At 43.6% G+C, this 72,089-nt stretch overlaps 1 protein-coding gene across 1 annotated transcript; it reads left to right on the forward strand.

The window, feature by feature from the left end:
* The first annotated feature begins 19,703 nt into the window (after positions 1-19,703).
* Positions 19,704-54,955, forward strand: TSNARE1 (t-SNARE domain containing 1). The gene is made up of 5 exons (XM_043991441.1): positions 19,704-19,724; positions 34,744-34,794; positions 34,953-35,025; positions 42,614-43,099; positions 54,357-54,955. The coding sequence occupies exons 1-5, from the start codon at positions 19,704-19,706 to the stop codon at positions 54,953-54,955; spliced, it is 1,230 nt and encodes a 409-aa protein (XP_043847376.1).
* The last annotated feature ends 17,134 nt before the right edge of the window (positions 54,956-72,089 follow it).

A 72,089-nucleotide genomic window follows, 5' to 3' on the forward strand; every position in this document is an offset into this window, starting at 1 on the left:
TGATTAGATTCAGCCCAACGTTTCAGTCTGTCCATCTCCTTCTATATCTTAACTCCGGCATACACGATGTTAGCACTGTTTTCCAGCATTATGTCATTTGCAAAGCCAATGAACACATCTTGTATGCATTCATCTCAGTTGATTGAATTTTTTAAAAAGTTAAACTGTGCAGAATTATGGACCATTCCCATAGAGATATCCTACAAAGTTGATATTGGCCTATTAATGATCAGTTCTTCAGATATGGTCATTCAGCCAATTTTGAATCTGTCCAGTCATACTTTCATCTAACCCATGACACTCTTCTCACCTTGCTCTTCTCTTACCTAACTGTAATACCTTCTTGGTCTTTCTCAGAGAATAATAATTCATGCCCTGCTCCCTAGTCATCAGTGTTCTCAAGACTGTTCTATTCCTCCTCCTTTCCCTATGCTATCCCCCTTGGTAAACTCATCAGCTCCCATGGATTCAGCTATGATCTCTTTGCAGAAGTCTCTCAGTTCTATATATTCAGCTCTAACTTCTTTCCTTAACTCCAGTCCCTCATTGCCAACTGTTTGAGGTATGTGGGGTGTTCAAGGAGAACTAGTACCTCTGGTATGAGGGCTTGTGGAGAGCTTCTTAGGGCTGCTCATCTAACTTTGGGGTCCACCTAGCACTTAACTCTCACCTGTGGCACTAAGAAGCTATAGCATGCATAGCGGCCACACCCTGGTAAAACCATCTCAGCAGATGGGCTTAACCAGGTTGAGGGTACCAAAGGGTCTCAAATCTGTCGTTGAGTTAGGGGATGTTTATTCTAAATATGTGAAGACTTCCTCCGATGCAATGGGAAAAGGAGGGCAATTTGATCCAATGGCCATGAAAGTGGCTGAAGTAGGTGTGGTGGAGTGTTTAGAGCTTGGGCAGACATGGGAGACGCCCATCAGACACTGCATCCTGGGCCATCTCCAGTCATCTTGACTTCTGTCTTGCCACTGGACTTCTCTGTCTCTAGAAGAGAGAGAGAGAGAGAGAGAGAGAGAGAGAGAGAGAGAGAGAGAGAGAGAGAGAGAGAGAGGGAGGGAGGGGCTGGTGATTTTGTGCAACTCTGCCTCACTTAAATCCAAATCACTTACTTGCTAGTCAAGCATGTCATTGGTCTTCAAAAACCAAGGACAGACAATGAACTGCTTATTTGACATCTCCACTTGGACATCCCATAGACATCTCTGATTTAACACAGCCAGAAGGAAATACATTTTCCAGTCCTCTAAACTTACATCTCCTAATTTCTCTATCCCTGTTGGGGGCACCATCATCTTTTTAGTTACCCTGGTTCACATCCTCAGAGTCCTACTTGATCCTAACCTTTCCCTCACCCAGTTAGTTCCTCCTCCTAGCTCCTTAGCTCCCGTCTCCTTTCTCATAGCAATCTCCTTTTCTCCACTCCCATGATGATCACCCTACTTTAGACCCTTATCAGCTCTTACCTACACTATTGTAAACTCTGCCTAATTTGTCTCAAGCCTCAAGTCTCTCGCTTCTTCAATCCATCTTTAAAAAAAGCTCCTGGTAGGCAGCTAGGTGGCACTGGATTCAGGAGGACCTGAGTTCAAATCTGACCTCAGACACTTGACAGTTACTAGCTGTGTGACCCTGGGCAAGTCACTTAACCCCAAATGCCTCACTTAAAAAACAAACAAACAAAAAGCTCCCAAAATAATGCTCCAATAACCATGCCACTTCTCCCAAACCTTTAGTAGCTTTCTGTTGCCTCTAAGATCAAATATAAACTCTGTTTACTATTGAGTCCTTCACAATCTGATTTTTTTTAGGTAATTGGAGTAAAATGACTTGCCCAGGGTCACACAGCTAGCACATTCCTAAGACTGGATTTTAACTCAGGTCCTCCTGACTCTAAGGCCTGTGCTCTATCTACTGCACCACCTTATTGCCTCCACAGTCTGATTTTGGGCTATCTTTCTTGATGTATTTCTCTTTCCCCTCTTCATGGATTCTACATTCAAGCCAAATTTACTTAATCTTGCTTAAACTTGGCATTATAGTTCTTACCTCCACCCTTTTGTTTAGTATATCCCCGCATTCTTTGACTGCGTTTGCTTTGCATCTTCATTGCTAAGAATTCCCAATTTTCTTCTTGGCTCTGCTCTTATGCCACCTCCTATAGGAATCCTTTCTAGAACATGTTTTCTAGTAGAAAGAGTGCTGAGTTTGGAATCAGAGAATATGGGTTCGAATCATGGCATGGCCTCTTATGACTTTGTGACCTTGTGCTTCAGGTTCCCATACGTAAAGTATAAAGGTTGAGATGAGATGACTTCCAAGATTCCTTCTAATCTGTGGCCCCCAAGTTGTTCTCTCCTCCCCTTACGATGGTTATATGTAATTCTCCCTTCACATGCTGTATTTGGCCAAGAGAACATAAGCTCCTTGTGGGCAGGGACTATTTTTTTAAAATATTGTCTTCATCACTCTAATGCCCATGGGGTTGGACTAGAAGCCTCTGTATAATCCTCAGTGGTATCGAGTTCTACAAAGAAATGAGCCTTCTGGTTTAATCTGGGAGAGGGTATGTCTGTAAAAATACAAGCCTTTATTGCATATCTGGGGGTGGGGGCTTCCACGGACATTTCCCTGAGTGAGGGGAAGTTATTGTGGTAGACTCTTGGCTGCGTGTTGCTAATACAGAGCCTTCTTAACTGATGAGGAGACTGGCCCTGGTGCTTGATGCAAGGAACCTTGGGCAGGGGGGGAAGAGGGCATTTGGGCAGCCTTCCACCTGGGAAATGGGGCTGCTAGCACCCAAGCATCCTTCTTTGTTGGAGTTAGATTTTGTTCTAGGATCACGTTTTGGGCTCAATCAGAGGGACATAAGATCCAGAACTGGAATAGAGCCAAGAGCTCATCTCTTCCAACCCCTTCATGTTATAGTTAAGCAGACTGAGGTCTATGAAGTAAAATGTCTCGCCCATAGCTTCACAGGCAGGAATTGTTGGGTCAAGTGTTCTGGGTTCAGACATAGGCCTCTTTCCACTACGTGGTGCTGCCCCTAATTAACTGGGGTCAAGGCTTTGATTTGTGGCCCCACCTGGGACTTCAGTGTTGGGGGAAAGGTTTAGTTTCTGGCCAGAGTTAGGATTCAGTCCTCGCTCAGTGGGAGTGACTAGGACATGGAAGTTGACTGTCCTGGATAGGAATAAGGTCCCTTATCTGAGGAGCTGTTCAGTCCGAGGCTGAATGAGCCCTTGTCAGGGAGACATTTGATCTCATTAACTCTACCCTCCCCACTGAGCAATCCAGCCCAGGAAGGAGAGCATAGCTTCCCAAGGAGAAGACCCGGCTCCTCCTCTCAGATTGATGTCCAATCCCGGAGCTCCAGTTGGAACTAAGAGGGATAAAGGAGGGGGAGAAAAACAGCTTAGCAGGTGACTCAGGTCAATGGTTTCTTCCTTTTATTTCTTCTCTCTCTCTCCCTCCCTTCCTTCCTCTTTCCCCCTCCCTCCCTCCTTCTCTCTTTATTTCTTGCAGAAAAGTGAAGTCAATAAAAAAAAAGGGTGGAACAAAAGGCCAGGCAGGGATTTAGAAATAAAACTCTGGGAGAACAGAGGCCAAGTGATTGAGAGACATGTCTCTATATGTTTTAACAGCTGGTTCACTGCCTCTGACGATGACAGCCCTTAACTCTCAGACCTAGTCAGGCTGGTGGCATTGGGGCCTTCCTTTCCCCATAGTTTCTCTGCGCTTCTGGCCATTTCTAGCTTAGGTTAATAAGGCCTCAGCATTGCTCCTTCTTCCCATCTTGATGACCTTTGCCTCTGGGTTTGGTTTTTTTTTGGGGGGAAGGGGGAGCTCAGTTTGTTAATGTGAGGGAGGAAATCCCATAATCAGATGAAAAGCTTTAGGAATCTTAATGGGGGGAGGGGGGAACTGAGAATCCTCCATTAAGGGAGCCTTTGACCTCAGAGTAATTCTAAGATCTCTGCCCTGTCTGGGGAGGAGGGGCTTGATGGGGGGGGTTCCTGCCTCAAGGGTCCCCTAGTGTAAGAAGGAAAACACATACGCAATATTTGGGTCCAAAGGATTAAAAAATCCCTTCCATCTGGATTAAATTGGAACTAACTCTCCTCACTCCAAGCCATCTTCCACTGCAACATCAAATTGACCATATCATCCCAGTGGCTCCCTATCACCTCCAGGTTCCGGTATCTAATCCTCTGTTTGACTTTTAAAGTCCTTAATGAGCCCTTCCTAACTTTCCATTATTGTGGCACCTTATTCTGCAGTCCAGAGACACTGGCCTAGTGGCTGTTCCTGGACTATCCCCCATGCCTGGAATCCTCTCCTCTCCCCCCTCATCTTCTCCTCCTGGCTCCCCTGGCTTCTGTCAAGCCTCAGCTAAGGTCCTACCTTTTACAAGAAGGCTTTCCTGGGCCCCCTTAATTTTTGCCTCTGTCGATCATCTCCCATGACTTTATCCCATTTATTGCTTATTTGTATGCAGTTGTTGGCATGTTGTTTAACCAGTTAGACCGTGAGTTCCTTGAGAGCAAGGAATTTGTCTCTTCCATGCTTAGCACGGTGCATAACCTTTAGTAGGTACTTAATAAGTGCTGGTTAAATGATTGACTAACAGGAGAAACATGGATTAATGGTGTAGGGTTCCCCCCAGATTCCTTCAAGTTAACAAACCATCTCTCTCTCTCTCTCTCTCTCTCTCTCTCTCTCTCTCTCTCTCTCTCTCTCTCTCTCTCTCTCACACACACACACACACACACACACACACACACACTTTCAGCTACTCTTTGCTTCAACCTTTAAATGTTTTTTATGGCTCACCCATCTCAGATTTAAGCTAACCCTCATCTTTAGAGGGATTTTCTTTAAAACCACAGAGCAAGCTCATAACTTTCTCCAGACAGTTGTTCTTGCAAAGAATTGGATCCCAAGTAGGTTCCATAAATTTACCCAACCTAAGCCATCCCCTTCTCTGTCCCTCCCATCCCACCCTATGCCTACCCCCAAATACTCTCAGGCTTGAAGAGATAGAGCCACAGCTGCTCATCTCTTTAATATTCATTTAAATCCTATGGCCCCATTTCCTCCAAGAAGTCTTCACTGATGGTCCCCGTCCACGGAGGATCTGTCAGTCCTCTTGCTTAGAACATTTTTAGTTACCTGTTCATTGACAATAATAATGAGCACTTCCACAACTGAACTCTGACCTCCCATAGGGCAGAAACAGGGTCTTGGACCTTCTGAGCATTGACAGTGTGGAACACTATAAAGGTTACTGGCACTGGAGTGAAAAGACCCAGGTCACCTCCTTAAAACAAGTCTCTTCTCTCTGGGCCTCAATTGCCTTCCCAATAAAATGAAGGGGTTGAACTAGATGACCCCAAAGGTGCCTTCCAGTTCTAAATAGGATGATCCTATAATCTCCTGCACCCCTAGATGAAAAGAATACTCTTCACAAAGCAGTTGTTCAGAGGCCATGTTGGTGATGAGACCTGCGAACAGGCCTATTTCCTATTTATCTTTGTGCCCTCAGGGCTGAGTGAAACAGAAGAGGTTTTCATAAGTGTGGAATTTAATAAGGGCAACACAGCTTTCCCTTCTTCCTCTTTCCTGTGTTCACCTTGGTCCCCTCCTAGAAATGAATGGATTCATGAAAGTTGCATTAATTAAGTGCTTACTGTGTATTACATTCTAGAATACTTCTCCTTTGTTGACCCTAACTTTGCTCTGGAGTTCATCTATTCCCAGAACCTTCTGCATGCATTGAAAGCTAGATGGTCCCATTTGTAAGACTACTTAGCCAAGTCATTTCTTCTGGCTCCAAAAAGGAATCCAGAGGAAGGAGACTGTATGACCATCCATTCCACATCCTTTGCTCAACAGTTGTAGAAACTAAATAACATAGTCCCTTCCCTCAAGGAGATCAAATTTGACTTGGGGAGTTGTTTGTTCTTTGTTCTCAAAGAGGACCACACCTTTGGGAAGTAATGTCATGACTTGCAGTGAACTGGATTTAAGTGAGGGAGGGCTGTGCAAAGTCAGCAGCCTCACTGTGTCCTCTAGAGCCATCTGGATCCAGTGACTGGAGTTGGCCCCTGATTTTTTTTTGGCAGGGCAATGAGGGTGAAGTGACTTGCCCAGGGTGATACAGCTAGTAAGTGTCAAGTGTCTGAGGCTGGATTTGAACTCCGGTCCTCCTGACTCCATGGCCAATGCTCTAAGTCAAACATAGTTATCATTTTGTTGTTGTTCAGTCATTTTTCATTCAAATCTGACTCTTCATAACCCCATTTGGTGTTTTATTGGCAAGGATACTAGAGTAGTTTTCCATTGCCTTTTCTAGCTCAGAAACGGAGGCAAACAGGGTTAAGTGACTTTTCCACACTCACAGAACTAGTAAGTATCTGAGGATGGAGTTGAATCCAGGTCTTCCTGACTCAAGGCCTGGCACCCTATCCACCAGGCCACCCAGCTACCCCATAATTATCATGTATGTGTATGAAATATATATACATGTATATATATATTTTTATGTATATATGCATAAATTTGTGAATGCATGATTATTTATACACATACATGTGTATATACACAGACATGCATATACATGTGTGTAATACACATACGTGTGTGTGTGTAATTTAAAGAGGAGAGAAAGCTTGTTAATATCTTGGGGGATCAGGAAAGTTTTGGGGCATGTGGTAGCACATCAGCTGAGCCTTGAAAAAAGCTGGAGATTCTGAGAGATGGAGATGAGAAGAGAGTACATTGAAAGCTGGGGGAAGGCCCTGTACAAAAGCATGGAAACTAGAGGTGCAATGTTGATTTCAGGGAGCAAATAGATGACTTCCTCTGGAATGCAGAATGGACAAGGGGAAGGAGTAATAGGAAATAAAGCCAGGAAAGTAGGCGGGAGATAGAGGGTGGAAGGTTATTAGTGTCAGATGAGTTTGTGTTTTATCTTAAAGGCAATAGGGCCCCTAAATAGGGAGTTGGCTTATGCTTTTGGAAGTTATATTGGCCTCTATGTGGAGGACGGATTGGAGGGGGGAAAGGCTTTAAGAAGAGTGAAGAATTACAGGGAAAGGTGATGAGGGCCTAAAGTCCTCTGTTTGGCATTCAGAGCCCTTAGTAATCTGCTCTTCCCCCTTACTTAACAGTATTCTTACTCCTTACTCCCTGCTGTGTCCCCTGCAATCCAATGACACCGGCCTCCAATGACACCGGCCTCCACTAACACTTCTCTCTTTGCTCTCCCTCACCCACTCCTGGATTCTCAGGCTTCCTTCAAGTCCCTGCTAAAATCCCACCTCCTACAGGAAGCCTTTCTCAATCTTCCTTGCTTCTAGGACTTTCCCTCCGCTAACTGTTTCAGATGCAGCCTGTTTGTTTCTTGTTTGTGCATAGTCATTTGCATGTTGCCTCCCTCATGAGACTGGCAGCAACTTGAGAGCAGGAAGTTTTGTCTTTTGCTTTCTTTATATCCCCAGTGCTTAGCTCAGTGCCTGACACATAGTAGGCACTTAACACATGTTTCTTGAGTGACTAGCTGCTTAAGTGGCCAAGCCCCAGTTCTGAAACAGACCTTCCAGAGACAAGTGTGGTGTTCTTTCAGTGCAGTATGCTGCCTTCTCTTTTCTGTTCAGATGTGCTTTTCTTCAAGACTGTTAATTGTCTCTAATCACCTGTAGGCCGTTTCAATTCCCTCATCCCCAGAGGGAGCAGGGCTTCTCAGCAAAGTCAGAGAATGATTCAGTTATCGCTGGGCTGAAGTGCCAACCAATGATGGAAAACCAAAGCAAATCATTTCTTGTGAGCAGAGGTAGGGAAGGAGGTTCTGGAGAGAAAGGCAGGGAATGGGGCTGCGATGGAGATCAAGGGCTGGAAATAAGCGCAGAGCTAGCTAACACTGAGTTACACCCAGTTTAATAGATCTTTGGGGCTGCTCCCAGCCGATGGCTGGGGGTGGGGGCTGGCACGCTGCCTTCTGGCCGGCCGCCCTGTCTAGATTGCAGAGAAAATGGAAAACCCGTTTAAAGCTCATTATTGAAAGTGTTAGTTTTAATTTTGTTTCAGTGGCATTCGGAGGCGGACGTCGGAGAGTGGGAGGGAAGGAACGGAAAGAGATGGAAAGAGATGGATGGTGACGCAGGGAAGAGAATGTCTGGGCTCCCAATTAAGACATATCTCTGAGCGGTAGGCCCCATCTGAGCACCCAGGAGGCTGCATGCAGGTCACCTTCTGAGAATGGTTGACAGTGGATCTGGGCCACATGATCAGAATGATATTGTCATACAGTGTCAGAGCAGAAAGGAAATTTCTACTCCAGAACTTACAATGGGAGAGCCAGAAGGGGACTTAACACATCAAACTTAAAATGATAATGACACCTGCCATTTGCATGGGCCTCTCTCAGGTTCACAAAGCACCTAACATGAATGATTTCATCAGAGCCTCACAGTGATCCTGGGCTGTAGGTATAGGTATCAGCACCCCCATTTTATAGATGAAGAAATTAAGACTCAGAAAAGTCAAGTGACTTGCCTAGGATCCCACAGCTAAGCACTGTCTGAGGCAGGATTCCAACCTACAAACACCTGACTCCAAGACCAGTACCGTGTGCACTCTGCCATGCCTTAGGTCCTACAATAATGGCTCTAGCAGGGATATCAGAAATCACCGAGCCAACTCTCTCATTTCACAGATGAGAAAGCTGAAGCCCAGGGAGGGTCACAGAGTAAAGCCAGTGGCAGAACCTGGACTTGAAATCTAGGCCTACTAAATGACAGGCCCTGCTTCTTTCTGCATCCTTTTGTTGTCTTGCAATGGCCCTGCCCACACTGTTAAAGTACTGAGGGGAATGTGAACTTTCTGAGGCATTCCAGGGGGCTCCCGAAGGAAAGCGTGAGTGCCCACCCTTACTGCCAACACTGAGCATTGGAAGAGGTGGCAGCAATTTGGGGGCACATTGTTTGGGTTACATGTCCCTGGCTTAGAAGTTTTCTTTTAAAGGCTGCAGAGTTTTATGGAAAGCTTACTGGGCCAGGAGACGGGTGTACAGGCACATTCTTGCTTAATACCATGGGCAAATCACTGAGCCTCGGTCTCCTTGTCTGTCAAATGGAGAATCATAATCCTTGCCTTAAGTATCAAACACGTTTTTACATTTGATCCCAACAACAGCCCTGTGAAGAATGGAGGGCAGAGATTTATATCCCCATTTGTCAGAGAAGAAAACTAAGGTTTGTGGTAGAGACATGAGTTGCTTGGGGTCAGAGAGCAAGTCATTAGCATTGGCAGTGGCAGGACAGAAGCCAGATATGTTGACTCTCATTCCAGGGTCCTTTCCCTCACACTGGGCTGTGTTTGAAGGCTGTCAGGAGCATTAAATAAGGGTGATCCTTTGAATGCATTGGCCTTGTAATGCACAGCTCACAGGGCTGTTGTAGTGGGGGGTGGGAGATGCCCCTTCCAGTCTCTGCCAATCTGAGCATTAGTTTCTCCACGTAGGACCTAGGACAGTATGGTGAGTATGTGTTTTAGATGAGGGGAATGGTGCTTGGGAAGAAACAGCAGGGTCCTGGGGGTGTGGATTTCAATGCATCTTGACAGTAAGTGAAAATAATGCAAATGAAATGCAAAACCGTATGCATATTAGCAACTATTCAAATTTGAATCACAGTTGTTGCTGGGGCAATTACCTTCCATGCTTAAGTTGGGAAAGGGGCCTTGAAGAATTTGCTGAGCATTTAATCTCCAGATCAGCTGGAGAGAAGCCCTTTCTCCATCTCCAGAAAGCCAACATTTAGGGGTTTGGAGGGGGAGAGGGGAATAGAGATTTCCAGGGCCCACAAGAGCCCAATACAAGGGTCAGTTTCATTGAAAGCAAACTTCATTTCCCTGGTATGCAAGGCCCACCATTACGGCCCCTTTACCTGTATTGCATTATTCATTTCACTGGATTTCAATTCAATGCAACAAACATTTATTAAGCTCTTATTTTGTGTAAACTCTTGTGCTTGATTCTGGGGATTAAAAGATGAAGTAAGGCACATTCCCTGCCTAAAAATCTAAGAAAGCAACAGCTATAACATAGAGCTAAATAAATAGAGTTTTAAGTCAAGTTGGAGAGGTGCAGAGGAGAGATTCATACAAGGTTGTCGTGAGAATCAAATGAAATAAAAATTGTGAAGTTCTTAGCACAATGCCTGCCACAGAGTAGACACTATATGTTAGCTATTATTATTACTTTGAGTGAAATCTGGCCTCAGACACTACTTATTAGCTGTGTGATCCTGGGCAAATTGCTTAACCCTATTTGCCTCAGTTTCCTCATCTGTCAAATGAGATGGAGAAAGAAATGGCGATCCACTGCAGGATCTTTGCCAAGAAAACCCCCAGTGGGTTCATGAAGAGTTGGACACAACTGAAATGACTGAACAGCACCAATTTTTATTAGTTAAGGAAAATCGCTTTGTCAGCTCTATGGAGAATGGATTACAGTGGGGAGAGTCCATCAAAAATGTTTAGGAGAAAAAAAAATGTTTAGGAGAAAGTTGATTAGAATGTGAATTAAGGTGGTAACTGTATGAGTAGAGAGAAGAGACCAGCTATGAGGGATGTTGTGGAAGTAGAAAGAATGTGATTTGAAAGCTTACTAGATAATATGGAATGAGGTAGAACAAGGATAAGACCAGACCTAACAGATTAAGTGAATGTTGGTTCTTTCAACAGAAATAGGGAAGTTTGGAAGAGAGGTCAGTGTTGGGGGGAAAAACAATGAGTTCAGTTATAGACATGTTGAATTTGAGATGCCTTTGGGATTTCTGATTTGAAATGTCCAGTAGGCAACAGGTAATACAGTACTCTGTGCAGAGGAGAGACTGGGATGAAATTTATCAATCTGGAAGTCATCTCCAGAGAGATGCTGACAAGTTTATGAGATCAACAAGAGATAATATAAAGAGAAAAGAGGCCAGGCAGATCCTTGGAGAAGGGGTGAGATGTGGATGATCAGCTAGCAGAAGAGACTTGGGAGTGATAAACAGATAGGAGGAGAACAGAAGAAAGTAGTATTAAGAAAACCCAATTAGGAATGTGTTTCCATGAGGAGAGGGGTAGTTGATCGAGTCCATTCTAGCAGAGAAGTCAGATTTAAGGTAACTTTGACATGGCTATTGAACTCCCTTAGTGTAAGGGGCAACAGGAGAGGAGAGAAAGACTGAGGTAGGTACTGATTTCCTTTAGAAAGGAAAAGTGACCTGCTAGCCTGCTGACTAAAAGTGAGAGTACCTTTCACTAAGATCACCAGATCTATTTCCCTTGTTCTGTTGATTAGCTTACTTTCTTCCATCCTGCACATGCTCAACTGTGTTTTAAATACATTTAATTTAATCACAGGACTAAATGAAGCTTTGAAGTGTGCTAACTAGATGTGTCTAATGTGCCTACCACTAGCCTGATACAGTCATACCTGATAACCAAGAATCAAGTTTGATTCCTAGGATTTTTCTGCTAAGTAGAAAGAACCATGTTTTCAGACCTAGGAGATATAAACATTGTCGTGGGAAAGGGGGATTGGACTTACTCAGTAGGTCTTCATTGGCCAGTGTAGGAAAGTTAAAGGAAAGTTGATGATGAAAATTTTCTAGTAATAATAGGTGACTCATAATATAACAGGCTAGTTAGGGCAGAAGCATGAGGTTGGAGTGGGTAATGAGCTCCCTATCCCTGGAAGTATTCAAGTAGAGGTTCTATTGAACACATGTTTCATGGATATTATAGAAGGGACTCATGCCTAATGTTGACTTTAAACCAGGTAGTCTCTTATGTGGCTTCCAACTCAATAATTCTGATTTTCTGAGATAGTCAAATATCTTCATTTTACATTTTGGGAGCCCTGGGCTTAAAGTTAGGAGAAGCCTGGCTTTGGCACTTTTTAGCTATTTGACCCAGAGTGAGTGATTGGGCCATCTATAAAATGATGATAATGATTCTAGCTCTCTTTTCCTTGCAGGATTATTGTCAGGCAAGTGCTTTGTTAACCTTAAAAGCACTAGAGGGGCAGCTAGGTGGCACAGTGATAGAGCACCGGCCCTGGAGTCAGGAGTACCTGAGTTCAAATCCGGCCTCAGACACTTAACACTTACTAGCTGTGTGACCCTGGGCAAGTCACTTAACTCCAATTGCCTCACTAAAAACAAAAAAAGCACTAGAGAAATAGTTTACACGTGGGAAACTGAAGCCCAAAAGGATAGGAACCTTCCAGTGGCGCTTTGGGTACTAGAACCTGGATATTGTCTGTGTCTACCCTCTTAATATTCTGTTGACTCTGGGGTTGGAACTGGAGCCCAAGTCATATGAGGATTCTTTGAAGGAATGGGGTATATTTATCCTAGAGAATTCTTCTCTGGTATTGGGGCATGATAGCTATCATCATATGAAGGAACGGGTTTGTCCTTTGGGAAGAACTACAACTGGGAGATTATTAAAATGAAGCCAATTTTGGTCTGAGATAAGGAAGAACATCTATCATTCAAAGCTATGATTGAAGGTTCTACTGTGGGAAATTGGGACTTCCTCATCATTAGATGTATTCTGGAAGATTTTGGACTGACTTTCTTGTCAGCAATGATATAGAAGAGATTTTAGCCCTGGGTTGGGTGGTTGGTCTTCAGATTAGATGACCTCAAAGTTCTTCCCCATTTTGAGAAGCAGTGGCCATTCTTTAAGAGGGCATCAGATCTAGAGGTCTTTGTCTCACCCACCTGAGTGGGATGCCAGAGTCCAGTCCTCTTGTTAGTGGTATAGTGACCTTCATTCCCTGAGTAAATAGTTATTGAGCACTGAATCTGGGCCAGTTTCCACAGAGGCTGTCAAATAGCATACCACAGCTGGATGTATGCCATATCCCCACTAGACTCTTAAGAGCACAGTAAGGACTCTCACATCCCTTGTCCTGAACATACTTCTTTTTGTGCAACCAAGGACTATATTAGCTTTGGATGTTGACATGCCACCCTCCTTCCTTAAACTGATTGAGCTCATAGTCCACTAAAACTCTCAGATGTATTTCATATAAATTTGTCCAGCCAGGCTTCACTCTTCTTCTAATTATGCAATTGATTTTTTGAGTCAAATTTATTTTAATGAGTGACCGAATAAGCCCCTTAACATCTTCATATGCCTTCTGAGTACGCTATGGACTATAAGGCCTCTTGTCAAAACAAAACAAAACAAAACAAAACAAAAAAATAAGTTCTATTGATGACTTTTTTAAAAGCCTCACAGTCAGTCATTTACAAATATATTTCCCAATTGCCACCCAGTAAGCCCCTCTTCCCCCACCTTGTAGCAACAAAACAATTAAGTAAAACCAACTAACAGACATTAGTTTCCCTGAAAGCTCAGGTTAAGTGCCACCTCCTATGGGATGCCTTTTCTGATTCATCCTAATTGCTAGTGCCTCCCTTTAAAAATTAATTTTTATTTATTTTGTATAAGTTTCAGAAAAGGTGTCTATCTACATTGGTAGGAATTTCCTCATTTGGAAGTTCTCCATAGCAGGGAAGTCAATGGCCTTGTCCCCATATGTGCACGTTTTATCTTCTCTGATAGAATGTAAGCTTCTTGAGGGAAGGGCCTATTTCATTGTTCCAGCTTTGTATCCCCGATGCCTAGCACATAGTAGGTGATTAATGTATGCTTATTGGCTTATTGATTAAATCTACTCCACATGAGTGACAGCCTTTCAATGACCATAAGGCAACGTTCTTACCTTCTTTTGAATCCTTTCCCTTCCACATCCAAACATCCCCCAGTCATTCAACAAGTATATTGTTTGGCCTTCTTTCCAGTACCATATTGGTTGCCTTCCAGAATATATTCCAGCTTGGTAATAATGTCTTTCCTGAAATATGGCGCCCAAAACTGAACACAGTACTACAGCTGTAGTCTAAAGCAAAGGATATCTAACATCCTTATCTGGCACTTTACAAATATTATCTCCTTTAAGTGATAATTAGAAAATTAATTTAGATCTGGAAGTGATGCTGGAAACCATCTCATTCAACTACCCCCTCCCTCATTTTATAGATGAGGACACCCAAATTATAAAGAGGATAACCAGATTTTCCACACGAGGCCTCATTCTAGCCTCATGTTGCTTCCATGGTGTCTTTCCATTTTATCAGTGAGGAAATGGGCTGTCAGAAGGGACTTCACATGGCTATTAAATAGTAATAATCCACAGCAACTCTTAACACTTAACAACAAAAACAACAAATGATTTCTGTGACACTTTAAGGTGTACGAAAGGACTCTTCACAAGCAGCCAGGACATTCAAGTCATCCCTTCCAGCCCTATTTCCAAATTCTCTCTATCCTCCATTCCTGGAATGCTCTTCCTCTTCATCTACACCTCCTGGTTTCCCTGACTTCCTTCAAGTTCCAGATAAAATCCCACCTTCCAGAGTAAAGCTTTCTTGACTTCTCTTAATTCTGGTGCTTTCACTCACTCTATTGATTATTTCCTGTTTGTCTTATATATAACTTGCTTGTACACATTTGTTTGCATGTGTCTCCCCCATTAAATTGTTAGTATCTTGAGGTTAGGGACTATCTTTTACCTCTTTTACTGTCTTCAGTGCTTAGCACAATGCCCAGGACATAATAGGTGGTTAATAAATTTTTATTTACTGACTATACCAACATAGCTTAACTGTGAGGCAGAGCACCTCTTGGTAGGGAGTTTGGTGCCTAGAGGCTGAGAGAGTCACATAGTGGTCTTTAAAGTGTGGTTTGGGGTCTCTGAGACCCTTTGAGGGGATGTCTCTGAGGTCAAAACTATTCTCATAATACTGAGATGTTTTAATTTTGAATAAGGTAAATATAAGACATGCAAGAGCCAGCTGCTACTGGTACAGTGGATTGTTGAATTTTCAGTGTGAGCTTTTCAGGCACAGGGAATCAGGGATCAGTACAAAGGAGGCTTGATTTATTGTTTTGCTGATTATTTAGACTTTCAGAGAGTGATAGAGCAAATGTTAACAATTCAGATTCAACTTAAAACTAGTACATTTTTTTTCCTCTGAAGAGCCAATTGTTAAATATTTACCCTCAAACCACTGGATATAACCCAGTTTAAACAACAACAACAACAAAAAGCTCAATAAAAGAATGTTAAAGGGATCCCGAGAACAACAAATTTGAGAGCCGTTGTCCTAGGCTAAGAAACTGAGAAGGGAGATGGATGGCAAAGTTCTATGACCTCCAAAGCTCTGAAGTGGGTGTGGTTTGAATGTTAATTAGGGTGTCATCAGAATGACCAGGGCCTCCAAGTTCCTTTTTCCTGTGGGGGGAGGGGCAGAGTTGGCCTAGGAGAATTGAAAGAAAGCAGATTCTGGAGGAGGCAGTTCACTTGGGACACTGCCCCTAGGCTCAGTATATGTTCAGCAGCCTGAGACCTGAGACGTTGAAGAAGCCAAGAAAGTGGTTAGGAACAGAGTGGAGAGATCCTAAAGAGACTTCCTAAATCCACTGGGCAGAATACACAGTTGTAACTGAGAAGAGCCCTTTTTGCAATACACCACAATTTGGGGACCACTCCTACTGTTCCAGGCAGGTCTTTGTAATTGACCCCCATCCTTACCAATCCTAGAGATCTCAGAGAGGTAGGGGAGTGGAAAGGGGGGTCAGGGGAGAGAGAAAAGTTGGGGAGAGGCAGGTGGGAAGAATTTTGGTTTTGTATGAAGTAAATTTGAAGGAAGGAGGGAGGAAGTAAAAGATGAGGGAGGAAGAGAAAAAGTTAGAAGAAGATTGAAGGAAGGAAGGAGGAAGGAAAGGAGGGAGGGAAGAAGAGAGGGCAAAAGAAGGAAAGGAGAGAAGGAAGGAGGAATTTGGGAAGGAAAAGGGATAGAAACTTCTAGAGAAATGGACCAAGAGCATATTGAAAATATGAAAAATAATCAGATATAGAGATGGAGTCAGAGACAGAAACTGAAGCAGATACAAAGATAAATGGAGAAACAGAGATTTATACACGGGTTAGAACTTGGAGAGACAGAATCATAAAGATTGACTGGGACACAGACACAATACAAAAAAACTGACACCAAAACTAATATTTAGACAAAGGGGGACAGAATGATGAGGACATAGACTATTTCTAGAGGGGGAAGAGATTTGGGTGGGTCTCAGGGCTAGGGCAAAGTGGTAACTATGTCTCCTCCTCTGGTACAGGAGCCATGATGACACTGAAAGCAGTTGAAGCATAAGACACTTTTGTCAGTGCCAGAAGTGGGCATTGGACACTGAACTGCGTATCAGAAGTTAGAGAAAGAGGGCCAGGCATTGACCCCACATCTTACTAAAGGAATGGTTAACATCTTCTGGAAAAACAGGAAGAGGTCAAACTGTTTCCATGATTCTCTGATTCCAAACTTTACTTCTCCTTCCCAATTGGTTTATCAGTTGCCATCATCATCACTCTACCCATTACCATATTCATCTTCATTAGCATCATTATCAGTATCATCTGTATCACAAACATCACTTCCATCATTACTGTCACCGTCATCTCTGCTACTAGACTCACCGTCCCCATCAAAATTTTCTTTACCTCCAACACATTCACCAGTATCGCCATCTTTACCTGTACAATCCTTCATACCACCATTGACATCCTTACCCCCATCACCAAGTCTATCATCCCCATCTCCAGGCCCATCATCCCTTTCACCTCCACCAGTCTCAACTTTACTTCCATCATCTCCATCACCCTTATCCCACTTTTTGTCCCCACCATCCCCATCTTCATATCTATCAACCCCATCACCATCTTCGTTTCCATTAACTTCATCACTATCACCCTCTTTACCCCCACTGTCCCCATCTTCACCCCCATTAACCTTATCACTATCCCCATCTTTACCTCCTTTACCCCCCTCACCTTCACCCTTTTCACCCCCACCATCCCCATCTTCACCTCCACCAACTCCATCACCAATTTCACTTCCATTAACCCCATCACCATCCTCATTTCCATCAACCTCCCCACCATTATCCTCTTCACCTTCACCATTTCCATCTTCACCTTCACCATCCCCATCTTTACCCCCATCATCCCCATCTACACCCCCATCATCACCACCTTTATCCCTATGTCCATCTTCCTCCCTAGCATCACCCTCTTTACTCCCATCATCTCCATCATCTCCATTTCCTCCGCCACCATCAACATCTTTAAAAATACCATCCCTATCCCAAACTTCACAGACATCACAAGCATCACCATCCTCCTCCTCCTCTTTATCATTAGCATCACCACCACCATCAACATCACTGTCTTTTCCCCTACCATGCCCATCATCAGATTCACAGATGTTATTGCCTTCTTTTTCATCATTAACAGTATCACATGTACCATCATTTCAGTCTTTCTTCTCACCATCAACACCTCCACGGTCAGAATTATCTTCAACACCATCACCCCCCCCACAGCCGTCATCACCACAATCAGCATTATTATCTCCAATAGCACCATCACCATCCTCATCCAAGACATGACCATTGCCATCGACATCATCCCCAACATAGACATCATCTCCATCAACACAGACACCACCTTTCCTGCCGTGACCACTGACACAGACACTGAAGCTGTCCTCAACTTCACCATCACCATCAAAGACACGTAGAAGTCGCGTGGTACTTATTCTGTCATCCCCAGGTTTGAAGACTAATAGGAACCAAGCTATGGAACCAATTGGCCAAGGGCAACAGGTTTATCAGAAATGAAATGGACTCTTTTTCTTCTCTACCTCCCCTCAGTATGAGGTTTATCTCAGCCTCACTGCAGGGAGTAAGGTGGAAAGCAGGACAGTCACAGTGTATTTTCCTGAGAGAAACGGAAGCAGGAAGGGGCCGCCCAACTTAATGACTGCTGAAGAGGAAGGACACAGTTGGTCTAAGCCTACCTTCTCCCTCCAATGACATGTTAAACTAAACCTGATTTATACCTGTAGAAGAATGCTTCCTTTAGGTGGCCCCTGACAGGCAAACATGTAGGTGTCTGGAGCTTCTGCCTGCCTTTGAAAAGCTCTTTGATCTGATTGGAGTCTTTGCATCCTAGCTTACCACTGCAGTAAGAAGATTGATGTTGCAGATTACAGCAGGTCTGCCAGATTTGATCGGCTTGGAGACACAATGTCACAACAAATCCAGAACAATTACAACAATTCTAAAGTGGGGATGAGACAAGCACAGCCTAAGTCTGACTTGAGATAATGTTGAGGCTGAGTCCTCAGGTGAGGAGAAAGAGACTTTTGGGCCCTTGGCTATTCTCAGAAACATTCAGCATGTGTGTCAACAAATGGCTTGAAAGATATCAATCCAATGTAACTGTATCCCCTGTCAAGAACTCCCAACCAGGCCCTGTCCAATAAGCATAAATGAGAACTGGCCCTATAATTTGGACTTCAAATTATTAATGCTAGAAGGTCTTCATTCCAGACAAGGACCTATTTCTCCTCCCTAATCTACCAGGTCTTTGCCTACTATGCTATCTCCATCATACAATCAACCTTTATGTCCATTTTACCTCCTAAGCTGCCTCACCTGGAGTTATACTTCAAGGCCCAGCTCATGTGCCATCTCTTCCAGGACCTTGCTCATGATGACTTCAAACTATACTGATTTGCTTCCTGCCCAGAGTTCTTTAGCTCTTATATTTTCTACCACAAGATTCATTGGATTCTATATTAGGTTCTCTCTTATTCTCTGATTTTTTTTATATGTGTGGATTTTTTGTTCCCAGCCAAAGTGTAAAACATTATGCTTGGGTTCCAAAAGTTGACTTCACAAATATAATGTGGGAGAGTCATAGTACTTTATTTTTTAAAAAAATCTGGTGGTTTTAGTGGGCTGTAAGCTCAACATGAGTCAAAGGGATCATGACAGCCTGAAGTCCCCCCAAACAAACCAAAACCTAAATGTGAATCCTAATTCCATCACAGTTTGCTTTAAGATAAGCATAGCTTCTAGAAACAAGGAAATGATAGTCCAGTAATTTACTGTCCTGGTCAAGCTAGATATAAAGCATTCATTTCTGAGCACTCCAGTTTAAGAATATAGATATAGATAGATATCAACAGATTTCCATATATACCCATAGAAAGACATATCTATATGTCTATCTCTATATATCTGTGTCCATATATATGAATGATACATCGATATCTCTATATCTATCTATCTGAAAGAAAGAAGACGGAGAAAAAAGAAATGAAGGTATATGTGGTATGTATGTATGAATGTATATGTGTGTATGTGTGTATATGTATACACACACATACACACACAGTGAAGTAATTTGCACAAGGGCACACAGCTAGACCAATTACAGAAATTCTGTATGTATGTGTGTATGTATGTGTGTGTGTGTGTGTGTATATATATATATATATATGTATATATATATATACACATACATATATATACATACACACATCTCCATATCTCCAGCTATCCAAATATATATGGATATATGCCTATCCTTGTATGTATGTATGTATATATCCATATATATGTGTGTGTGTGTGTGTGTGTGTGTGTGTGTGTGTGTAAGAAATGGAGAGTTTCCAAAGGAAGGGCAACTAGACTAGTGAAGGGCCTTGAGTCCACAGTACATGGAGATGTTTAGCCTGGAGGTGAGATAACTCATACATAATAACTGTCAAGTAATTTAAAAGTTTTGATGTAGAAGAGGGAATAGATTTGTTCTGGTTGATCCCAAAGGGTAGAATCAAGAGTAATGAGTGGAAGTTCAAAGAGATAAATTTAAGTTGAATGCCAGGAGTGGGAGTGGCTTCACCCTTGTCAAAGTATTTTGAGCAGAGGCTGAATGACCACTTAATTGGTTATGCTGTAGTGGGGATTTATTTGCTGAGTATGAGGTAGAGAAATGTCAGCCAAGGTACCTTATAACTAAAATTCTTTTATTTTCTCTGATTCTGTAATTCTATAATAAAATTCTGGGAAGATGGGGATCAGGGTTACTCCTTAGGGTATAATGTAATGTACAAGTCTTTGAACAGATGGATCTCAAACTGTCATCATAGTCTCAGCCCTTTCTACAGTCCTTAATCAAGACCTAACCCTGATCAGACTGAGTAAATTTCTGACTCTAGTCACAGATAATCCCTACATCCTGATCAGAGACTGGACCCTGGTCCTAGTCTTTAACTGATTCATAACAGGATTAAGTTGCCATCGATGTGGAAGATATATGGGGAAAGAGAGTGTAGGTAAGTAAATGGAGCCCACCTAAGCACCTACATAGGGACAGATATATGTATGTATGTGTGTATGTGTGTATGTGTGTATGTGTGTATGTGTGTATGTGTGCATATGGACAGTGGATAGAGCACCACATCTTTATTCAAGAAGATCTGAGCTCAGACAATTAGCTGTGTGACCCTGGGAAAGTCACTTAACCTTGTTTGCTTCAGTTTCCTCATCTGTCAAGTGAGCTGGAGAAGGAAATGACAAACCACTCCAATATCTTTACCAAGAAAACCCTCGATGGTGTCATCATGAGTCAGACACACCTGAAATGACTGAACAACAACAAACTTCTATAGCCACAGCTGAGGCCTTCAGTGTGATCTCTTCCCTCAGTTTGAACAGTACATGCATGACATACATTTCACAACAAACCTACATCTCTAGTCCTTGTTCATCTGCATTTCCCAGCAATTCACTTGACCTTTGTGTGCCTTCATTTCAGCTACATGAAAGGAAGGTGCAGGTACAGGAGGGCCAATGTGTAGCTCCCTTTGTCATCAGACATGTGGATAAAAGGACCTTCTGTCCCTCTGAACACAGATTGAGTGGAGGAATTAACTGATTAAAAAGAAGTTGCTGAGAACTCATAAAACCCAACATGTTGAGATGATGGGGAACTTGGAACATAAAACGTCATGGTGCAAAGAGACCTCAGAATGTAGAACATGGAATATCAGGACTGGAAGAAGAGGAGGAAGTGGCCTGCCCAGGTTCATACAATTAATGGTGGAGCTAGCTGTGATTGTTCTGGAAGCATCTGAGAGAAGACTGACAGATGTAGAGATCCTGGGGGCCAGGTTTTTCCTGTCCAGACTGTCCCTCTCTTCCCTGGCCTGCCTACAATCTGCTTTTCATTACTGCCACTGCTTTCTTACCCAGAGAAGTGATTTCTCTATTTTTTTTTAATGCCAAGCTAAATAAATAAATTAAAATCGCCTATTGTGTCATTAACTGGAACAGTTGTCTCTGTAGGTGGATGGCTGCCAAGTTCCTAATTATAAGAAGAAACTGTGATGTAGAAAATTGGGGCTTGTTCCCCCATTCTTTCAAATGGAGAATGCATGTTCAGACACATGCATGAATCACAAAATTCAGAAAGATATTAGAGATATATAAATTCATATAAAATATGTGATACAAATATTCATACAAAAATTCATACACATGCATATATGCACACACAGACACATCTCTGCACAATTGTATGCTTAATTATACATGCTCACACATAAAATGTCCTTGGACTTATGTGCGTTATAGATTTGCACATTTGTACAACCCACATATATGGCTCATGTACACACACACCTTCAGGAGTGTACACACTCCTGAATCCATGGACTCACACCTGTGTGTGTACGTGTGTAGTTGCACATATATGTACTCACAGACTCAAGTCTAAAAATCCTTACCCCCATCCATCAGGGATCATCAGAGGAAAGATACTCTGCAGTGCAGGGAAAAGAAGAGAGAGGAGACAGAATATTCTCTGAGAGCTTTTGATGAGTTCTAGTTTTAGAAGCAATCAGAGAAATAATTGCATGACTTAACATTTACTAAGTTAAGATATACCCTCCCCCATCTCCCCATCTCTCTCTCTCTCTCTCTCTCTCTCTCTCTCTCTCTCTCTCTCTCTCTCTCTCTGTTTCTCTCTCTCAGTGCCCACGCCCAGATATGTAGACTGTTCTTTCCTGGACAGGATTCCTATGGGAAGCTGTTTCCCTGGAGATGATCAATGACACTTAGATCTTCCAGTTCTCCCAGTCCTCACTATCCCTGTACTGCCCCGTTCTCTAAGATATCCTCTAGTTCCCATACAGATAACTTGGGTGTCTGTAATGTTAGATCAAATAATGTCAAGACTGGAGGAGCCTCTAAAACAGAATAACAGCTAGGGGCCCTTTAGAACACAGAATTTAGAAGTGAGTGACATGTTAACATAAGGAAGGGCCAAATAACTAAAAGAGATTAAAACCCAGCAAGCTTAAGACGAAGCCATTCTGGGAGGGAATGCTTCTGGGAAAGAAACCAGCAATAGTCCTCCAATGGAAACTACCTAGCAGCATCCTACATAGGCCAAACTGGGAGACTTTTTGGAGATAATGTTTTTGGAAAACATAGCTGAATATATCAAAAGCTTACCTTTGGGGCAGCTAGGTGGCGCAGTGGATAGAGCACCGGCCCTGGAGTCAGGAGTACCTGAGTTCAAATCCGGCCTCAGACACTTAACACTTACTAGCTGTGTGACCCTGAGCAAGTCACTTAACCCCAATTGCCTCACTTTAAAAAAAAAAAAAAGCTTACCTTTTATTCATAGGCAGGAAGCATGGTATAGGGGAAAACGTTATGTCCTGGGAATCAGGGAATATAAGGTTCATTCCAGTTCTTTCTATAACCTTGGACAAATCACCTCTCTCAGTTTCCTCATCTAGAAAATAATGATTATTGTCTTGGCCTGTCAACCCTATCCCTTAACCCCCCTACCTCCCTCCCCCTCAGGCCTGGAAGGCACCATATAAGGAGATTTACATTTTCTCAACTATGAATTCAGTATAGATCTTAGTATTATATTAATGGAGGCAGGCACAGAGATAATTCAGGAAAAAAACAAACAATAATAGCAAATTTCAAATGAGAATATTTGTAAAGCTTGTAGCACAGTTCCTGGCACATAGTAGGTAGGCACTATATAAATGCTGCTGCTGGTGATTATATGAGGAAACTGAGGCCCAGGAATATTTAATGATTTACTCAAGAACACACAGACAGTAAAGCATCAGAGAGGGGCAGCTAGGTGGCGCAATGGATAGAGCACTGGCCCTGGAGTCAGGAGGACCTGAGTTCAAATCCGGCCTCAGACACTTAACACATACTAGCTGTGTGACCCTGGGCAAGTCACTTAACCCCAATTGTCTCACAAAAAAAAAAAAAGTAAAGCATCAGAGGAAGAACTTGAACCCAGGTCTTCAAACCCCAGATCCAATGTTCTTTCCATTACCCCACAGCTAAATTTTCTCTTTCTTACTATCCTGAGAGCCAATGCTGTCCAACATGCTGTCTGCTTATCTGTCATCTGTGGACTTTGTTTCTATTCCTGATAAGATTCTCTCTGCTCCTGAAAAATAGGTTAAAGGTAACTTATTTGTAAGACTTTCTCCAGGGGTGAAGCCTATGGACCCGTTCTCAGAATAATGTTTTTAAATGTATAAAATAGAACACATAGTATTACAAAGGAAGCCATATATGTTGAAATATAGTGATAAAATATTTTTAAATGTTCATAGACTTCTATGTTAAGAACTCCTGATCTAACTTACTAGCTGTGTGACCCTGGGCAAGTCACTTAACCCCACTTGCCTCACTAAAAAAAATTAAAAAAAAAAAAAAAAGAACTCCTGATCTGGTCCAGCCCCCTTGTTTTATGTGTGAAGAGACTGTAGCCCAAGGGATTTCCTCAAGGTTACAGTATGAATTAGAGCCAGAATCAGAACCAGAACCTAGGCCTGCTAATGCCCAGACCAGGGGGCCTTCCTTCACACCAAGCGGACTTCTCTTTGGTTTTATAAATATCTCTTGGGGGGGGGCACTTTGTGCCCTCATGCAGAAATTGACACCTGTTGTGCTGCTGAACTTATTTCCTAAATACTCATTTGCTATTCTGCAGTCATAAGCTTGGTAGAACAACGATAACGATGCGTCATTTCTGCAGGCTACACACTCAATCTCACTCAAGCTTACCCCTGTAAGGTCAGTATCACAGATATTATCACTACTCCATAGATGGAAAAAACTGAGGCCTAGAAAGGTGAAATAATTTTTCTAAGGTCACAGTATCCTGATTCTCCAGTCTAGCACCACATCTGCCCTTTCAATTTTGTTTCCTCCTTTTTGGGCAATGGATAATGCCCCTTAATTTTTTTTCTTCATAAAACCCTGGTTAAGCAATTACTTCCATATAATGTTCTGCTAAATAGTCAGTAAGAGAATTTATATGTGCCAGGTATTTTCTAGGCTCTGAGGATACAAAGGCCAAAATGGAAAAGTCTCTGCCTTCAAGAGCTTATATTCTAACTAGGTAAGCAACATGAACATAATTAAGTATATGATAGATACATAGGGAGGGAGGGAGGGAGAGAGGGAGGGGGAGGGGGAAAGGGAGGGGTAAAGAGAGAGAGAGGGAGGAAAGAAGAGAAAGAAAGAAAAAGAAAGAAAAGAAAAGAAAGGAAGAAAGAAAGAAAGGAGTCAGGGAAAAAGGATTTATTAAGTGCTTACTATGTGCCAGAGACTGTGCTAAGCATTGGAGATAAATATAAGGCAAATATAAGCAAGCAAGATAGTACCTGCCCTCAAGGACCTTATATTCTAATGGGAGAAAACATACAAAGTAACCTTAAAGGGGAAAGGCACTAGTGGCCTGGCAGAAGGAGGGGAGGGGACAGCCTCCTGCACAAGGTGGCCCTTGAGCTAAATCTTAAAGCGAAGTCAGGGGTTCTAAGAAGTGGAGGTGAAGAGGGAGAGTATTCTAAGCATGGGAGATTGTGGATGGGTAATTTATAAAATTCACAGAGGGGAGAAATATGTAAGCAGACTGGAAAGGTAGGAAGGGGCCAGCTTGTGAAGTCCTTCAGATGTCAAATCTAGTTTATATTTGATCTGGAGTCAGTAAGGGACGCATTGGACTTATTAAATAGGGAAATGACAGGGTCAGACGTACACTTTAGGAAAATCACTTTGGCATCTGTATGGAGAACGGATTGAAGTAGGGCAAGAATTATGGCAATGTAAAAAATTACAGAGATTCGGTCCCTATTTTCTGGGAGCTTCCAATGCCTGCGCCTGCACATGCAGAATCAGTCTAGCTGTGTGCCCTCGGCAAATTATTTCTTTCACTGGGCCTCAGTTCTCCATGTGAAAATGAGGGCATTTCATTAAGTGATCTATAAAGCCCCTTTCTGTCTCTGACAGATGTATAAGATTTACGGACCTTTTCAGTTCTGACATACTAAGACTCCATGTCTTTTTTGAGTGCCAATCACATATGTCACTAGTCCTATGCTACACACTGTGGGAAGCAGACTCCATTTTGAGTGGGTCCCCCATGGAAATAATCACCACTTGAAAAGTGCCATTTGCTTAACAAAATCCCCTTCTCAAGTGGAGCCAGGGATGGGGACAGGGATTACCATTTATAAAAATCATTCAGAGGCCATGGCAGCATGTTGTGTGAATCCAGTTGAGAAAAAAAACACATGGATTTGAAATTGGAACTTGAAAGGTAGCAATTGGACTGAAGTTCAGAAGGGTGAATGGTGTTGGATTAGAACCTTATGCCTTCTGCACAGTGGGGATGATGTGTTCCTATATTGTCAGTTTCCAAAAATATTAAGGTTCAGCTGTACGAGACTTGACAAACACCCAGGGCAGCAGTGTTAAGTGGGTGTATGTGCATACACAAATTCAAGTGCATGATGACTGCTTGTGGAGACACACACATAACCGTAGATTCAAGGAAAATTGGGAGTCTTTGAACTACTGAATTTAGCCATCTTCCTATGATACCCTAAAGCCACGGGAGTTGCCAATTTCATAAAAAGCCTTGTCTGGATGTCACAGCAACCTCAATGTATTGGAAGGCAACCTCCCTTCCAACCACTGACAGGCTCCATGATGTGTCTCTTCACACATACTTTCTCACCCTTGTGATACATAGCACATATTTATAAGACAGCTGGTAGAAATCATAGAATCATGGATCTAGAGCTAGAAGAAACCTCAGAGACTGTCTTGTCCAACCCCCTTGTTCTAAAATGAGGAAACAGGCTTAGTGATGTTAAGGGACTCACCTGAAGTCATGCAGTGACTTGGATCAGGTCTCAGTCTTGGATCAGCGATTGAGTTCAGTCTAGAGCTAGGGTTAGGGTTAGGGCCCCAGCTCTGGTGGGAAGAGCATATGAAAACACATGGCTTAATCAGGGAAAGGACCCCCAGCCTGGACTCACTTACCACTGTGTGTTTGCCCAACTGATAATATAAGCCACACAACAAAACCCCAGGATCGGTGGTGATTTGGCACTTTTTCTGTTTGTTCTTAGGGAGCATAACTACCAACAGTGGTGGGGTGGTAGCCATAATAGGGAGGTAGAATTTGGCCCAGTGGAAGGAAACCGTGCTAATTATTAAGTCTGTCTAAAAGTCGAAGGGGTCGCCTTGGGAGGTGACTCATCACTGGAGGTCTTGAAGAAGAGTTTGGATGGCAGCTTGTCAAAGATGTTATTGTATGTCCTTTCTGCCTCAAATTATCTTTTATTTACTCATCCTGGCTTTCTTCAAGACTTCGCTCAAATCCCTTCTCCGGGAGGCCTTTCTAGGTCCCCCTAGCTGTTACTGCCTTATCCTTCCAGATCACCTTCCATCCACCCTGTATATAACTTTGTACAAGCTGTTTATTTACATATGGTTTCTCCCTTTGGAGTGCAAGCCTCTTAAGGACAGGGACTGTTTTTTTTTTTCCTTGTATCTTGAGCACTTAGCACAGTGCCTAGCATTACTTGTCAACTGTCTAACAGAAGAAATAAATGAGTGCCCTCCATTAACTCACTCAGAGAATGCTCATTCACTGACTTCTACAGTAGAATGTCAGTTCCTTAACTATTATAGAAAATGATTTTTAGAAAATTTCATCCCTGTATCCTCACTGCCTAGCACAGCGCCTTACACATTGTAGGTACCTGATAAATACTTACTGTTGTTGTGAAAACACATTCCTTCTTGAGTGTCAGTTGGATTAAAGGCCCTCTAAAGTATCTTCCAACTCCTGAGAGGCTAGTGAAATAGGTTCTGGTTTTTCCCCACCAAACCAGTGTTAGGGGCTGAAACCCGAAACCAGCCCTGTCTCTCAGGTCTTGCAGTCCCAGTGGACCAAGGATGCTGTGAAGGCCACTGTGATATCCTACACACAGATTGCTTTGGATCCCTGTAATTTTATTTCTTCCTTCTTCCTGCAATGCTTTGGCCTGCACAGTTATTGGATGCTGCCTACCGGCCCCCTGCCTGCTTCCCACTGCTCAGCCGACCAGCCAGCCCAGCTCTGTACTGAAGGTCCATAATTGAATTGCGGCTGATAGTACCCGCCACCTTCAGATCACGCTAATTGCTCTGTTTCCCAGAACGCTCTTCAAAGGAAAATGAATTCCTCTCTGATATTTTTGGTGGGGTGAAATGAGCCTTACAAAAATAAATCCCTCAAGCAGAAGGGAGGAAGGAAGGGCAGCCCTGGATAAAGGAGGAGTGAGGCTGGCATGATATCTTCCAGAACTCCCCACCCTCAGGAGGTTCAAAGCAGTTGTGAGGGGAGGAAGATGTTTTTCACTGCCAGAGAGCTCCTTCCTCATCCTAAGACGAAGGCCACTCAGGATGGAGGAAGATGGCAAGCCAGAACCTCTATGTCTCTATAGCTGTGTAAAGGATGTTGTTGTTCAGTTTTTTCAGTAGCGTCTGACTCTTTGTGGCCCCATTTGGGGTTTTCTTGGCAAAGATCCTGGAGCGGTTTGCCATTTCCTTCTCCAGTTCATTTTACAGATGAGGAAACGGAGGCAGAGTTAAGAGACTTGCCCAGGGTCACATAGCTAGTAAGTATCTAAGGCCAGATTTGAACTTGGGAAGATGAATCTTCCTGACTCCTGGCCTGGAGCGCTATCCACTGCACTACCCAGCTGCTGCATAAAGGATAGAGCACTGGAGTAAGCAGACTTGGGATCAAGTCTCTTATTTGACCATTCAGTCGGTCAATACTAATTTATTAAAGACTGTGTGTCAGGTACTGAACTAAGTGCTGGGAATCCAGAAAAAGACAAAAGCACAGTCCCTGCCCTCATGGAGTTCACATTCTAACAATGGAGCGTCCAAATGACTATGCACATATGAATTGTATATAAAGCACAATGTCGCACACATAGTAGATGCTTCGTAAATCTGGCTTGATTTACGGAATAGCTGATAATCTCAGAGGGGAGGCACCAGCCCCCTTAACAGGGACTAGGAAAGGCCTGCGGCCAAATGTGGGATTTGAGCTTGAAGAGAGCCGAGAGGCAGGGCCCAGGAGGGAGAGCGTGAAGGACAGCCAATGAAAAGACCCAACTTTAGGTCTCTCCATCTTGAACAAAAACAAATTCATAGAGGCCCTGAAATGCATCTACAGACCCTTGAACCCCTGCTCTATCCCTAAAATTGGTTCCCAGAATTAAACATGATATTCCAGACATGACTTCACCGGGCAGAGGACAACAGTTTATCACCATCCTACTCTTGGACCTCCTTTTGCCTCTCTTGATATGTCATATTTCATTAGTTCTCCTGTTTGCCATGTCATACTGTTGACTCATATTTCATAAGCAGTCCACTCAAATCTTCAGGTTTCTTTTTTTTCAGTTAAACTGCTGTCTAGCCCCACCTTTCCTATCTTATATTTGTAAACTTGTTTTTTGAACCTGAATATAATACTTTACATTGATTCCTGTCAGATTTTACTTTATTGGATTCTAGGGCGTAGAATGTCCTTTGAATCCTATTTCTTTCATTTAGCGACTTTTCCAAATTCCCATAAGTAGAAAGCTAGAATTCCAACCCTGTTTCTCTGACCTGAAATCCAGGGTTGTTACTACTAACCTACTGCCTCTTTTCAGCATCACAGCATCATTATAGCAAACCTTCAGAGGAACCAATAGTCCTTACTGGTTTTGTATTGCCACTTTATAATGAGAATGATAACAATGGTGATGGTGTTGAGGATTTATAGACTGCTTTAAGGTTTGCAAAGTACTCTTTTTTTTTGTTTTGTTTTGGTTTTGTTTTTTTTTTTTTTTGCAGGGCAAGGGGGGTTAAGTGACTTGCCCAGGGTCACATAGCTAGTAAGTGTCAAGTGTCTGAGGCTGGATTTGAACTCAGGTACTCCTGAATCCAGGGCCAGTGCTTTATCCACTGCACTACCTAGCTGCCCCGCAAAGTACTCTTTGATCTTCACAACAATCCTGTGATAATTTTTTTTAATCCTCATTTTTTTTTTTTTTAGATGAGGAAATTGAAGCTGGGGGAAATCAGTCACTTCTTTAGAGTATAGTCTTATGTCTCCCTGCTGAAGGCCTTGGTCTCTCTCCAGGGTACTGATCATGTGTTTTCTTACTCTAGAAGATATCCTAGATATCGGGGTAGGGGAGATTTGTCTTGCTTCCTTTTTTCTGAAGAGAACACAATTTTCTTTTGGGTGATGCTTGTCTGTATGTATTCCTGCAGAGCCAGGTAGCTGGGTGTGGAGAATTCATGGTGGGTCCTGAGTTGGTCTTGATATGAAGGGATAAGAATTTCTTTCAGGTTTATCTTTATTTAGACTCCCAGCTGAGAATCTTAGTTCTGGCACCTCAGGTGGGACTTCTAGAAGAGGAAGTAATTCAAGGGAAGGGCAGAACCTGTCACTGGGGCATGTAAACTATAGAAAGTAGATTTTCAGGTAGACGATCAATCTATTAGTCAACAAGCATTTATTAAAGCTACTATATACTGAACATTGTGCTAAGCACAGGGTTTACAAATATTAAGATTCTGACCTCCAAAAACTTTTTTTAATCAGGAAAGACGGTAGTACATAAATAAGTATAACATATGTGCATATATTTTATATGCATACACACATGCATATGGATATAAATACATCCAGTGTATGTACATGGGTGTTAAATATATGTCTATATACAGGTGCACTGTATATATGTATACAGAAACATCTGTCTATTGTATTATGTATACTCATACATGCTTTTAAGCTATTAAAGCTTAAAATGTTAAGCTATTAAACCTTAAAACTACACTAAGACTCTGGGGGTATCATATCTATACATATCTATACACAAATATAGATATCCATCTATATCTATCTATATATCTGTGTATATATATACATACTTGTGGGTATATACACACATATATACACATACAGATATGTGTATGTATTTATGTATACACACACACATAAATACAGAGTATGGGGGAGATAATAACATTTTCATAGGCACTAGCACTAGAAGAGAATCCTAATAATAAGTAAGAGCTGGAATTTCTTTAACATTTTAAGGTTTGTAAAGTGTTTTACAAATATTATCTCATTTTATTCTCACAACAACCCTGGCAGGAGGGTGCTATTATTATCTCTATTTTATACATGAGGGAAACTGAAGCAGAAGTTAAATGACTTACCCAGGGTCATCTAGCTAGGAAGTATGGGACTGGACCTGACTTCAGGCCCAGTGCTATGTCCAGTGCATAACCTGTCCAGGAAGAGGAGGCCCTGAATAGGGACAGAGAGGTGATGACTATGTCCAAAGCCAGACTGTATCATAACTAGGCCAAAGAGCCCTAGGCCTAAAATCAGAAAGAAGGCCCTATCTGGAGTCTTAGGTTTGCCACTGACTTATGTGACTTTGAGCCAGTTGCTTTGGTCTCTCCCTCAATAAAATGAAAATAGCTTATTGTGTGGAATTTTAGATTTTTCAGAACTCCATGCCCATGAATACTCATAAATTCTATTCTTTGTGTTTGCCTGGAAGAGAGATCAGCATAAGGTAGAAAAAGGAGAGTCTTTCTCAGGCACTTGGTGTGGGGGGCGGGCGGAGGGAGGGAGGTGTTAGAGGAAGGGAGGGTGGACAGTCTCTACCTCAGCCTATAATTGAGGTTCAGGGAGAGACTGTTTGCCTCCACACAATTTTCTAGAACCTGTTTTTTATCTTTTTTCCCCCAGGACTGAAGTGGTTTGATTTATAGAATGTTATTTTTGCTTCTCTGCTCTCCATGTCTTTGGTAGTTGCAGAAAAGAGAAATACACATACCTATACAAACTCTCATCTACACTCCCATACTCACATGCATAATCATGCACAGAGAGGCAGAAGTATATATAAACTCAGACATTTGCACACAGTCATGTGCCCACAGACATGGACATATGCACACTGACATTCTCAATACAAACTGACATCCCAGAATTTCAGAGTTGGAAGGGACCTCAGAGTCTATCTAGTCCAACCTATAGGGATGGAAATTGAGCCTGTGATTTTACTGATCTAGGAAATTCCTAGATTAGGAAACCCTCTTGAGCAATGCAGACTGACACTGGTTCTGCAAGTCTTCAGGAGCTGTCTAGAGCAGGGCTTCTTAAACTTTTCCCACTCACAACCCCTTTTCACCTGAGAAATGTGTATGTGACTCCGGGTTTAGGGGTATATAAAATAGGCATACATAGCCTTTTACTGTTGCCAAATTTTCTGGGACCTCCACATTCAGTTACACCATGCCATATGGGGTCATGACCCATAGTTTAGGAAGCTAGGGTCTAGAGCACCAAGAAGGCAAGTGGCTTACCCAGGCACAGAGCTAGTACGTATCAGAGGTAGGTCTTGAACCCAGGTCTTCCTAGCTCTGAAGGCAGCTCTCTATCCAAACCTCAAAGCATTACACAAATACAATGATCATCTTCATGATCCTGAGTAGCGGAGTAGTAGTTGTACTAGTAGTAGTTATAGTAGTAATAATAGTTGTAGTAATAATATTTGTGTTAGTTGTAGACATAGTAGTATGAGAAATTGTAGTAATAGTAGTTGGATAGTGGTGGTAGTTGTAGTAGTAGTTGGATGGTAGTAGTAGTTATGGTAATGGTAGTAGTTGTAGTAGTCGTAGGGTAGTATTGGTTGTAGTAGTGTTAGTTGTAGTAATAGTTGCACTAATAGTAATAGTAGTCATAGTTTTAGTAATAGTTGTAGTAGTAATAATAATGTTGTAGTTGTCATAGGAAGAGTTGTAGTAGGGTACTAATAGTAGTAGTTGGGTAGTAGTGGCTATAGTAGTTGTAGTAATGGCAGTTGTTATTATAGTAGTAGTTGCAGTGGTAGTAGTAATAGTAATAGTTGGGTAGTAGTTGTAGTAATTATAGTTGTAGTAGTAGTATACTATACTTCATCTCAACCACATCTTTCCAACCTGAACAAAAATATCCCCTGCTCCTTTGAGGGCAAAGGTCTTCTAGCATTTGTTTAAAGACTGCCTGTCAGGGGGAACACACTACTTAAAGCCTTCCAGTCTACTTTGTGACAGCTCTACTTCTTAGAAGTTTTCTATATATCAAACCTAAATCTGCCACTGAATTTTTTCTCCTTTGTTCCTATGTCTATCACTTGGGGGACTGAGCAAAGCAAATCTAACGCTTATTCTACACAATGGCCCTTCCAGTACTTAAAGACACTGATTATACCCCAGCATCATCTTGTTTTTCCATGCTGGCCATCCTGAGTGATCCTCTTCTAGTCCTCTCACTGTCCTAGTGGCCCTCTTCTAGACATCATCCAGCTTGTCAATGACTTTCCTAAAATAGTTATTTAGTACTGAATAGTTATCCATATGAGTTCCTCTTACATGAGTGTAGCAAAACTATGACCTCATTTATATTGGACGCTGCCGCTCTTAATACAGCTTAGATCACCTTTGGTTTGGGGCTCCCATGTCACATTGTTGACTTACATTTAATCTAGGGAATCCAAGGCCTTTTTCAAAGGAACTGTTATCAAACCATATTTCACTCATTTCATACTTGTGAAGTTCATTTTAAAAAAAATCTTTACATTTATTCAGATGAAATTGTTTATTGGGGGTAGCCAGGTGCTATAGTGAATAGAGTGTTAGGCCTGAAATCAGGAAGACTCCTCTTCCTGAGTTCAAGACACTCACTAGTTGTGTTAGACACTCACTGTTTGCCTCAGTTTCCTCATCTGTAAAACGAGTTGGAGAAGGAGATGACAAACCACTCCAGTATCTTTGCCAAGAAACCCCCAAATGAGGTCACAAAGAGTCAGGCATGACTGAAACAACTGAACAACAACTGCAATGACAACAATTCATGGTGTCCAAGGGTTTTGGTTGTAGTAGTAGTCATAGTAGTTTTAGAAACAAAACAGTCTCTGACTTCAAGAAGCTATTGTTCTCTTGGTGCAGGGGCAGCCTTCAAAACAAGCAAATCTGAAGCAATGAGTAGGATCAGGGAAAACTCCTGAGCCAAGTGTGAAAGGAAGAGCAGAAAGCAGAGAGCTAGAGTATAGAAGAAGAATCTTTTCTAGCCATAATGGGTTGAAATGGACCGTCAGCTCCTGGAGAGTAGGACAATTTGGCTGTAGAGCAGACCAGGCAAAGAAGATTAAATAAGGCTAGAAAGGGAGGTTGGAGTCAGATGATAGAGGGCCCTAAATTAGAAGCTGAGGAGTGTGTAAGCCTGAAATAGATATTTCATATCATTTCCTGTTTGAAATGCTGCATGATTCAGTCATGTTTCATGGGTACAGGTAAGTCAGAGATGTCCTCATTTGTCTTTGTATGTCTATAGATATAGATGTACATGTGTATATATATATATTTATATATGTCCACATGGACATGGACATACGTGGCCTCCATTAAGAGAGGCACATTAACTAGAATAAAGGCCTACTGTCTGACTCATCAGAACTCATCTGGACTGTTGGTCATCTCTCTTCAGGAAGCACATTAGCAAGTTCTGAGTCCACACAAGGGCAACCTGGGGGTTAAAGGGATTGAAAACTTGGATATATTAAGGATCAGTGAAAGCAATTGGAGCCATGTAGCCTAGAGAGGAGAGCTGTAGCTACAGAAGAGATGTCTTCAAATCAGTGAAGGCCTATAATGGAAATGAGGTGGGCCAGGGCTTGCTCTGGCTCACCCGCAAGGGCAGAGTTGGAAGCCATGGGTAAAAGTTTTGGGGAGATGGAGAAACTCCCTAACAATGAGAAACAGCCAAAATTAGGATGGACAACCTCAAGAGGTAGTAAGTTCACCTTCACTACAGGTCCTTAAGCAGAGGGTAAATGGCCACTTGTCGGGGACGTTATTGATGGGATTCATAATGGGTAAAAGTTGAGCAGATGCGCAGCTCCTATGCTTTGTAAAGGGAAAATTCTATGAGTCAGTGATTCTTTAATAAAATGCAGCACCCGCTCTCACTGATTCTTCCATGCAGCAGGACCAGATCAAACATATATAAATATGTGATACTATAAAATGACTGTACAGTGATGATGGTGGAGAATAGAATTGAAGGAGAACCTAAGATGGGTCTAAAGGATATTTGATGCCTGAAGACAGGGAAGTCATTTCCCTCTTGAGCTCCCCAGATTTTAGGTAGTCTTGGTCATTGTTAACAATCACTTGTCCTGTTTCTTCCTATGCCTGAGTCTTATTTCTCCCTCTGATTGGGAATGCCTCATCATCAAGGCTTGGGTCTGCTCTTTCTCTGTCTCTTTTCCCTTATCTCCTCCTGTGATCTTGTTTCTTTAGTGTAGGGAGGGCCTGGGTGTTTTCCTTTTCAGTTTGCTGCAGATTGTGAGTGTGAGTTTCTTAATCTTTCCCATCTTCCCCCTTGTCCCCTCCAGGAAAGTTCAGCTCATCTTTACTTCCTGGCAGTGTGGCACCCTTCTCCCCTCCCCTACAGAGAAGCTGGAGAAGGATCCACTAAGCCCCTAATTCCATGACCTCCTCTTTTGCAGAGTGACATGCTGGATGTGAACCAGATCATCAAGGACCTGACTTCTCTGGTACCTGAGCAAGGAGATGTGCTTGGTGCGTACACTAGGGTTGTGCCCAGTTCTGTAACTACCAGATCTTCTACCATACTGGACCCACTGTCAAAGCACTTGTCACCAGCTAATTCTCTTTCTTCCCAAGTTCCAGATGAGTAGGAAGAGATAGAACTATGTTAATAACAGCAGTTTAAGGGGGCAGCTAGGTGGCGCAGTGGATAAAGCACTGGCCTTGGATTCAGAAGGACCTGAGTTCAAATCCAACCTCAGACACTTGACACTTACTAGCTGTGTGACCCTGGGCAAGTCACTTAACCCTCATTTTCCCATGAATGAATGAACAAACAAATGAATAAACAAGCAAATAGATGAATGAATAAATAAATAAAAGAATTTTTAAAAATAACAGCAGTTTAAGACCTATCAGAACTTCTATAGCTTTTGAGAGCCCTGGGTCATGTCTACACATGAAGGAGCTATTTGAGGGAAATTTGTGCATGGTTAGTAAAGATAACCACAGAAAAAAAGGATCATATGAGATAAAACATTTATTAATCACTTAATATGTGCCAGGCCCAACACATATCACTTCTTTTTTTGTTGTTGTTGTTTGTTTGTTTATTTTTACACAATGAGGGTTAAGCGACTTGCCCAGAGTCACACAGCTAGTAAGTGTCAAGTGTCTGAGGCTGGATTTGAACTCAGGTCCTCCTGAATCCAGGGCCAGTTCTTCATCCACTGCACCACCTAGCTGCCCCCTCATATCACTTCTAAAGCTAAAATTCAATGACTAATAAAATGTGGTCCCTGTTCTCATTGAATTTATCATTTAACAGGACCAGATGAAGGGCAACTAGGTGGTGTAATAGAGCACCAGAGCCTAGAGACAGGAAGACTCATGTTCATATCTGGCCTGAGACACTTACTAGCTGTGTGTCCCTGGGCAAGTCACTTAATCTGGGTTGCCTCAATTTCCTCATCTGTAAAATGAGCTATAGAAGGGAATAGCAAACAGTTCCCTAAAGGGAGTCATAAAGAGTCAGACACAAAAGACCAGATAAAGCTACTAGGCACTAGGAATGCAAATACAAGGTGGGGGGTGGGGGGTGGGGAGACAATCCTTACTTCATGGAACTTACATTCAAATGGAGGAAGGTAACACATGAAAAGACAAAGAAGCAGGGAGAGTCTGGAGCAGAGCCAGTTTAGAAGTGAGCCTGGCTGGCCTGAGCACTTCCTCCAATGGAGGGAATTCACCACCTGGAGAAGGGGGAGAGAGAGGGGCACAGGGCTGGAGAGATTTCCAGTGTGAAAAAGCAGTTGAGGCAGAGGAAAGAGAAAGAATCCTATTTCTATAGTACTTGTAGGCTTTCCAAAGAGTTTTCTTCACAATAATTCTGTGAAGGTACAAATATTATTATTCCCATTTCACAAATAAGTAAATTGATGTCTCTCAAGGTAAAATAACTCAATCTGAGTCACACCATTAATATCAGAGTTGGGATTTGAGCACAGAACTCTTGGTTTCAGTCCAGAATTCTTTCTGCTACACCTGGTAGGACAGAGAATGTACCAGGAGTTTAGCTCTCTCTCTCTGTTTCTCTTCCTGTCTCTTTGTCTCTCTCTGTCTCTGTCTCTCCCCTTCTCTTCTCTTCTCTTCTCTTCTCTTCTCTTCTCTTCTCTTCTCTTCTCTTCTCTTCTCTTCTCTTCTCTTCTCTTCTCTTCTCTTCTCTTCTCTTCTCTTCTCTTCTCTTCTCTTCTCTTCTCTTCTCTTCTCTTCTCCTGTCCTCTTCTCTTCTCTTCTCTCCTCTCATTTACTCTATCTCTCTGACTATCTCTGTCTCTCTCTGTGTCTGTGTCTGTCTCTGTCTCTCTCTCTCTGTCTCTGTCTCTGTCTCTCTCTGTGTCTGTGTCTGTCTCTCTCTGTCTCTGTCTCTCTCTTTCTCTCTCTCTCTCATTTTTCATACATTGCTAAGAATGAGAAGGGAAAAACTGGGTCTTCTTTTCTTACTCTCAGCAACTTCCGTGACAAGCCCAACCACAGAACAGGCAAAGCAAACCTTGGCTTCTTGGTCTTCTCTTTCTCTTTGCCTCTAATGAGCAAAGGTTGGACAAATACCTTTTTAATCAGAGACCTAGGTGGGCCAGGGATGCACGGGAGGGGGTTGTGGTGGCGAGAAAGTATGAATAAATAAAATAAACATATGAAAAGCTCACATCTTGGCCTCTGAGGATGTGCAAATGTGAGACTATGAGATGTGAAACAGGGCCTAGCCTGGGTATCTGGAGACCCAGTTCAAGTCTGGCTCTGCTGCTGATTCTGTGACTTTGGCTGGATCAGTTCCCCTCTTCAGAATGCAGTTTCCTCATGAATAAAAGAAGAGGCTTGGCCTAGGTGACCTCTAAAGCCCCTCCCAGCCCTGTTGTTGCATGTTCCAAGTTCTGAGGTCTCTCCCCGGCCCTGACATTTTGTGTTATGCTGTAACAGCCACAGGCTAAAAATGTTTCAAAAATGGAATAGGTTGTTGTGAAGATGCCTGAAGGAAAATGGTTGATTCAGCCAAACCCATTTGATTGTTTGTCTTTCTCCCCCTCTGGAGAACGATGAATTAGGGAAAGAGAAACTTCCTATAAAAGGAAACTCAGGCTGTGTCAGCAAAGTCATTTTCTGTGATTAACCTGGGATCATAATGGATATAGATTTGGAAAGAACCAAGAGCTTGTCTGGTCTAACCCCCTTATTTGACATATGAAGGAACTGTATCCAAGAGATATTAAGTGACTTGACCAAAGTCACACAGGTTAAACAGCAGCCAGAGTGGGTTTGATTCCAGGGCCTCAGAATACGAATCCTTTGTTCCTTCCACCTTGTCCTTCTACCCTCACTAAGTACTTGGGCCTCAGCACCCGGAGTCTCTGTGACTTTACTAACTTACTTCAGGGACCCAGGTTTCATTAATTTCATCAAACATTCATACAGTTGCATATTATGCAACATTGTCAAATAGAAATTTCAATGGTTTTGGAGTTAGGAAACTTACATTCAAATCCCTGTGCTGCTAATACCTGTTTGATCTTGGACAAATCACTCCACCTCTAATGAGCCTCAGTTTCCCTATCTGTAATATGAGGGGGATCTCTAAGTGCTTTTCTGGCCCTTTGTTCCTCCCTTCTTCCCATCACCTTGCTGGTCCTGTCTGCCTTACCTGAACAACTTATAATCTGCCCCTCAATGTTTGTTTATATTCCAGTGGGCTCCCTGCTAAAAGGTTGCCAATAGCTCATAGGATAATTGACCCCAATTCTATCACTCTTTGAGGTTTACAAAGCACTTACTGGGCAAGGGGGAAATATGTATTATTGTTATCCTTATTTGTGGGATAAGGAAGCTGGAGATAAGAAGAGAGGTAACTTGTCTAGGGTCATTCAACAGTAAGTGGCAAAGCTGGGGAAAATGGAAAGCTTTTTAGAGAAAATGAGACATATTCTCAGCAATGGTGTTAATGTTGTAGATTTTCTAAGCAAAGCCTGAGATAAAAAGCAACAACAACAAGCATTTTATCAGGTACCTGCTTTGTGCTAGGCACTATGTTAAGCCCTGGGGATACAAAGAAAGGCCAAAAATAGTTCCTGCCCTCAAGTAGATTACAGTAGAATGAGGGAAGACAATATGCCAACGACTCTATAGAAACATGATATAGATGAGGAAATGGAAGATGGCCTCACCTCACAGGCTGAAATCATGGGAGCTCATATTTATATAGCATTTTTTATCAATGCTGAGGACTTGAGATCCATTTTCTCATTTAATGCTCACAACACCTCTCTGAACTCAGCAGCCCTGATTATTATCTCTGGTGTACAGAGCAGGAAATTGAGACCCAGGGTTAGTTAGTTGCTCCAGGTCATAGAATTACTTAGTGACAGAGATGAGGGTGAGACCCCAGTCTCTCGATTTCCAGGTGAGGACATCCACTATTCTACAGGGCCTCGAGAGCATTGCTATCAGTTCCAAATTGTGAATTAATAATAATAGTAATAGTAACAGCAGGAAAAATAACTATCATTTCCAATTTCTAAAGTGTTTTATTATTTATAAAAGACTACCCTCCACCATGACCCCATGAGGTAAACAGGACAAGAATTATCATCCCATTTTACTATAAGAAGGGACTCCAGAGAGTGGGATTAACTTGTCCAAGATCCCACAGTGAGTGTGTAGCAGAGCCAAGATTAGGATCCAGGTGGTCTGACTTCCACACGTGGGCTCTTCCCATCAGTATATGCTGTGTCCACAGTCCAAATGAAAGAACCCATATAATAGATTGTTTATGATAATGACCAAGAATGGGTCTCCTTTATTTTGGCCAAATTCCAGGCCTTTCTAAGAGCTAAACCATTGGCCTGTTTGTGAAAGGAAACAAGTCTTTATTAAGCACCTACTATGCTCTAGGCACTGTGCTAAGTGCTTTATAAATATCTCATTTCAACCTCACAATAACCCCAGGAGATCCATGCTATTATTATCCCCATTTTACAGATGAGGAAATTGGGGCCGACACAGCTGGTGAGGATCTAAGCCTGGATTTAGACTTGGGTCTTCCAGACTCCAGGCCCAGCACGCTTAAGTGCCACCTAGCTTAGGGCTTAGGGGTCTCCCTGAGTTCTAGCAGCCCTCATCCAAGCCGGACGTAATAAAGGACTATCTCATAGTCACTGTGAAGGTCAAGAGAATGTAGTATAGTCAGTTATGGGAACTCTGGGACACAATCTCTTAGGAATTTCTTCCTATTTACCTTCCCCTGGTCACATTCCCAGCCAGTGCTACTGTGATACACTTATAATCACAACTGACAAAATAACAAAGATAGAACACTTAAATATTCAGTGAATGAACAGTTAATTGTACAGTAAAAGGAGTCTTTGACTGGTCCAAGACCTGAGTTTCAATTCCAGCTCAGTTGCTTAGTAGCTTTTGCAGTCTTGATCTAGAGACTCGCTCACCTTTTTTTCATTCTTACTTTTTTCAACTATAAGATGAGGGAATTGGACTGGACAGGCGATCTGTGAACTCATTTGGAGCTCTAAATATTTGATTCTGTGAAAAGTCTCATTCTCAGAAAGATGAATTTCATCAGTGTGGGCTTTCTCTCCACCGTTCCAAGTCACAACATCTCTGACGCTTAACATTTGGGCAGCATCTAGTGCCTCTCCCCTCATTGTGTTTCCCTTTTTGACATGAATAGAGAGATGGATGAGAGGGAAAGAGAGAGACAGAAAGAGAGAGAGAGAGGCAGGCAGACTCTAGACACATACATGCAGACATAAGGTAATTCTGGATAAGAAGGCACTAATAGATGGGGAACCAGGAAAGACTTCCTACAGAAGGTGGTACTTAAACTGAGCATTGAAGGAAATGGGAGATTCCAAGGGCAGGGGAAAGGGGAGAAGACATTCCAGGCACGAAGGACAGCCAATGCAGAGACAGAGAAAGCAGAAGGAGCCTCATGCACAAAGAAGAGAAAGTGGACCAGTATGTTAAACCACAGAGAACATGGAGGGGTGTAACCTCTAAGAGGAGGTAGATGTAGGAAGGGATGTAGTTGTGAAAGGCTTTAAAGACCAAGCTGAGGGGTTTATATTTGAGCCTAGAGGTAATACGGAGCCAGTAGAGTTTATTATCACATATGTGGGAAGAAGATTGTATGACATGGTCAGACCACTGAGCTTTAAGAAAATCACTTTACTATTTTCTGGAGGATGAATTGGATTGAAGAAAGACTGGAGGTAAGGAACTCAAATTGAAGGCTATTGCTGAAGTCCAGACAAGAAGTAATAAGGGCCTGAAGCAGGAAGAAGGGTGGTGTCTGTGTTCTTCTAGAGAAGGGCATATATACATACATACACACACACACACACATACACACACACATATACACATATGAATGAAAGAAGTCATGGATGTAAAAAGGCAAAAGCTGGCAAGTGATTGGATATGTGGGATGCATGAGCTTGAGGAGTCAAAGATGATATGGAGGTTGTGAACCTGGGTGATGGGAAGGATGTTACTGCCCTCTAAAGCATTAGGGACATCTGGGAGAGGAGGGAGTTTAAAGAGAAATACAGGGGCAGCTAGGTGGCGCAGTGGCTAGAGCACCGGCCCTGGAGTCAGGAGTACCTGAGTTCAAATCTGGCCTCAGACACTTAACACTTACTAGCTGTGTGACCCTGGGCAAGTCAATTAACCCCAATGGCCTCACTAAAAAAAAAAAAAAAAAAAAAGAGAGAGAGAGAAATACAATTAGTTCTGTTTTGGACACACTGAGTGTAAGATTCCTAGAAGACACCCAATTTGGGATGCCCAGAAGGGTGTTGTTAATGTGTGATTAGAACTTGGAAGAGACTAGGAGTAGATGAGTATAGCTAGATGACAGATAGATGATAGATGTAGACAGATTTAGACCCAGATTTATCTGGAAGACATCTTCATCTATATAGAGATGATATTGAAGCTAAGCTATTACCAAGTACGTTAGGTTAGAGAGAAAAGGGAACCTCGAAACAGAACCTTGAGATATGCCCATAGTTTGTGTCTGTGACACGGATGATGATATATAGCAAAGGGACTTAGAAGGAATGGTTTACATAGGTAGGAAGAGAACCAAGAAAGAACAATGTCAGGAAAACTCCAAGAAGAGTAAGTATCCAGGAGAGAGCAGTCAACAATGACAATATTAATCTAGGTCCTGCAGGACTGAGAAAGCTGTTAAATATGACTGTTAAGAGGTCATTGGTAATCTTGGAGAGAGCAGTTTCAGTTTGGAAGCCTGATGACAGAAAGCTTAGAGAAGAATGAGAGATACTGTTGTGCTGTAAGAAATTATGAAGGGGATGGTTTCAGAGAAACGTGGGAAGGTTTGTATGAATTGATGTAAAATAAAGTGAACAGAACCAGGAGACTGATTTATAATATGGCAGTGCTGTAAATTCAACAGCTCTGAAAAACTTGGGAAGTCTGATAAACGCAATGACCAGTTTCAGGGGGCTTATGTTGAAGCCTGCCACCCACCTCCTGACAGAGGGTTGATGGGCTCAGAGGACCGGTGCAGACATATTTTGGGGAATGTGACCAGTGCTGGTATTTGTTTTGCTTGACTATACTTGTTTGTAACAGGGGTTTTGTTTTTCTTACTTTCTCTTTGGGGGAGGGAGGAGAGATGGGAGGGAGAGAATACAGCTCTGAAAATAAAGTTGAATTTAAAGAAGAAGAAGAAGAAGAATGGGTAGAAAAAAGGTAATGTAGATGGTTTTTTTCAAGGTGTTTGGCTGAGAAAAGGAGAGATATAGCATGATACAGAAGTGCATTCCTGGCCCCCAGTGGGTGCCTGGCCTCAAATGACTGACCAGCTGGTGGAGGCCACATGGGATGGAAGGTTGCAGGAGGGACAGGGGAGAGGAGCTACAGATGTCTTGCCAAGTCATACTTGAAAGGGTCAGGGTGATAGATGAGCTTCTCTATTGACAATCAGAGGAGTCCTCATGTAATCCAGGTGCTAATCCTTTCCTAGGAGAGCCCTTGCCCCTACAGTCTGTGCCCATGCCATACCCTACCTCTGGTTCTTTTATAGGATCCACCATCAACGTGTTAATGCACAAGAGGAGTCCCAGTCCAGACCCTACAGTGGCCACCCCTTTGTCAGGGGATGGGCCTGGTTCTACTCCCCCACGGCCAGGCTCTCATTCACGCACCAAAACCCGAAAACCAAACTTTAGTCCCCAAGAGACGGAGGTCCTGGTGCAGAAGGTCACACGGCATTACCAGCTGCTCTTTGGGGCACTCCGGGGCACACCAGCCAAGAAACACCGGGTGTGGAACAAGATCCTACAATCTGTCAATGCTCTGGGGTACTGCCGGCGGGACATGGGCGACCTGAAGCACAAGTGGCGGGACCTTCGGGGTGTTGTGAGGAAAAAGCTTGGGGAACAGCAGAGAGCCTCAACTGAGGGCGGACAGGCCCAAGCCCTAATCCTCACCCCAGTGGAGCGCATGGTAGCTGAGACCTTCTCTGCCTATAACATCCAAGGTGAAAGCCAAGGAGCTGAATCCTTGCCAAGTAAGTTGATCCCCCCCTGCCTTAGGCCTTAGTGGGAAGACCCCAAAGTGGTGATGGTGACGATTATGATGGTGGTGGTGACGATGATGATGAGGAGAAGGAGGAAGGGAAGGGGGAGGGGGAGGTGTTGATGATGATGATTATATAGTACTTACTATGTGCCAGGCACTGTGGTAAGCACCTTGTAATTATTATCTCATCCTATCCTCATAGCAACCCTAGGAGATAGGTACTGTTATCATCCCCATTTTATAGAGGAGGGAAACTGAGGCAAACAAATTAAGCACCTTGCCCAGGGTCACACAGAACAGGACATTGAGTAGGAACAGAGGAGGAAGCAGTTCTAAAAAGTCCCCAAACCCTCCAGGCCTTGGGGTCCTCCTCGAAAATGAAGGAATCAGGTTAAATCATCCCTGATGTCTCTCCCAGAGGTCTCTAATGTTGCAAGATTTTGCAAAAACCAGAGGAGCTCTGGAAGCAGGAGCATTGTCTCTTTATCAGTCCTGCGGCCTTCTGAGAGCAGGTAATAAGAAATTATATTTTTGGTGATGACAAAAACTGTTGTTGTGTCTACTGGGCACCCCCACAGATCTCACAGAGCTCCAAGTAGTGACCTGCATGACCTTGGGTAAATTACTTCCCTTCTTGGGCCCTGAGCTTGATGGCCCCAATTCTGTTCTCTTTCTTAGTTTCTTATCTTTCCTCCCATTTCCCCCTTCTCTTTCTACCCTGGCCTCTTTTTCTTCTCAGCTGTGTAAATGCCAGGTGCATGGGAGCAAGGACCAATTTCTCTTTTCTCTTGATCACCTCTGACCTCTGCAGGGCTTCATTCCCACCCAAACAGAAGATGCTGGTGAATCAATCCCAGCTCATATCCCTGCCCTTCATTCTCCGCCTACTTATGTTCTATAAGAGCGTGCGTGCGTGCATGCGTGTGTGTTGGTGTAGGCATGCCTGTACACACATGCCTTTATATACGTGTGTGTTTGGGTGTTCATTATTTGTTTAGCTATGCGTGGGAGCCTTTATGTGTGGGGCCAGTTTGGGAATTAAAAAGAAATGAGAGGAGAGAAGGGAATGTAAATGACTTTTTTCAAGAGGTTTACCTGAGAAAGGAAGGAGAAAGACAGCATGATGGGAAAATGAGCCACTGACCCCATATGGCTGATATCCCCAGCAACTGTATAACTGCAGCCAGAGGCAGTATGGCCTACTACATTCAGAACTGGAAAACCTTGGAGTGGATCCCAGCCCTGCCACTAACCCACTGCGTGACTGTCCCTAAGTCACTGCACCCTTCTGGCCCTCAAGGTTTTTCCAGTACCAAATGAGAGCCACTGATCCTATCTTTCCTCCTTTCCCCCTTGGGGTAATTGGGGGAGGGGATGGAGAGGAACCAGACAGAGAAACAGCCCCCGGAAGAAGAGAGGGGCCTCTGGGAGATAGCCCCTAGATAGTGAAGGCCCTTGGGGGATGCTCAGCTCTGGGGAGACAACAGGTCATCTAAGAGACAGTGGAATACATGGCCTCGTGGGAAGGCAGGCCTTCACGTGCTAGCCCTTATTGCTGGGAATCATCTCCAAAGGAGACCCACTCCATGCTGGAACTCACCTCGTACAATCATTTCAGCCCATAAGGAATCTTGGCGCTGAAGCCTTTCCTTGCCACTGTTCCTGTTGAAGTTACTTGTGCCAGTGTCTTTAATTCCACAAGGGCTTATTTTGGGGGGGGGGCGGGAGGAGGGGGCAGTGAGGGTTAAGTGACTTGCCCAGGGTCACAGAGCTAGTAAAGTGTCAAGTGTCTGAGGCTAGATTTAAACTCAGGTCCTCCTGAATCCAGGGACAGTGTTTTATCCACTGCGCCATCTAGCTGGCTCTTCCACAAGCATTTATGCATGTGTGCAGAGGCCTGTGCTGATCACTGGGTAAGATACAGAATATTCCTGTGGCACATTTCCTGCCCTCCTAGAATTTAAAGGTTGTTTTTCAGTCATTTCACTCATGTTTCATTGTTTGTGGCCCCATTTAGGGTTTTCTTGGCAAAGATACTGGAGCAATTTGCCATTTCCTTCCTTGGCTCATTTTACATATGAAGAAACTGAGGCAAACAGGGTTAAATGACTTGCCCAGGGTCACACAGCTAGTATGTGTCTGAGGCTAGATTTGAACTCATGCCTCCCTGACTCCAGGTCTGTTACCATCTATAGAGCTTATAGTACTGTAACCCAAAACACTGATAACTAGAGTTTAGAGGACCGTGTGATCAGGGTATTGGAAAACAGCAAAGTACACTGTGGATGGGGCCTTAACCGGAGATGCAAGCATGGGACTCGGAGTCAGAAGATCTGGGCCAGGCAAGCAGTTTCAACCTGCTGAGACTCACTTATGTCATCTGTAAAGTGGGTCTAAGAATACCTGTAGTACTTACCTTCCAGGGATGTCATGAGGGAAGTGCTTTGGAAATGATGTAGCACTATGGAAATGGGAGCTCTTCTCATCTCTTTGCCTCTTGCAATGTGAACAGAAAGCCATGCACCATAGAAGGTACTTAATGAATATTGAAAGGGACTCAAACTAGCATTGTACTTCACTGCCCTTCACTCCTGCTATCCATTCAACAGAAAATTGCTGAACACCTACTGTGGGGAGGGCCTTGTGCTTGACACTATGGAGGAGACAAAATAATTAGAAACAAAAGTGTTTTCTGGCTGAGGTTTAGTGAAAAGGAAAGGGAGTAAGCAGTTATCCCCGCCCCCCCCATCCTTCTTTCTATATTGTATATTCCAAAGCTGATATCAGCTCTGACCTTCTCTATCCTATCATCTGCATTTCCAGGCTCCTCCCAGCTCTGTCAGCCAATATGCTGTGTCCTAGTGCCATTTTGTAGGATCTTCTATGGGCAGGCACTGTGTTACCAATTTACAAATATTATCTCATTTGATCTTCACAACAAGCCTGGGGCACTATTATCCCTGTTTCACAGTTGAGGAGGGCAGCCAGGTGGTACAGTGGATAGAGTACCAGACCTGGAATCAGGGAGACTTTTTCCTGAGTTCAAATATGGCTTCAGACACATTATATCTGTGTGACCTTGAGCAAGCCACTTTACCTTGTTTGCCTCAGTTTCTTCATCTGTAAAATGAGCTGGAGAGGGAAACAGCAAAACACTTCAGTATCTTTGCCAAGAAAACCCCAAATGGGGTCACGGAGAGTCAAACGTGGCTGAACAACAACCTTTAACGTACTTTATAGTTTAGAGAAGTCCTTCCCCAAAATGGGTGGCATATGCATAGTTCGTAGTTGAGGTACCTAAGGGAGAAGCAACTTGTTTAATCCAGATCCTCTGGCTCCGGCTCCAATGCCAGGGCTCTTGGCTGCTGCCTTCAGCCTGGTGGGAAGGAAATTATCATTTTCCTGCAAATGCTGTTCTCCATAAGAGTAGGGCATCTTGATGCAGCAGAGAGCTTGCTAAACTTGGGAATCATGGTTATTCTCCATGTGACCTTGGGCCAGTTACTTCCTTTCTCTGAGCCTCAGTTTCCTTGTGTGTAAATTGAAGGGTCAGACTAGATGGCCACTAGTTCTCTGGTTCCATTTGACAAATAAAGGCACCAAGACTTACGGGTGAATCATGAGACACATGCCTAGATGCCTAAAGCACCAGGCAGGCGGTAACATCTCCAGAGGTGTGGAGGACTCAGAGAAGGGAGGGCTCCCAGCCAGCCAGAAGGGCAGAGAGCATTCAGCGAGGGCTTCCCAGAAGAGGCAGCATGAGCTCTGATAGAATTCTGATTGGCACATGGAGGTCAGAGAGAGAGGAGCACTTCAAGCTTAAGTACATCCACTTCCTTCAGGCTTAAGTACACCTTCCACTAGCCCCTCCTCCCCTACTGCATACCTCAGATCCTACTCAGGTCACTCTCTACTTTCTCCCCTTTTGGTCCAGTTCCTAAACACAAGGACTCCCTTCTGCTCACCAGGCCCAACCTTCCTACTTACGCCTTATTTCCACATTTCCTTTAGGAATTTGACCCTTCCATCATCCTCTCTCTATGTCTATCTCTGTCTCTCTATCTCTAGTTCTCTATTTTATTTTTAATTTTTCTCAATTACATGTAAAGATACATTTTGAGTTCCAAATTTTTCTCCCACCCTCCCTTCCCTCCCCCCTCCCAAAGCCAGCAAGCAATTTGATATAGGTTAAACATTACAATCATGTTAAACAGATAGTTTTCTCTCTCTGATTCTGTCTCTTACTCTGTTTCTCTTTCTATCTCACACATAAACACACACACACACACACATACACACACACATCTTCAACCTCATCATAGCCACCAGTCCTTTCCTGAAACCTACAAACATGCCTTCTCTTTGCCCTGTCATACCGACCTTGACCCCCAATCTATCATCCTGGTCTTTACTCCTTTTCATGGCCCAAACCATAGAGCCATCCACATTCATTGCCTTTATTTTCCCACCTCCTACTCATTTCTCAACCTCTGGCCACTGAGCTTCTGACCCTTCCTTTCTACTGAAATGTCTCTCTCCAAAGTCAGCCGCCCCTTCTAAACTGCCCAATCCTGTGGCCTTTCCTCCAGTGCTCGTCCTACTGGACCTCTCTGTAGCTTTCAAAACAGCTGAACACTCCCTCCTCGTAGATCCCTTCTCCTCCCTTGGTTTCTGGGACAGTGTGCCTGGCTCCCCTGTGTGAATGAATGCCCTTTCTTGGGTTCTTCTGTGGCTTGTTCAACCTTCTCCCATCCCCTCAGTGTGGGTGTCCCCTGTGGCTCTGGCTCGGGTGTTCCCTAAGGCTCTCTGCATGTTTTTGTTTAGTGATCTCATCAACTCCCATGTCTTCAATTTCCATCTCTATGCAGATGATTCTCAATTCTCTATACCCACTCTAATTGATTTTCTGGACACCGGGTGACACTGCCAACAGCCTGACGACTGATAACTCTACTTCTCTGTCTTAAAACCAACATTTCTAAATGGATTTTTAACGTCTTTCCCTCTGAAATCCATCCAAATGTCCCCATTTCTGTTTAGGGCACCACCATCCTTGCAATGATTTGGTTTCCCAACCTCACAGTTATATCTTTGATATTCTGGAGAGGTATTGTGTCATAGCAGTTGGTGTTGGTCCCAGAGTCAGGAAGACCTGGGTTCAACCCTCTGATATATGCAAATTCTATGTCTCTGGGCAAGTCATCGATCCTTTCCAAGTCTCAGTTTTCTCATACCTAAAGCAGGGATGATAATAGCTGCGATGCCCGATGCCCTCCCAAGCACGTCATATATGATGACTACACTGTTCTGTTTTCCTGTTGTGCCCACATCAGTACTCAACACGAGGTCATGGCTGCCCACAAGGGAAAGGCACCAGATTGCACCATCCATGTTCCACAATGTCACCGTCTGGCCTCTTCTCCCCAAAGGACACCAGAAGGGCAGCTCTTTCACCCTTTCACATAAAAGAACCTCTGATCAATCTACTGGGGGTGACAGCTAATGAAGTTCACTCGGGAGACAAACAACTGTGAGGCCATCAAATGGCTTGCTTATCGACTCACGCCGTAGGGATAAGTGAGCACTGATAGGGTTATATTCCTGTCTCTCTTGCATATCCTTCGTCCCCATTTTCTGTCCAATTGTTCTCCCTCACAACATGCCTACAAGGGAGACAGCACAAGGATCATTGTCTCCATGTTATGGGGCTTGGGGGCCGGGGACCGAGGGGAAGTGATTTGCTCCAGGTCAGCAGTCTGGGAGTCAGGAGACCTGGGTTCTCATTCAGGCTCTCCCATTAGCTGTCTGTAGGGCCGTGGGCAAACCCTTGCCTCCCTGGGTCTCGATCTCCTTATCTGTCCAGTGAAGGGTTTAGACTAGATGACCTCTAAGATCTCCTCTGGCTCTGACATTCTATGGGCTGTGTTACAGGCTATCCCCCTGATCAAATTTCCCATATCATAGAGTCTAAAGCTCCTATCCACTCTGCCATTCTGTGTCCTAGAGTCTGCATTCCCAGGCTCCTCCCTGCTCTGCCATTATCTAACACACCGTGTTCTAGTGTTCCTGCTGACTCTGGCCCTTCTAGATTCCGTAGTCTGTCATTCAACGTGATACAGTCCCAACATCTGCCATTCCATATTCTATGTTCTAAGGTTCTGTAAGGGCTAAAATTCTAGCTATACTATCTAAAATCTAATGAGTGGTCGCCAATAAATTATAAGCTTTAGCAAGAGTATTTAAGTGTTTAAGTGTTTATTAAAGAGCATTAGGATCAGAGAGAAAGGTAAAAATCTAACTATTTCTAAGAGACCCTATCATCCAACCCACCATGGCGAGGTCAGGAACCAAAAGAGACGGAACCCCCTTCACCCACATCTGCTTCCTCCTTTGTGTCCTCCTCCCAGAAATGGGAGGCTCCTCAAGTTGATTGGCTGGTACCCATGAGCAAATGTCACTTCCTGATGCTAAGGACCTTGACCACATGGCTTGCCCTCAGAGACTTTCTCCTCTTGGCGGAGCTTTGCTACAGTAAGTCTCCCAGCAGGTGGCGTCATTCCAATCATTACAGTTCCTTCTAGCTCTGCTTTTTGATAGTCTATGTTCTAAGCTCTTCCATTTGATATTCTGTGTTCCAAGCTCTGCCACTTGATATTTTTTATTCTAAGGTCCCTTCAGACTCTGCCAATGAGCATTCTTTCTGAATGTAATGCGAGCAGTTTGCATTCAGAGAGAGGTCAAACTAGATGACCTCTACAGTCTCGCTACTTTGCAATGTCATGGTTCTGTGGTTCTGTGTAGACACCTCCAAACTGGAGGCATGAGCCTTGATGATATAATGGATATTGTGCTGGACTCAGATTAAGGATAATGGGTTGGAATTCTACCTCTGACACGTTTTAGCTGTGTGATCTTAAAACAGTCATTTCCCCCACTCGGAGCCTCCGTTTCCTTTTCTATAACATTGAGATGATAATCATATGCTCCCAGCATTGCTGAGAGGCTCAGTGAGGTAATGTGTAGAAACTTCTTTGCAAACTCTAAAGCACCACATAAATGTTATCTAAAGGGATTCTTTGGAGTCGATGCTCTACTCGGCTTACTCTGAAATCAGATCTCTGTTTTTCTCAGGGTGAGTGACTTGGTCTCGATTCTGCTGTGACTTTGAAATGTCTGAGGATACAGGTAACACTGTTGAGCACAGAACCAGTTAGGATAGGCCCCATCAACACCTCATAAATCAGCTTAAGGCCCATTGCCTTGGGGCTCTCATCCACTGCTCCCAGGCCTGCTCCCATCAAGCTAAGCACCGAAGGAGCAGCTAAGAAACCTGGATGACTGGACTGGGAGTACAAATCCTCCACTAGACAGATCAGAGAGGCTGTGACTTGTCACACAGCTAGTAAGTCATAGTCCCATAGAATCTTAGATTGGCAAGAACCCCAAAGGGCATATCCTGTTATCTTTTCCACATCTCAGGGGCTGGAGACAAGGTGCCCTTGCAACCTGGAAAATCTGCATTAAATGTTTTGGCCCTCCCTTCATACCAGAGAAGATGTCTAAATTTTTTTCTTTTATGGAGTGTTTATAGTACCTTATTGTAAAATTTAGGTTATGTATTTGGTCATAGGCTATATGTAGGTCAATGTTAAGTAAAAATACTTTTTCTTTGTCGTCTGCTGGCCTTCACGTGTTATCTGCAGCTTCCGCAAACCTCCTCCAAAAATCCCATTTAATTTCTCATGCCGTCCCGCAATCTATTGAGAGAACAATGAGGAAAGTAAAGATGTGGAAAGGATAACTGTATTCCAAACCTCAAGGCAAAAAGCACTTCTCCAAGCCTGTAACAAGATAGACTCTGCTTATGTAGCATTTTCCAGTTAAAAGGAGTTTATAACAGACTTTGCAAAGCACACTTCTCTTGTTTGGCCCATAGAACAATAGTAATGCAAGCCTTATTACCTCTGTATTAAAGAGAATGAATCTCAGCTTCCAAGTCTCAAAAGTGGGGATGTGCTGGACCCTGCTTGAACTGACTTACAATTGCTGATAGTTAAATTTTCAGTGAGAGCATTTATACCTTGGAAATCATCAAATGCTACAAATCAGGACTCGATTGATTGTTTTGTTGGGTTTCTAGACTGAAAAAAATGTTAGTAATGAAGATTAAACCTTAAAAATGTGTCAGGGACACTTCTCCACCACAACCCCAGAGAGCGGGTTATTAAACATTCATTCCTGGGTGAAGGTGTTTGCTCAGGGTCACAAGGCTAAGGATGTGATGCTAGACCATGGAAAAATGCAACATAAGCCCCTTTCCTTGATGTTGCCTGAAAAAAAAATGGCCAAACAACTGCATGTACACACGCATATGCGTGTACGCACACTCCATTGGGTTTGGAGAGGAAGGGGGTTGAGGAAGAAAGAAAGGTTGATTTTAAGCTCTTTGCCTTTCTGGCTGGGGAATTGTAAGAGAAATCATTACAGCCATTTAAGTGCTTATAACAACTGCATTGGATTGGAGGGGGAGAAGCCGAAATCCAATATGTTCTCTACGGGGCTTTTGTTTTCCCTAGACACAACTCAGGCTCTGCTGACGGACAATGGGAAGTCATTTTCTCGGCTGGCTTTCTGACCCCCTTCACTGCCATTGAGAGGGAGCATCAGGGCTGTGTGTGTGTTGGTGTGCAATGTGTGCACGGGCATATGCTGTCTGTGTGTGCTTGTGTTGGGGCGTGTGCTTGCCTAGGTTTTTGCTTCCATATATATGTTTGCTCACATAGAGACAGGTGAGTACACAGGGTAGTGAGCACTGGCCACAGATCCAGGAGACCTGGGGTTCAAGTTCTATTTCTCAGTGCAGGAGCTGTGTGACCTTAGAGAAGTTATTTGACTTCTCTGATCCTCAACTTCTTCATCTATAAAATAGAGCTAATTATATGTCCTGCACTGCTCTACCTCATCGAGTTGTTGTAAGGAAAATGTTTTGTAAATCTTAAAAGCCCTGTGGAAATGGGCACTTGTGCGTGTGTGTGTGTGTGTGTGTGTGTGTGTGTGTGTGTGGTTGTGGGTGAGTGGGTGGGTGTGAGCGAGTGTGCCTGTGTCTCAGATATGAGCATATGTGTCTACATATGTAGAAGCATTTGTGTGTATGTACCTTTGCCTACATGTGATCAAGTGCATTCGTGTGCTCATCGTAATGTGTGACCTTTCATGGGGAAGGCATACATGTAGCTCTTCATGGATATCTGTTTATTCATGTTTACATGTGTGATTTCTGCACGCAGACACTTGTGCTGAGACAGCTAAGGGGTGCAGTGGATGGAGCACCAGGTCTGGAGTCAGGGAGAACTGAATTCAAATCTGGACCCAGACACTTCCTAGCTATGTGACCCTGGACAAGTCACTTAGCCCTGTTTGCCTCATTTTCCTCATCTGTAAAATGAGCTGGAGAAGGAAATGGCAAACCACTCCAGTTTCTCTGCTAAGAAAACCCCAAGTGGGGTCACAAAGAGTTGGACGTGACTGAAAAATGACAAAACGACAGTAACAACAACACTTGTGTTTGCTTCTGGTTTACTTCTGAGTGAGTGTGTGGGGGATGGGAGGGTAGTTAGGCCTAGATCAATTAGTCAATCAACAAGCATTTATTAAGCACCTACTCTGTGCCAGGCACTGTGCAAGGTAATAAGGATGTGAAGATGGAAATGAGACAATCCCTGCCCTCAGGGCGCTTGCATTCTTCCATAGTCACTAATAGTCAAAAACTGCTTCTCTTGTGAGGGGAATTAATTCATTTGGCCCCTACATGTGCCAGACCCTCCTAAAACAAAGGAAAGTTCTGACTTTGAGGAGCTGTCAGTCCGTTGGGGGAAATAACACACAAAGAACCATGTTCAACATGAATCCAGAGTGAATTGAGAAGGGGCCAACAACTGAGGGAATGAGGAAAGGCCTCTTGGAGGCTGCAGCCCTGCATCCGAGTCTTGAAGGGGTGGAGGGGAACAAGGAAAGCTTTCCGTACAGGGCAGATAACCCATATCAAGGCAGAGGTCAGTGACCAGATGCTCCATTTGGGTATCATACCTGCAAAAGCTAGGCCAGGGCCAGGCTGCAAAGGGTATTGATGTGCCAAACAGAGAGGGTGCATCTTATCCTGAAGTCAGTGGGGAGCCACAGTGGGGACCTAAGGAGTGCCTTAGGTCCAGGCAGAAGACCTCTTCACCACTTTTTACCTTCCCCCAGCTCTGTATATCATGAAGCTGAAGCTGCTTGCAGGGGTGGGTAACCCGGCCTCCTGACAGCTGGGCCTGCTCAGGCTCTCCTCAGATCAAAGCTTTAGACTCTAATAGCCCCGAAAAGGACCCTCATGCTCATCTGATCTAACCCCTTCATTCTGTAGATGAGAACTCAAGGTGAAGGAGATAAGTATTTATGAAGCACCTGCTGTGCACTAAGCCCTTTTACAAATATTATCTCATTTGCTCCTCACAACAAGTCTGCAAGGGAGGTGCTAGTATTATCCTCATTTTGCAGTTGAGGAAACTGAGGCACAGAGAGGTAAGTGACTCACTCAAGGTCACACAGCTAGAAGGTATCTGAAGCAGCCTCACACCACCTAGTTGCCCCTATAGAGGTAGGAAGCACAGACATTTCGGAGGTGGAATTTGAGGGTCAGAGAAGTCGATGGCCCTAGGGCCAATGTGACATAAAGCAGGTTCTCAGGGTTTAGAGGGCCACACCGACCTGCCTGAATTTGAATCCTATCTGTGCTACTTAATAACTGCATAAATTTGGAGTATTTCTTTTCCCTTTCTGGACCCCATCTTTATCATTTGTAAAATGGTGGAGGGGGGGGCCCAGAATCTCTCTAAGAACCTTTCCAGCCATGTTCCTCCTCAGTCACTCTATAAGTATTAAGCACCTACTGCGTGCTAGAAGAACAAGTACAAAGAATGAAACAGTCTCTCCTTAGCCACTCTGCCCCCATACGGACACCCTTCCTCCCTGGGGACCCCCTCCAGCTCTTTTCTATGTTGTCTTCCCTACTTGTGAGAAAGAACCATCTTGCTTCCTGATGTTTGCATCTCCATTGCTTAACACAGTCCCTGGCCCGGAGGAAGCATTAATAAATGCTGCATCTGGTTATCTAAATCCAGAGACTTTATGCCCCATAACTTTCCGCAGTTGGTCATTTCTCTTTTTGTGTTTCATCGCCTCTGACATCTTGTGTCTTCCCCCGACAGCTGATGAAGAGGAGGAAGTGCCCAGCTGCCTCTGGATGCCCTTGCGGAATTTGGACGCACCGGGCCTGGCAGAACCTGACCCCCTGGACCTGCGAGGTGTGCTCCACACCTCAGCCTCCTCCCCCTCTCCTCCCGCCTCTCCTGGTGTGGCCCCTCTGGGGGCCAGCTATGGCAGCGGAGGCTGGAGGCCCCCTCTGCAGGCCTCAGTGCCGCTGGCCTCACCGGCCAGCAAACCCAAAGCTGAGATTTCAGAGTTTGAGCAGCAGCTGATGGATGCCCATCTCCAGCAGGGAGCCCTCCTCTCGTCCTGGTACCAGCAGCAGAGCTCCCTGATGACGCAACAGAACCTGCTGCTAGAGCGTCTGGCAGAGCAGAGCCAGCGCCTGGCCGATGGTGTGGAGGCCCTCAACCGGACCCTTGAAAAGCTGGTGGAGGCACGTCCCCTCACCCATGAGGTGGCCCACCTCGTCCAGGACAGTCCCTTGGCCACTGGTAGTAGCCGCATGCCCTCTCGAGCCCCAGCGGGGTACTCCGATGGCCCCTGCCCAGGCCTTGATGTCTTCTCAGGGATGATCTTGAAAGTAGAGGAGGAAATGTAGGACAAGGACCTCACTGCCAGGGAACCAACCTACAGAGAGCCTCAGGAGAAGCTATTTTCTCTGGCAAGTTCTTGAAAGTTCAGAAGGAAATCAAAGATAAGGATTCATTGTCCTTTCCTGCTGTCCTGATTGCTCCAAGTTAGGCATGGTGAATAAGGGTGAGGGTTTGGGATAGGAAAGCCAGGAACCAGCCTAGGAGGAGTAGGGCAAAAAAATAAAAAATAGGCCTTCTCAGGGGAAAAGATGACTAAAGAGTTCTTAGGGTAGAGTTGGCCTGCCTATCCCATCCCTGTGTTTCCAATGAGGGTAGAGTGAGGAACCAGCCTAAAGAGAGCTGCACAGAGGGAGGTCTTCTCTGGGACCAAGGTCACAACAGAAAGCTAGGTCAAGGACTCCTGTTTCCTGACTTGCCATTCTAAACTGAGCAGATCAGAGAGGGAAGCAAACTCCAGAGTTTAAAAGAGGAAAAGCATGAGAGAGGAAACATACCGGGAATGCCAGGAAAAGGAAGGTAACCCAGAAAAATCATGGAGCACCTTACGTTGGTGCCTATAGATGTCTGGTATGCTAACTCTGATCGGGTCTAAAAATAATCCTCAAAGTTCTCCTAGTAGACTCACTCAAGGCAACAGTGGAAGGACACCCTGAACAGAAGAAGTTGTGGGCAGCCCTTCCCCATCTCAGGCCTATTACCCACCTAGCTCTGGGCTCCTTCCTCCCCCAGATTCTGGCCAGCACAGAAGAGATTCCAGCATCCCAGAAGAATTTCTGTTTCTAGGTCTGTTTTAAAACACAGCTAATAATATATCTGGTCCTTGGTGCTGCCTGTGGGGATTGGGAGCTACTTTATACCTCTTGGTTTTTATTGTGAAAGATATTTTTCTTACAAAAGCACAAAACATTTTTTTAAAAATAATGATGGTGATGGTAATGATGGTAACTATGAATAAATGAAAAAAGCAAAAATTAATTATTGTTGATTTCTGGTGGCTGGGATATTGGCTGGATTACTTCCCAGCAAGGAACCACTTATTATTATAGTTGATATTATTGTTAGTTATGCTAATAGTGGTCAAGCCCTCTCTTTTTTTAACCAAAACAAATCATATCCACTGTTCCATTTGATCCTCCCAGCAGTTATGTGAAGGGAACAAAACAGGAATTCTCCTCCTCATTTGACAGAGGAAGATGCCATGGCCAAGTCCCTTGACTTGTGGGAAATATCATTCAGTCATTTCCAGTTGTGTCTGACTCTTCATGACCCTATTTGGGGTCTTCTTGGCAGAGATACTGGAATTTTACAGAAGAGGAAACTGAGGCAAACAGGATTAAGTGACTTGTCCAGGGTCCCACAGCTGGTAAATGTCTGAGGCCAGATTTGAACTTGGGAAGATGAGTCTTCCTGACTCCAAGTCTGGCACTCTGTCTACTGTACTATCTAATTGTCCTTGTAGGAAAGGTCACACAGCAAGTATCTGAGCCAGGGCCACAACTCACCTCTCTTGGCTCCTTTTCCATTGCGTTTCACATCATTCCCCATAGCTCCATAGCCCTTGGCATCTAGTGGAAGGAAGGAGGAGGGGGACAGAGAGACAGAGACAGAGACAGAGAGACACAGAGAGAGAGAGAGAGATTGCTCACTGTCTACTTCCCTGGGCCTCATTGGGAATTGCTTTCAGTTCTGGGAAAGGACCCTTCAGGAAGGATGCTGACAAATTGGAATGTGTCCAGTATGGAGAAAGGTCTAAAGTTCAGATCACAAAGGGATTGCTTGAAGCAAGTAGGGATGTTTCTCCTGGCAAAGACAAGCTCAACATGAGAGCTGCCTGCTAGTGTATGAGTTACTACCCAAAGGAACAGGGATCTTTTCTGTCCTGTGTGGCCCCAGAGGACAGAACTAAGAGGAAGATATAGGAAAAGAGGTTCTGACTCTAAGGAATAATTTCTATCTCAGGAGAGACTGAGCTTCCTATCACTACAGATCCTTTAGAGCCCAGCTTCTTAAACTCTGGGTTGCCATGCCATATGGGGTCACGTAACAGAATGTGGGGGCCCTGAAAAATTTGGCAACAGTAAAAGGTTATGTTTATCGATTTTATAAACCAGTATACCCAGGGTCGTGTAAAAATTTCTTGGGCAAAAAGGGATCACAAGTGGACAAAGTTTAAGAAGCCCTGCTTTAGAAGAATTCCATCCAAGGTGGTACAGTGGGTAAAGCAGCAGCCCTGGATTCAGGAGGACCTGAGTTCAAATCCGGCCTCATACACTTGACACTTACTAGCTGTATGACCCTGGGCAAGTTACTTAATCCTCACTGCCCTGCCAAAAAAAATAATAATTCCATGCAGCTAAGATTCTACAATTCTTTTTGAACCCCACCCACGTCTATTCCATAATAGAGGAGACAGGAGCAGGAGACCCTGCTTCCTAGGGGCTATCAGACTCCCTAGAGAGATAGGATTAGTGTACAAGAGGCCAAGAACAAGAGACCAGAATTCTGGATTTGTTCTCTCTTTTTTTTTTTTGTGGGGCAAAGAGTTAAGTGACTTGCCTAGGGTCACACAGCTAGTAAGCATCAAGTGTCTGAGGCCAAATTTGAACTCAGGTCCTCCTGAATCCAGGGCCTGTGCTCTATCCACTGTGCCACTTAGCTGCCCTGATTTGTTCTCTTAATACATTAAAATGTCTGAATGGGAAGAGAACCTGATCAGGGACTAGAATAGGGAAGACTGTACTTGGGACCAGAAGGATGGAGAGCAGGCAGCCCTTAGAGGGAGCAACCTCTAGGACTTGAGGCTGGGAGTAGACAGCATGAGCAGTGTTGAGGAGGCTGGAATTGCCCGTCTGACTGTCTCATTTGACAGAGAAGCAATCGGAAGCTTATTTCTTCATTCAATAAACCCATATAAAGCACTTTTCAGGTGCTTGGTTAGACTGGAGGAGAGGCACAGTCTAGCTAAGGCACTGATCTTGCCCGCATAGAGCTTACATTTTGGCAGGACAGGAGACAAGAGAAGGACTGATGCTAACAAGGGAGATAAAGGAAGACTTCAACTGAAGCTTTAATTCGTAGATTGTATTGGAAATGGGCCCCAGAGAGAGTGACAGGATCGCTACTGCAGGCTGTTACAATGCACCGTCTGGACTGGCTGAGCAGAGGTTGAAGAGGGAGGGGCTGATGCTCTTTTTGAAAGAGATTAATCACATTCATGATGATTAACTTAAACATGAAAACTGCACCCCATGGAATCAGAGAATGTCAGAGCAGGAAGGGACCTTGAACATCCTAGAGTCCAGTCCCCTGATCAGTTACTAAGTCTTGTCTATTTCCCTTTCCTACAACCTTAGTATAGACCCTCATTATCTGTACTATTGCAGTAACCACTAATTGCTGGTCTTCAGTCGCTGGTATCTTAGCACTAGATTTGGAGTCGGGAAAACCTGAGTTCAAGGCCTCAAATACTTATAAGCTGTGTGACCCTAGGCAAGTCACTTAACTCTTCTTTACTTTTGTGGGTAGAAGGGGAGGTTGGACTCACTGCTGGTCCCTCTGGTCCCTTCCAGCTCTAACTTGTATGTTCCTATGATCCATCAGCATCCTTCATTTGGATTCCAGAATCATCTTCTTTTAGCTCACACCACTCTTCTCCAAAATCCTGATAGTGGCATTCAAGGCCTTCAACAAGCTGGCTCCATGCCATGCTCCCTGAGCTCATTTTCATTCCCTTCTAGCCACTCGACACTCCTGGCAGTTTACCCTCCAGCTTAATTAGACCATTCTCTGCCCCTTAACCATACCTCTTCCTCTTTCCCCTCCCTGTCTTTGCTCATGCTATTCTCTGTGCCTGAATTGCGCTCCCTTGCCTCAGCCTGTTGAATTCCTCTCTATCTTTTAGAGTCCCATATAAAAGCTATCTCCAAGAAGCTTTTCATGTGTTGGTCCCCCTGGTTGGCAGGTAATGACCTTCCTCCCCAAACCCCAGACAGTATTTTTTTCCCCTGGATGTCTGTAATGTAATTATCTCATAATCGTTTTTATGGTTGTTTGTGTGTTATCCTCCTGCTAAAATAGGGAAGGGTTTTGTGAATTTTAGAGGTGAGAAGATCAGGGCCCAGCAAGAAAAAGGGGAGGGGAGTTAACCATGGTGGAGAATAGGTATTGTGTATCACAGGGCTCTGTGTATTGTGTATCACAGTCACAGGGCTCTGGTTCAGATCCTACCTGGGTGACCTTAGGTAAGTCACCTAACTCCTATGGCCCTCACTGTCCCTCTCTCACTCTCCTTATCTGTAAAATGATTGGGTTGGATTAGATGTCTTTCCTTCCACCTCTAATTCTATGACCCCATGACTCCCATCCCAGGGCTCTCTTCTGCTTGAACCCCCATGACCTTCTCAGTAAGGGCAGCAAGAAGATGAGTCTGTCCCAGAGGCTGATCACAGCCCAGTTTCCAGGAATCTGGCTCTAGTTAAAACAAGGGGGGTGTGTGTGGCGGGGTGGGGGGCAGACTATATAGAGAGACAGAGGAAGGCTTAGAGAGAAATATTCTAGCTTTTAATTTGGAGGCCAAGCAGGTTAAATAAGCCACAATTGGATTTCTCTGAAGCCCTGGGTGCGTGAGAAGTCCGGGATTGGGAGAGGGGGGCTTGAGAACTTCATTTCCTTGATCAGATTGCTATAGATTCTTTTTCTCCCTCTAGTCTTGCTGAGAAATGTAAATTCAATCGGGTTTCCTGTCTCTGGGAAAGGACAGCTTTGGCACTGGGGTGGAGAGGGAGGAGGTGAGGGGAAGGACAGAAGGGAACCCCCAAATAATCCAGAGCATCCCTAGCTACCTGCCCCCCTTCCGTTCCCATTAGCAGTGCCCTTTTCATCCCTCAAGAGAATGACAACCCCCTCCCAATCCCCCCACCGACCTTCCCTTGTGTGTTGGAGTTAATGCTGGGTAGAAAAATAACCCTGGGCAAAGATTTAAATCAATTCTCTCTGTGTTTAATAAATACCAGGCTCCAAGGTACCTGGAGGGGGGAAAGAGAGTCTTTTTTGTGAACTGTTGTGCCCACGTTTAGCCTGGGAGGGGCTGGAGCGGGGGTTGGGATCCTACTTAGAGAAACATTGTCCTTCTAGGTCGGATTTAAGCTTATAACATTTGCTGAGGCCCAGGCAATTTATTTTTTTTCCCCACCTTCTGATAAATGCTCTTCACAAATGCATTAACATGAAGAAATCCCAACTCAGGTAATAGCCATTTTCCTCATTCTTTTTTCTACTCGGGTCTTATCTTCACCCCAGCTTCACATCAAGTCAAGGAACTCCCCTGGGGCATGAACTGTGTGTGTCCTTTTCTCCCCACTCCCTTTCGAGCAGGGGCTCACTGAAATGAAAGGCTGTTTCTTCCCCTCAAACCAGGGGCTCCCAAAGATGAGGGGCTTTAGCTTCCCCTTATCCCCATGTCCTTGAGGCTGGGCGTGTCCCCCTTGAGCCAGCTGTTCCTGGGGCTGGGGCTATGCCTCTTCCCCCCCTTATATCAGGAGGCCATTGGTAATTGAGGCTCCACCTACCCCCTTCAAGAAGGGGTTCCCTGAGCTTGGGGCTATCTCCCTCTTGAGGGATGCCAAGAGCTGTCTCCCTCTCTGACAAGGGTTCAGGGGCAGCATCTACATCACCACCCTCCCACTGAGCATTCCCCAGGACTTCTCATGCATGTTGCTCTTCAGTCATTTTTCAGCCATGTCCAACTCTTTGTGACCCCATTTGGGCTTTTCTTGGCAAAGATACTGAAGTAAGTTTCCATTTCCTTCATTTCAACTCACTTGACAGATGAGGAAACTGAGGCAAACAGGGTTAAGTGACTTGCCCAGGGTCACCCACCTAGGAATTATCTGAGGTCAGATTTGAACTCAGGAAGATGAGTGACTCCGGGCCTGCACTCTATCAACTGCACCACCTATGCATACATATCAGCCTATTAATCCCTATTAATTTAAGTGTTGGTCAGTCTCACCAGTATCTCCCTTTACCTCTCTCCATCTTTCTCCAGCACATGCTGGCCCTCTCTCAAGTCTATTTGGTATGAGGATATTAGAGAAGAGGGTTTATCCTTCTCATATCAATTGGATCAGATCAATCAATCAGAAAGCTTTTATTATGTGTCAGGTACTTTGCTAAACCCTAGGGATACAAAGAAACAGCTTCAACAGTTTCTGTCCTTAACAAACTTAGCTTCCATTGGAGGAGACCGCATGTAGAAGTTAGAGCATCCAACAGAAAGATAGAGATATTTCCAGCAAATTTAAGCATTCTTTTTTAAAGACCAAGGATGATAGGAGTTAATGATAAAATATCAAATGTTGAAGACGGGACCTCAATGTGGAAAATTTGAACACAGAACATTAGAGCCGAAAGGGGCTTCAGAACCTTGAATGTCATAGTTATAAAAGACTCCAGTTTGCAAAATAGAAAATGGAAACCCCTCCCCCCCAAAAGGAGGAAGTCACTCAGTGAGTCAATGAGCAGCAGGACCAGAGGCAGGATAGAATAGAAGAAGGAAGCCTAGAATGCTAGAACACTGGGCTTCGAGTCAGATGTGGGCTCCTTTGCAGCCTCTAGCTCACTGGGAGACCTTGGTCAAGTCTTTTCTACTCTATAGGCCTTGGTTTTCTCATCTGTAATACAAGGAGGTCAGCCTAGAAGGTTTAAAAGACCCTTCCCCATTCAGGCATTCTGTGATTCCAGTGGGGTTGATTGCCTCCTCTTACAAATGAGAAAACCGATGGTCCGGGTTGAAAAGGAATCTCTGTAGGAGTCCTGTCCCTCTACTAAACCAGGAAGTTCTGACTCTCCTCAAGTCTCAGTGGTTGGGGGATTTGGGTGTGTGTTTCTTAGAGGGAGAGGAATTCAGGACAACTCAGAGCTCATGGTGAAAACAGGATGGGTGTTTCAATGGTCTGTCTCTTTGTTGAAAATTTATTCATTATTGCCCTTACAATGGAGGATGCTGTCCTATTGACTAAATGCCTTGGTCTATTACTAATTAAAGAGGGGAAAGCCACATACTCAATAATAAAGTAGCCCTTGGGTCCCTAATTCTCCTAGGAAGGCAGTGTGTTGGAGAGGAAAGATCCATCAGAGATCTGGGTACACTTAACTGCTTAACTCTCTTAACTCCAGCCATCTTCCCTCTTAAGTCTCAGCTTTCTATTCTGTGAAATGGAGCCAGAATTGCTAGCACTGCCTCCCCTACAGAAAGTGTTCTATAGCTCAAGCTATATGTACATAATGGGGAAATGATGTCTGCAGACCTGGGTTCAAATCCTAACTCTGTTGCTTATTCCTTATATGACCTTGGATAATTCACTTAACATTTCTGAATCTAAATGCTCTTAACTTTCAAGTGAGAGGTTTGGGTGAGTTATTTGATTTATAGCTATAGATTTAGAGATGAGAGGAACTTAGAGGTCCAAATCTCGGTTCTGTCTTCCAACCCCAAATCCAGTGTTCTTTCCAAGGCACCACAATTATTTTCATGATCCTTTTCCAACTGTAAATCCTGCAATCCCAAATAGTGCATATAACTGTTATGATATTGTAAGCCTTGAAATGGAGCAACTAGGTGGTGCAGTGGATGGAACACTGGGCCTTGAATCAGGAAGACCTGAATTCGAATGTGGCCAAATGGGATCATGAAGTGTCAGACATGACTCAAATGATTATGATGACAAAGTCTTGAAATGCTATATAAATGTGAGTTTTTATTCTAATTTAGGGATGCCCAGAAAGAGTAGGGAAAAGACTGTAGGGGAGACAAGCCCAAGTGTCCTCTGTTGGGGTGTTTGAGCTCCTGTTGACATGGTTAAGATCTCCATAGTCTACCTAAATTTCCACCACTGCCTGAAATTCCACCATTAGTCTGTGATTCCTTTGAGCTAAACCCTCTCTAGGGTCTACTTTTTTCCCCCCTTTTTTGGTGGCATAGTGAGGGTTAAGTGACTTGCCCAGGGTCACACAGCTAGTGAGTGTCAAATGTCTGAGGCCGGATTTGAACTCAGATACTCATGAATCCAGGGCCAGTGCTTTATCCATTGTGCCACCTGGCCGCCCCCTAGATTCTACTTTTAAAGGATATATTGTTCAACTTCTTAAAGGCCTTGAAATTGGAGAAATAAGACAAACTCAGGGAACCACAGAGTGTTGGAGTGTGAAGGAATCTTACTCAGTACAAAGAAGGTCAGAGTTCTAAGGATCAAACATCTAGAACTAGAAAGAACCTCAGCAGCTAGCTAGTTCAACCACCTCCTTTAACAGATGGGAAAAAAATCCCCACAAAAACTGAAGCCCAGAAAGTGACTTGTCCAAGGAAACAGGTAGACAGGATCCAAATCAGGTTTTGGACTGAAGACCTATGGCTCCAAGCTCAGTACTTTTTACCCCCTGGAGAAGGATGCTTTGGCTGAAAGAGGCTTTACAAGATCATCTCAAAGCTTCTTAAACCCATATGGGGGTTGTGTAACTGAATGTGGGGGTTGCAAAAAATTTGGCAATAGTAAAAGGTTATGTTTACCTATTTTATATACCTATATACTGGGAGTCGTGTAAAAATTTCTCAGGCAAAAAGGGGTCATGAGTGGAAAAAGTTTAAGAAGCCCTGATATAGTCCCCACGTTGTACCAATTAGGACACTGAGCTCTGAACAAAACAGTGATAATACAAAGCACCATCACATGGACCTGAGTGAGGACATAGAGATAACAGCGAATGATATAGAAGCTCAGAAAAGGAAGACGTCATTGCAAGCTAGAGGAAGACACAGAGAGGAAAGGACTGGAGCTAGGACCAGGAGGATTAATTCAACACTTATTTAAGGCCAACTGTGGGAAAAGCTTAGTGTTTAGGCCCAGGGGAGGTGCAAGATTTAGATAAAGCTTAGTTCCTGTCTTCAGGGAGCACACAATTGAATGGGTAATACACAAACAGATTACTAGAATACACAATATTACTGGTTATGTGCTTATAAAAGAGGGGCAAAAGTGCTAAATGAGGTCTGAGAGGATTTTGGAAAGTAAGAATGGTAGAACAACAACAAAACAAGTTGCCTAAATAATGGAGGGATTGTAAATAGGGGAAAGGGGGAATAAAAGCAGAAGACTGATGTGGGGGCAGGGATTAGGAGGGAGGCTCCTAGAGTGGAAAGATCCCTGGGATAAAGTCTCAGATCTGCTTCTCACTAGTTCTGTGGCCTTGAACAATTTTGTTCTTTTCAGGGCCTCCGTTTTGCTCTCTAGAAAATGAAGTGGCCATACTAAGAAATTCCTAAGGTCCTTTCCAAATCTGACATTCCACAACTCTGGTATTCTTCTGGAGGTCTGGGAAGGATGCAGTGGAGTCCAGTCAGTGACTTCCTTATTGTACAATGGGCCAAGTGAGCCAGAGTATAAAGGCAATAACCCTGGATTTACAGTCAGAAAACCTGTGCTCAAATCCCTGGGTCCTCTCTGGATCTCAATTTCCTTCTCTATAAAAGTAGATGATTAGATGAAATGAGGTCCCTTCTAAATCTATAATTCCATGGTCCCTGGCAATTCCTGCAGTTTCCTGCCATTCCGCAACCCCTTCTAGCACCCCTTTTTACCTGTTAACTTTCTCCATTAGAATGCATGCTCCTTGAGGGCAGGTACCACCCTGTTTATATTGTATCCCCAGTGCTTAGCACAGTGCCTGGCATATAATAAGTCCTTAATAATTGTTCTTGCTCCACCCATCCATCCATCCATCCATCCATCCATCCATCCAACTTTCTACCTATCTACAGGAGACAATCTGTACAGGGAGACAGGAAGCAGTAATGAAGGTGGACCGACAGGATCTGACAGCCAGAGCTTGTCATTGGTCATTATCTTAGATCAAAGTTATGCTTTTGCCCCCAGAGGGCTCTCTAATTCTTTTCAAAGAACTTTCTATTTCTCTGTTCCTTCATCGGAACCACCCTTCAGCATCTGCACTCTTTCTTTCCTATCCTCCAAAGATTTAAAAAAAATTTTTTTAATAGGAGGAAAACATAGAGTCCTAGAATATTAGAGCTTGAAGGAACCTCTGTAACATGCAAAAGTATTGTGGGCTTGTGGAAAGAGGTGTAGACTTGGAATCAAAGGACCTCGTTTCCAGTCTTGGCCTCGCTGCTGGTAAACTAGAGACCTCGATTTGAGTTTATGTTCCACCAGTTAAGGTTTATGTGGTCTTTGGCAAGTCATTGATGTCCAACATCAGTTGGAAGGGATCTCACAGGACAGGATTCTATCTGTCTGAGCAGGAATTTCCAATGCATTATACCCAACAGGTGAGCTCAGTTTTCTCATCCATAGAATAAGGGAGTTGCTCTAGGTGTCCTTCTAGATCCTGCCCATGCCATTATCCCTTGGCTATCCAGTTTCGTCCAATCTTCTACATGCTAAACATGTTCATTTCCTTCAATAGTTCCTCATGTGGCTTTTTCAGTGAATAGTTTCCTCCTCTGTAAAAATGGACGTGGTAATAATTGCATTTCCAAACAGACATTGATGATACATATCGAGGCATAAAGCAAGGAGATATTTGCTTGCAAAAGGTTTCTTTCCACTGCCATGGACAATGTCTATTGCAGATTCAGAATGGAAGAGGGATTCCTTATATGTGGTAGGCTCCTCCAGATGGTCCTGGTTGCAAATAACATTGTGCTGACTGAAACAAGCCTTGAAAAATTCGAGGACCTAGTCAATGTGACCATGAGTACTCAGAAAAGTTTGACCTAACCATTCACACTGGAGAATTCGAGTGGGTGAAAATGTTTACTGTAAAGACGATGACGTGCAATTAGACAAAAAGCCAACAGACACTATGTATGGACAACAATCTGGGCCCAGAACTGGAAAGAAGAGTAGCATGTATTGTCTTTAGGAAAATCATAACCCTGTTTCTCCTCTCCTTTTTCAGCTTCCTTTTGTGAGTTGACTTCTCCCCATTAAAATGCAAACTCCTAGAGGACAGGGACTTCTTTTTTGCTTTTATCTGCAGAGCTTAACACAATGTTGACACATGGCATTCAATGGTTACCTTCCTGCCTATCTCTCACAATTGGGAGGGACCTCACTGGCCATAGGTACCAAGTAAATCTGAGCAGGAATCTCCTCTACATCATGCTAAACAAACGGGTTCGGTTTCCTCATCTATAAAATGAGCAGGCTGAATTGGACAGCCTTTAAGCTCCTTTGTTTTTTTTTTTTTGTTTTCTTGGTGGGGCAATGAGGGTTAAGTGACTTGCCCAGGGTCACACAGCTTGTAAGTGTCAAGTGTCTGAGGCCAGATTTGAACTCAGGTCCTCCTGAATCCAGGGCCAGTGCTTTATCCACTGTGCCAACTAGCCGCCCCTCCTTCTTACTTCTAAGCCTGGAGTATCCGGGGTCTTTGGGGAGGACTAGCACCTCTGGTGTGAGGGCTTGCTAAGTTCTTTCTAGAGCTGCTCATCCACCTTTAGTGTCCACCTCTCACCCAACTCTCACCTGTGGCTACAAGAAGCTATAGCATCCACAGTGGCCACACCTCTGTGAACCTTCTCGGCTAAACCAGGTTGAAGGTAACCATGGGCCTCAGACATGTCAGTGAATTAGAGAGTGTCTACCCCAAGTATGTGAAGACCTGGAGAGGTATGGGCAGATGGGAACAATTTGTTCCAACTTCCATGGAGGGGACTGCAGCAGGCACTGTGGAGCTCTTAGAACTTGGTCAGACATTGAAGATGCCAAGGTCAGGGGCAGCTAGGTGGTGCAGTGGATAAAGCACTGCCCCTGCATTCAGGAGGACCTGAGTTCAAATCCAGCCTCAGACATTTGACACTTACTAGCTGTGTGACCCTGGGCAAGTCACTGCCCTCACTGACCCCCCCCCCCCATAAAAAGATGCCAAGGTCATTCACTGAATCCTGGGCCATTGCCAGTCATCTTAATTTTTGTCTTGCCACTGGACTTCAATGACTCAGGAAGAGAGAGAGAGTGAGGCTGATGACTTTGTGCAACTCTGCCTCACTTAAATCCAATTCATGCATGAGTCAAGATATCATCCTGTGATGTCATTGGTCCTCTTTGAAAACGAAGGACAAAGAACAGCTTCTAAGACTATGATGCGATTATCTTACAACCATCCAATAAAGTCTAACGTCCACACTAAGCATCCTCGGGTCCTTCAACAGGTCCTCCAACCTGATTTCTAATCTGTTCATGGACTTTAGTCAATGGCATACTTTTGGTTTAGTGAGGGTATACTTTAGTTTGTCTGTATCTTTCCTAAAACGTGGCTCCCAGAAATGAACACAGAACTCCAGAATTTCCACACCACGTGGAACAGAACAACATATTATCTCCCTCCTTGTGGACACTCTGCCTCTCTTAATGTGGTCTAAAATAGTATTTGCTTTTTTTTTTTTTTACCCACCATATTATTGTCTTGATTCACATTTTGCTATCTATGAAAACCCTCACATTAAGGTCACAGATCAATGGTTCACAAACCACCATTTCCCCTTTTTATGTAGGAGGAAAATGAAGCTTAGAAATTAATTAATCAATCAATAAGCATTTATTAAGTGCCTACTATATGCTAGGCACCATGCTAATGCTGGAGAGACAAAAAGAGACAAAAAGACAGTCCCTGCCCTCAAGGAGCTTACAATCTAATGGGAGAGATGACATGCAAACAAATATATATGAAAAAGTTATATGCATAATAAATAGAAAATAATTAAGAGGGAAGGCAATAGAAGTAAGAGTGGTTGGGAAAGGCTTCCACAGTAAAAGATGGGATTTTAGTTGGGACTTAAAGGAAGTTTGGGAGGTCAGTAGTTAGAGCAGAGGAGGGAGCACACTCCAGGCATGGGGAACAACCACAGAAAGCCAGAGAGGAGAAACTTCCTTGCTTTTAAGGTCATATTACTGTAAGCCAGTGCCAGGACTGGGATCCAAGTGGCCTCACTCATAGAGTCTGTCAATCAATCAATATTTATCGAGTACCTAATCTGTGCTAGAGGACATAAAGACCATAGTTCCTGCGTTCCAGGAATTCACATTCTGTCAGGTAGCACAACCTGTATGTACCTTTATAGGTCCAAGAGGATAAATACCAGGTAATTTCTTAGAGGAGGGGGAATCACAGGCAGCTGTAGGGCAGGGGGAATCAAGAAGGATTTCCCACAGGTGAAGCTCAAACTGGGGAGGGGAGGAAGTTAGGGATCCTAAGAGACAGCTAAGGAGGGAAAGCATTCTAGACGTGGAATGCCCTTACAAAACAAGAGACGGGAGCTAGAACTCTGAGTTCTGGGAACAGCAAGTAGGTCGGTTTGACTGAAATGTAGAAGGTGTGAATGGGAGTAGTGTGAAATAAGCCTGGAAAAGTAGGCTGGAACCAGACTGTGAAAAGTTTTAAGCTAAACTGGAAGAGGTTTTTTTTTTTTTTATTCTGAGAAGCAAAAAGGAGCCACTGACATTTCTTGACTAGGGGCATGCTGTGGTCAGACTTCTACTGTAGGGAAGTTATTTTGACAACTCTATGGACTAGGGATTGGAAAGGGAAGAGACTGAAAGCTGGGAATCAAATCTGGACTCTGATACAAGGGTTCAAATGAGAGGTGATGAGCACCTGAACCGGGATGATGGCTGTGAGAGCCAAGAGGTAGATGTGGCAGTAGAATTGACAAGACTTGTCAAACGATTGGGTCAGGGAGAGGGAAAGGAAAAGGAAGGATAATGTCCTCAGCAAAATTAGAAAAGTTTGGAGGAGGCATGAGTTTAGGTGGAAGACAATGGATTTCACTTGGGACATGGTAGATATAGGATTGCCTATGTGAAATGCAGCTGGAGATTCCAATAGGAAGTTGGTGACCAGTCTACTCCATCAGCAGAAGAGGAAACTGAGGCTCTAGGAATCCACCTTTACTTGGAAGCTTCCAATGATGGAAACATTGACTCTCAAGGTAGTCCATTCCATTATTTGACAGCTCTAATTAAGATCATAGAATTCAGAGCTTAGAAGGACTTTATAAACACCCAGTTATTTTACACGTGAAGAAACTGAGGCCCAGAGGGGCAAAATAACTTACTCCAAGTAATGCAACTGTAAGGCAATAGTGTTCATTATTTTCTAGCATCCTTTGCCATAAGGTTTTACAAACCACTTCAACGGCTAATCCAGTGGATTAATCTTAGCTACCATACTTCTGACAAGGAGATCAAGTGTTTACTGGCTGCAGTGTTTCTAGGTTTTTTTGGACTCTTTATGGTGATTGATTTATATTGCCTGACCTTCTTCATGAAGTAATAATGATTAATGTCAATATCCATTCTTTCCATCCAATTCTCATTTTTCGGCATGAATACCTTCTTTAAATTGATCAGTTTGGAGTTGTTTTAATAGCATGCCATATCTTTTTCTAATATTTATTTTTCTAAATAAAGAATGACTAACCCAGCCTTCAACTCTAGATTCCAAGCAAGAACAGTGAACCTTTCTTTTTTGTCTTTGTATTTTTAGTTCCTAGGATAATGCCTTGCATACAGTGGCCAATTAATAAGAGTTAGTTGCTTGAATGCATGTGTATTTCATTGAATTCTATTACAAGCACATCATTAGACAATTTTTCCCATATATCAGCCTAAAATCTCTCTCCTTCCAAATTCTTTCCATTGCTCCTAATTCTACCCTTTGAAGTCGAGGAGACCAAGTACAATCCTTCCTTCATCTATCTGTAAACTGGTTAAATAGGGAATTCAATATAGCACTTTGCATAGGTTATAGGAAAAATAATTTTAGATTACATTTTCTCCATTTTACAGATGAAGAAACTAAGGCTCAGAGAAGAGAATTGATTTGCCCATTGTCACACAGCTATTAACTATTGGAGAAGGAAATTAACTCCACTTCTCTCTTGACTCCAAGGCCAGCTCTCTTAGCACTATGCTATGCTATCAGAAAACTTCAGCTTCACATTCTCTACTGTTAAAAAGGTCGTCATAACTGATGCCTTGACTCTAATGTCAGGATCAAAAAAGATAATGGAAAATATTTGGAGACCTTGAAACAATAAGCCTCCACTTTGAGATCTGCTTTGACATTTGATAAATCACTTCTCTCTAAGCCTTAGTTCCTTCATCTGTAAAAGAGGGGAAATAATTTTTGCTTTGCCTCTCTCACAGGGCTGATGTTAGGATCAAGTGAGATAATAAATGGAAGCAAAGGTCCATCTTTTTAATACCAGGATTCTTCTGGTACTATTGTATGGGTACAAGGCATGGAGTACAATTGTTCATAATAATAAATACCACAAAGAAGGTAGTGGAGAGGCTTATGATGGATCTAAACAGGCTCCAACACATAATCAAGAAACAAGTCTTTATTAAGCACCTACTATGTGCCAACCACTTAGTTTCCTCATATGTAAAATGAACTGGAGAAGGAAATAGCAAACCACTCTAGTATCTTTGCCAGGAAAACCCCAATGAGATTACAGAATCAGACATGACTGAAATGACTGAACAACGATGTGTTAAGTACTAGGGATTCAAAGAAAGGTAAAATAAAAGAATCCATATCCTCAATGAGATCACAATCTAATTAGGAAGACAGCATGCAAACAACTATGTTTAAACAAGGTGTATACAGGTAGAAATTGGAGGTAATCTCAAGGGAATACACTAGCATTAAGGGAGATTGTAAAAGGCTTCTTGCAGTAGGTGGGATTTTAGTTGAATCTTGAGGGAAGCCAGAGAAGCCAGATGTTCTATATAAGGAGGGGGCAGAAAATGAAGAACTCTGAAGAAGAGAAGGAACAAAACATGCAACCAGGTAAAAGCATGCTAGGAAGAGAAGCTGGATTGATCTCATGGTAAGGGCAAAGGATGCCAGCTGCACAACCAGGGAGCACCTCCGGTATCTTTTCAATGTCAGAAGAAATCAAGGAAGGCTTCTAGTATGACAGGTGGACCCTCTGGGCCTAACTGATGGGAGGCCACAGCCAAGAGTCCCACAGAATGGATGGACAGCTTGTTGGAGAGAGAGACAAACAGGTGAGGCCACAGATCATTGGTGGGGATTTTGAATGGATGGAAAACAGTTTTTGTGAGCTCAAAACTCTAAGACACTGAGTCTGAACCTTCTGATCCCTCCCCTGGGCAGACGTCTACTTTTCTGACTTTCCTAATTTCATCAGTGATTTGCCCAAGGTCACAAAGTAACAGCCATAGAGCTAGGAAGGAAGAAAAAAAAGTGTGTCCCTTTTGCTGTTGAATGAGGGGAAATTGTTGAGTGGGAGTGTCTGAGTCTAGGGCAAAGGGGAGGCGGAGGTGGAGGCCTTTGTGAAAGGATGTTCATGCCCCTTTTCAAGGGAGAGACAATAAGTCTTTCTAAAAGCTCTCTAAAGCAGGCAGCCCATTTTTAGCAGGTATATGCAAATCACATGCAAATGAAGGAGCACTTTCCATGCCCACAGGCTTATGGCCCAAGGCAAGTTCTCCAAGCAGTCTGGGAAGTCCCTGAGTGTTCTCTGGGGTGGTGGGAAGCCTTGAGATCCGGGCAGGTATGGATGGCTGAAGACTTGAAATGAGGATGTTGAGCCTAGAAAAGAGAATCTAGGGGAGACACAGTAACTGATTTCAAGCCTTTGCAGGATCGTTACAGATTAGAGCCCTTATAGTTTCTTGTGCCTGGAGCAAGAGAGGGAAGTTAAACACAGGCAGATTTTGGCTGGATTCAGGAAGGACTCCCCAGTAATTTAAGCAGACCCAGACTGGGGATGGCTGCTTCAGTAGGTGCAGGGTTCTCTCCTCACAGGAGGTAAAACCTTCCTGATGTCCTTCAACTGAAGCCCTTCAGCATTGTCTAAGATGCACTATGACTTCCCTGGCTTCCTTGAAGGTTCCATTCAGATCACCCTTTCTTGCAAGAAGCCCTTCTGGACCCCTCTTCATGCTCATGCCTTCCCTCCAAGATTGCCTCCGTTGTAACCTGTGCGTATCTTATTAGTTACCTACATGGATGATGCTCTTTGAGAGCAGAGACTGTCTTTTTCTTTCTTTCTTTCTTTCTTTCTTTCTTTCTTTCTTTCTTTCTTTCTTTCTT

This window comes from Dromiciops gliroides, chromosome 1 (assembly GCF_019393635.1).
Source record: "Dromiciops gliroides isolate mDroGli1 chromosome 1, mDroGli1.pri, whole genome shotgun sequence".
Taxonomy (NCBI): Eukaryota; Metazoa; Chordata; class Mammalia; order Microbiotheria; family Microbiotheriidae; genus Dromiciops; species Dromiciops gliroides.

Excerpts from the sequence above, each read along its gene's own strand:
- TSNARE1 (XM_043991441.1), top strand. The coding sequence starts at position 19,704 with ATGGAGATGTTTAGCCTGGAG. Across the intron at positions 19,725-34,743 it reads TGGAGATGTTTAGCCTGGAG|TGTAGGGAGGGCCTGGGTGT; the intron begins GTGAGATAACTC and ends TTGTTTCTTTAG. Across the intron at positions 35,026-42,613 it reads TGAGCAAGGAGATGTGCTTG|GATCCACCATCAACGTGTTA; the intron begins GTGCGTACACTA and ends GTTCTTTTATAG.